The 53,537-nt window shown below is 41.3% G+C and overlaps 1 protein-coding gene and 1 pseudogene across 1 annotated transcript; both read right to left on the bottom strand.

Annotated features, from left to right (window-relative positions):
* Positions 1-6,297: 6,297 nt before the first annotated feature.
* Positions 6,298-24,698, bottom strand: LOC122725814 (guanylate-binding protein 1-like). Its single transcript, XM_043963142.1, has 11 exons — positions 24,414-24,698; positions 16,084-16,292; positions 13,591-13,718; positions 13,291-13,400; positions 12,646-12,839; positions 11,903-12,145; positions 10,912-11,192; positions 10,176-10,388; positions 9,863-9,965; positions 9,396-9,589; positions 6,298-6,698 (listed from the first exon to the last, which is right to left on the bottom strand). The coding sequence occupies exons 1-11, from the start codon at positions 24,452-24,454 to the stop codon at positions 6,576-6,578; spliced, it is 1,839 nt and encodes a 612-aa protein (XP_043819077.1). The 5' UTR covers positions 24,455-24,698; the 3' UTR covers positions 6,298-6,575.
* Positions 24,699-32,147: 7,449 nt separating this feature from the next.
* On the bottom strand, positions 32,148-52,928 carry LOC122754576 (annotated as a pseudogene).
* Positions 52,929-53,537: the final 609 nt, after the last annotated feature.

Below are 53,537 nucleotides of genomic sequence, written 5' to 3'. Positions count from 1 at the left end.
TACCTAGTTGCTCAGTCTAAACTTTAATAGTCTCTTGATTCCTCAGTCCTGTTATCTGGTCATCTTTGGTTTTCCTTCTCACAGGAGAAACTTCTTCTGATTTATCATAGGCCCCATGTCATTTAGGGAAATGTGTTAGGGAGTTGTCTTCAGGAAAGGCCAGCTTCAAGGAATGATACAGGAAGTGTATGAAATCAGTATAGAGGAAGCATAGGGAATCTGGCAGAGTGGAGAGTGGAGAGGCTAAGAGGCCCTGGAAGGAACACTATAGGACAGATCAGAGTAAGAAACTTCATCAGTATCCATTGATTTAAGTAAAAGTTACAAAGCACTATCTAAACCTAGCAGGAAGAGGGAGAATAAAGTATAACTCTAGGCAAGAAGAGAGGGTATCAAGGTGTGACTAAGTTAAGGAGAGCATCCAGCTAAAGAAGGAAGGGGAAAAGTAATATAATTATGTTACATGTAATTATATCTTATGTGCTGCTATTTATAATATATTTCTAATATTTCAATATATAATCTATAGTAGTGTTAATATGAATGTATGGATCACCTGGATTTGAAGGAGGTGCCTTATTATCCAAAAGTATTTTTTATGAAACCCTGGATTAATAGGAGCAAAATGCCCTTCAACTGAACTCCAGACTGAATCCTGATAGCTAGCAGGATAGTAAATCCCTATCTTATTGGGACATCTGGGCATCCTCATCCTTGCCAAACTCCTTTTTGGAATCCTGTAATCTTATCATGGTGCTTCTATATTTCCTCCATACTTGTTATAACTGAAATTGTTAAAACTGCTTTGCATTACATCAATTTTTGTTATAGTATTTGCTTTTGGGTTGATTTGTATCATGCTAATGAAACCGACAACACCCTGTAACCAATGTGCAAAAAAAAAAAAACTCCTTATGTACCCTCAGAGAGAGGGAGTCTCGGAGCTTCTTAGGAAGGGGTCTCCAGCATGAATCATGCTCGTTTTGTTTCTTCTTGGGACAAATAAACTGGTACTATGTTTTTCCTGTCTGTCTCTGATCTGGTTTTTCCTGTAGGAGACATTATGTTCTCTGATCTATTTTTTTTATATAGGAGAGCATATGGAAACAAAGTGTAGGAGATATAAAATTAATTTCTCTGATCTGTTTATCATTTTTTGTAGAAGAGACAATACTATAAAAATAATCGACCGTAGTATATGATATATAAATGCAATAGCTCACATTGATATGCTTTGACTTTAGCAAAGAATCTTTTTGACAATAACTTCTGGAGATTGTTGTAAAATGTTATTCCCTTCCTGCAGATGAAAAAAATGAGGTTCAGAGAAGTTAAGTACTTGTCTATGTTCACATAGATAGGTGTGGAGCTGAGAAATGAACTAATACCTGTGTCTGCCCTGCCCTTGATACTCTTAGATAAGCAACTCTGCAGGGTACTCCCTGAGGGGCCAGGCTCCTCATTTTCACCTTGGCCATTTTCCACATTGCTGATACACAAGCATCCTTTTTTCTCTTTCTTCCTCTCCTCCGCAAGAACTGTATCAGTTCACACTGACATTTCCTCTGAAAAGGGCCTGACAATGGAATGCCCTATGTGACTTCCTAGACCATAGCTCCCTTCCCTGTCCTTCTTCTGTCTTATATGTATTGTCTCTTCCATTAGAATATAAACTCTTTGTAGCCCCAGCAGCTTAGGACAGTATTTGGCACAGTGTAAGTACTTAAATGTTTTTCATTCATTCATTAGAGAAATTTTTATGTTCTCTCAACTGAACTGATAGGATCCCAGACAACTAGGTGTTAATGTTAATGTTAACAAGGAGTTAATTCCCAGAGATCCATTCTCTCACTTGTTGGTTTATCCTGGAATTTCTCTCAGAGCCTGAGGCATCCCTGCCCTGGACACAAATTTAGTCAGGATTGAGCAAAGGCAACAGTTGAGTTAAAATGTGCATCATCAAGCAGAATAGTCACTTAACTTTTAGCAGAGCCAAGAAGAATAATTTTCCTAAAATTGTTCTTGGGCTCCTCCCTTTGAGGAGTCTTCTCTCCTGATGGTCAAATGTGAACTCAAAAAATCTTCCATTAACTGAAGAAATAAAGGTCCTTTTCCTTATTACTGTCTGATAGATTCTCCAGTCTGGTTAGGGCATGGGAATAGATAGACCTTAACTAAAATGGAAGTATCTCCTGTCCTAAGTTTGATGACTATCCTTAATTTCTTTTCTGGAACCTAAGCATTAATTCTTTTTTTTTTTTTTTTTTGGTGAGGCAATTGGGGTTAAGTGACTTGCCTAGGGTCACACAGCTAGTTAAGTGTTAAATGTCTGAGGCCGGATTTGAACTTGGGTCCTCCTGACTCCAGGGCCCGTGCTCTATCCACTGTGCCACCTAGCTGCCCCCTAAGCATTAATTCTTAACCCTTTACCTATTTATTTTCCTAAGAGAAAATGGCTGGGCTATAGACTAGGATAATTTAGAAATGCTTTTTTAGTGTTTCTATAAGAGGTGAAGTGGTCTACTTCTATATTCCTCTTTGTCACTTCTAAACTATTCCTGTGCCACTGTTGCTCAGTCCTCTTCTCCTTTTAGGTTCACACTATTCAAATATGTGACCTAATTTGGATCCTGATCATCATAATATATCATCATTCCACCTGGTCCTATGCCTTATGACACTTAATCATCCCATCCCCCAGTAATTTCTCAGTAACCCTAGACAGGTCACACTCTCCTCCCTTCTCAATCTGGACCTTCTCCACACTGTCCTATACTATCCAGTCCCTTGCCCCTTTGTCCTATTGCTAATCACATCTTGCCAAAGTTCAAACCTGGATGACTCTGATCACCTGACTCTGTCCTTCCTCTTGATGTGTTACTGGAGGGACCTAGAAGAGGTCATTAAATTGTGCTGAAAATTTATCTGATTTCAACTGGGCTTTATGGCAGCAAGGCATTCCTTCTACTCCTCTTTGATTGTCTAATCCCACTCACCACGATGCCTGTTTCAAACCTTCCGGTCTAACCTCAAGCCTCTCATAGCAGCCTCTCCTTCCATCCCTCAGCAGAGGACTTCACTTCATGATAAAAATTGTGCCCCTTTGATGAGAGCTTCTTCCTTCCCCTTTTGCCATTTCAAATCCCTCTGCTATCTCCTCCTTCTCTTCAGTCTCAGATGAAGACATTTTCCTTTTTCTTGCCAAGGCTAATCTTTCAACATATATCTCTTACCCCATCCCCTTACAACTTCTACAGCAGATTGCCCCCAGTATCAGGGTGGCTAGGTGATGCTGTGGAGAGAGCACTGGCCCTGGAGTCGGGAGGACATGACTTCAAATCTGGCCTCAGACACTTGACACTTACTAGATGTGTGACCCTGGGCAAGTCACTTAACTCCAATTGCTCAAACATCCAAGGCCCTGATTTATATCTCGCCACTAGATTCAGATGGCTCTGAAGGAGTGAGGCTGGTGACTTTGCAGTGCAATTCATGACATCACCTCCCTATGTCATGGTCCTCTTCCAGAAACATAGGACAAACACCAGCAACAGTGCCCACCTTTCTTTCAAATCTTCAGCCTCTCTCTACCTCTCTCCTCTCCTTCTTACAGTCATGTCCAGGTCTCCCTTATCCTCAAAAAGCTCTCCATTGATCTCTCCATCCTAGCTAACTATTGTCTATATTTCTCCTTCCCTTCTTTGCTGAGCTCCTTGACCAGTGCCTCCACTTCCTTTATTCTCAAACTCTTCTGAATCTACTGCAATTTGGCATCAGTTGATGAATGAAAGATAAAGCATTATCAGGCACTGTGATAACTACTGGGGAGACAAGCATAAGCAAGCAAGGCAGTCCAAACCTCAAGGAGTTGGCATTATGCTGGTGGAAAATAAAACCCAGAGGAAAACTAGAAGCCAGAAAGAGATTGGGGAGGTGACACACATGCAGTGACATGGTTTGAAAATTGCAGGGGAGTCATGTGGATAAGGTGAAAATTCATTCATCAGAGCCTAGGGTCTGCAGGGGCAGAGTCCAAGGTTCTAATCGGGAGGGACGAGGGAGATGGATAAAGTGTAGGAAGCATGTTTGGAAATGACCAGGAGGTGAAGTTGCTCTCTCCAAAGTTAACAGGGATCTTGTAATTACCAGCCATGTAGGCCTTTCTTTCTAAGGTTATATTCCTTCAACTGTGTATGTATCTTGAAGAACTCTGGTCGCAAAGCCTATAGGATGTGAGACTATCTCCTTATTGAAGGAGAGGGGGGGGGTGGAGTTGGTGAGGGTGAGAGAGAACAGCTCTTCAGTCTTCTTTGAGTTTTCTTGGAGTTGCTGAGTTCTCTTCAAGATTTAAGTTGCTTTCGACACTTCTGGCTTTTGGTCTTGTGGCAAATAAAATAATGTCATGAGAGAGTTTTGGGGTAAATTAGAGTCAATTTTATCAATCATGGCAGTCATATGATTGACAAAAAAGGCCCCTTATCCTATCATTCCATCAGAGAAAGCATGGCTATTTTTGTAGGTTTATATGCCTTTGGACAAGAGGTGTCCCATCAGAGCAGTCAGCTCTCATTGACTAACAGTTTAATGAGAGGTAGACTTTTTTTTTTTAACAGGGCAATGAGGGTTAAGTGACTTGCCCAGGGTCACACAGCTAGTAAGTGTCAAGGGTCTGAGGCTGGATTTGAACCCAGGTCCTCCTGAATCCAGGGCTGGTGCTTTATTCACTGTGCTACCCAGCTGCCCCCCCAGAGGTGGACTTTTAGAAATAAGCTTCCTCCGTGCCATCACATCTTAGAGAATCTAATAAGGGTAATGGGTTAATATTTCATATTTTAAGTGCTCATCCTTATACACTTATGCGTCTTTTGTGTTTTAAGGTTTTATATTGTGGTCGAAGAAAGAAATAGCTTTCCTATACTTGATATCTGCTTTGTACAGGAAATACCTCTTTCTAGAGGACTTTCTATTAATTGATCCCTTTTAGAGGAGACCCTAGACATTATCCATACCTAAGCTTTGTTTAATAGATTTTCTCCAGAACTCTTGGATGGGGCTAATTAGCCAGAGTTTGACAAAAACTTTATCCACTGGCTTTGTACACATACACACATATACATATGCATATATGGATATACATATTGGGTGGTACAGTGGATAAAGTTCCAGGCCTGGAATCAGGAAGACCCCTCCTCATGTGGTCAGATCTGGCTTCAGATACTTCCTAGCTGTGTGACCCTGGGCAAGTCACTTAACCCTGTTGGCCTCAGTTTCCTCATCTGTAAAATGAGCTGGATATGGGAGTAGTATTCCACTCCAGTAATCCCAAGAAGACCCCAGATGGGGTCATGAAGAGTCTGACATGACTTAAAGGACAATGATAACAGCAAAAGCTGCTTGAATATGCATGCACACATACATACATGCATGCATGTATATATGTATGTGTACATCTGTGTATATATATTCTGATCCAAGTGCACAGACGCCCTGAAATATGAGGGACATCAAAGGCCATGGCATCCAACCCTTTCCTTTTCCACCTGAGAAAAATGAGGCCTATGGAGGTGATATGACTTGCCTCAGGTCATTCACAGTTAGAATTTGTTTGTTTGTACATTTAAAAATTTTAATTTAATTTAAAAATTTTTTTATATTTATACATTTAAAAGTATTATTCTGAGGAGTCTATAGTTTTTTGCCAGAATGCCAAAGGGATCTTCATGAAGTACAAAAGGTCAAGAACCCCTGGGCTAGAGAGAGAAATGTCTTAATTGCTGGTACTGCCAGCAAGGGGCTCAGGATGAATGAAAGAACTTGTATTTGTGCACGTTAATGTTGCTCCCCCCAAAGAAGGATGAATAAGTGAATCCAGACCATACTGGACATAGGAAGAGCCAGAAATTTTCTGGTGGGAGGAAGTTTGGTAAGTGAATGGGAGACTGTGTCCTGACCCCTCTCCCCACCCCCCACCAATGGATGAAATCAGATCCACAGACATAGAGGATCTGGAAATGATCTTGCCAGGGTGGGGTCAGAGAGACACAGTGTCTGGGTCCGGACTCCTCCTCCAACCCCCATCCCTTGAAATGACCCTTCTCACACTCATCTGGTGACTAAACTTTTCCCCAAATATGCCATTATTCAGAAGAACTTGTTTTATTTCATTGGTTGTTCTTTTGTGCCTTCCCTTCTTTTGTTCCCTCTTTGGGGCTCTTTCAATTCTTTAATGCACTAATTATGTATGTTCTTTTCTCTTGGTATCTCTTCATTCCCCTCTATATGCAATATTCACATAAATACCAAGAGCCTGACTTTATTCAAGAAAAAAAAAAAGAGAGAAGTTGACAGTTTATATAGGAATCCAATGCAAAGGGAAAGTCACTTTCCCCCTATTTTAAAATCATCACAGGTCTTTGAGGAAGATTACTAGCTACTTTTGGACAAAAAACTAAACAAATCATATCCTCAGGCTTATAAGCCTTGCATTTCTAATAGCCCTCACAGTATAAGTGTTCCACAAAACACACTCCTTCAAGTTATGTTGGAAGTCAACCAGAGGAAGAAGGCCTAGGTCTTTAGCATATGATACACGGTGACCTCTTTCTGGACTCTCTCAGTCTGTTCTCCAGAGACTTGATTTGGTCTTGAAGCTTCCTAGTTTCATTTGCGAATCCTCCTTTTATTAAATTTTCCTGTTCCTAAAGAGAAACAAATAGAATTTAAGAGCATGGAACCAAAAGGGACAACACAGAGTTCTGGGACTATTGTCCACATTATACAAGTCAGTAGATCTCCAGAGCTTCTAAATGAGCTGTGAAGTGTTTGCCTATGGCTATGGACTGGAGTGAAAAGAACTGGAGAAGAGGCCAGAATGACAGCTTCTGCCACCAGTGGCCTTGGGGCACAGAGTGTAAGGTAGGGGAGAGTAGAGAGTAAAGAGAGTAGAAGGCAGTTGGCAGAGAAGCCAGGCCAGAAGTGCACAGGCTGAGTGTCCACACCAGCATCTGCAATAGCAAATGGGCCTGTGGCCTCAGGCAGGAGCTACTGGTATAGATCAGAATACAGGCTAGATGCCAGTCCCCTGTGCCTGCCTTCTCCCTCTGGAAGAGGGCCTGGCTGTTTTAAATCCAGGGGTATCTGCCTCTTGAGGTGGTAAAAAAAAAAGTCCATAGAAGTAGAAGGGGATAAAAGCAAAGTTTATCCTAGATGAAGAATAAATCAAATAAAAACTCCGATGCAATTAATCAGTTCTACAATATCAGATATTAACTATCATTGACATAGTGCTTGGAGCTTTGCAAAGCACTCTGCTCACCCCACACCAGTGAAGTGGGTCATGAAATGATTTGACCATTTTATACAAGAAGAAACTAAGAGATGGAGAGATTATGAGATTATTAGGCTGACTTGGAGCCATTTATCAGTGTGTGATATCAGGTTCAGCCCTCAGACCAAGAGAAGAAAGGAAAAACAAAGGAGTGAGCACCAGAGGTGAGAGAAGAGATACCAAGAAAAAAGAATGTACATAATTAGTGCATTGAAGAATTGAAAGAGCCTCAAAGAGGGAACAAAAGAAGGGAAGACACAAAAGAACAACTGATGAGAATACAGAGCCACATCAAAGTAAAAAATGAAGAAAGAAGAGAGTTGGACAAAAGGAAAAGGATAATGAACAAGATATTGAAGAAAAACTCATGCTCCCCAAACCAAAACCAAAATTGACAACAATGGAGGATGAAGATCATGGAAGAAATAGATCAAGAAGGTCAGATACTAGATTAATTGGGACTCTAGAGGGTATTGACAAAAAGTAAAAGATTCTACTCCATAATGAAGATATATGTAAGAAGAGATTTCCCAGAGTATATCAGAGCTGACAACACCCCACAAGTGAAAATAAATGATAGGACTTCAGTATGAAGAAATCAGAAACTCCAGCCTCCAAGATAGACCATTATCAAATTTTAGAAATGTTAAAGACAAAGATTAAAGTATCAAGAAAGGTTAATGAAATTAATTTTCTAAAATGATGGTATACGTTTCCCCAGAGTTCTTAGCTATGCCAGGAAAAGCCCCCAACTATAGTTTGTTTTATACATACATGTATTCATACATCCATGCATACATATATACATTTGATCAAGTTCAGGGAATATTTAAATTTCTCTTATAATTATTTCCCCTTCAAGAATAAAGTATGTATATGCATACACACACACACATATATATGCACACACATATACATATATGTGTATATATATTATATATATACACATATGGTTTTTATAAAGTACATATATACATGTATATACATAGTTTCCTTGTGAAGGGAAATAATTGTAATGGAAAATTATATATAATTTATATAAACTTTATATATATTTACTATAGTTATACACTATGGACTGTATATATATATACACTCTCTATATAATATAAAATATATGTATGTATGTGTACTTCAGTCTGGAAGGGAAATCTTTGCAATGCAAAATAAATATTCTCTGAACTTAATCATTTTATCTGGATACAGAAAATGCCAGTCAAACCCAAACAGACCTCAAAGAATTTCTTTTACAAAAGCCTGCAGTTGACGAGATCTGAGGAAAGTCTGATCTAGGGAGACCAGATATGGTCTAGGGAGATTTCCTGTTCCATAAACCACTCATTTCTCAGCAAAAATAATAGGATACTTTAGGTATGCCATTATATATGCTATGAAGTATGGCATTTGATCTTTTGTAAGAGAAACGGAAACAAATTTAAGATGAGATAAAAAGTATATTATAATTTTAAAAAGAAAATAAAAATAAGCTTAAAGATAAAATAGTATTTTAAAATGACAAAGTGATGAAAAGGGACAGTAAGGAAAGGAATTGGCAATTCTGAAATAAAAGTTCTTATTTCTAACAAAAATGGAGTGATAATTATATAGGAGGAAAGATTTAAACAGTAGTTTATGAAATCTAAATATAATTTGTTTCAATAATTGATTAATTAATTGGTTGGAAGAGTTGAGGATCACCCAAAGGGCAAAGGAGATATTCATAATGGGCATCATTTGCTTAGAACAGTCATCATAAGGGATGCTATTAGAAAAGTTTGATTTGAAAAGACCATTATGCAAGAGTGAGCAATTATCAGCTATCAGTAGACACTTCCCACACTTCATTAATGTCTTTCTCAAGAAAATTCAAAGAAGGTGCCCAGTGTGTTGATGGCTCCTCTATGAAGGATTTATATGAGACCATGGTCAACAGTCGAATCAGATGAGAGGGCATGGCTTAGATTATCTTTGAGGTCCCTTCAAGCTCCAAAGTTCTTAGAACTTTTTTCTGTACCGTATATTAAAGATTGGAAACTATTTCATATGCTTGAACTCATGGATTACATACCTTGAGTTTCAGAGCCAGGGCCCTTTCTTGCTCTGCTATCAGCTGTTTCCTTTCTGATTCCATCTTTTCAGTCATCTGCTTTATATGCTCCTGGTAGCTTTTTTCCTTCTGCTCCATCATCTCCTGGTTCTTCTTATGCATTTCCTCCAACTGCTTTGCAGCTGCTTCTGCAGCCTGAGCTTTCACACGCTCCACTGAGGATGATAGAAAAAATTGGGGAAATTAAAGAGAGGTGAAGGATCTGTGATTTCTTATCTCAATTTAAATGACTTGACTTCTTGGCCTTGATTACAAACAATCTCCAAGACTGTAACCAACAAACAAGTGGAAATAGATCCCTACAGACACAAAAGGTTTGGGTAATAAGAAAGAACTCTTTCTGGATATTAATGGTCAAGTCATATTAAAGTAACCTATCTCTGGAGGGCTTGCCAGACAATCTAGGACCACATTCATAGACTTCTCACATTCAATATCTTTTTCCTTTGCTGAGAGTGACTGGTCTGCCTGTAGTATTGCATCAGCTACATCTTCCTTGGACTTCAGGTATTCCTGCAGAGTCTGCTCAGCCTGGCAATGGGAAGATGATGAATTACAAAAAGGAAATAATGCTCTTGGGGTAAAGTCAAAGGTTGGCTGCTCATGGGTGACACTGGCCTTGACAATGGGCCAATCTATTTAACATTTGGCATTACTGTCTTTCACCTCAGGGCTTAGACATAGATCCTAAAGTTCCCTCTTCACCCCTAGCCTGAATCATTTGCTAATGGGAGGATTCACCTGCATCCCCTTCCTGGGCTCCTGGTAGTACTTCTCTTTCAGCTCCTTGGTCTTCTGCAGAAAGAGACCATAGCCCCCTGGTTTAGAGAAGTCTCCCTGCTGCACTGCTTCCTCCAGAGGCCTGAAAATGTCCTGAAGCAAAGCTCTGCACCGTTCTGTCGACTCCTTCAGGTTCTTGTTACAAAAGGCATCTCGCTTGGCATCTAGCTGGCCCTTTAGAGCAATATAAAGGAAATGAAGTGTAAAGGGTACAGTTGGGAGAGTATCAAGAGCTTATCAGAATTTCTAGCAATGCATCCTCCTCCCACCTATGTATGTTCAGAGGCATTCCCAGAGGGATCATATCCTGGTTCTAGACTTGCTCTTATAGGATCCTGGTCAATCTGTCCTAAGAGATTAGGGCATATCAGTCTGGGCAATTTGTAATTTTCTAAAGCCCTTTTCCTTTATTAGGACTACAATCTTAATCCTTAAAAGTCTTTCATGTGTAACCTTCAATTTCTCAAAATTAATAATAAATATTACAGTATCATAGTCAACCAGCATCTTTAAGAAAACAGTTGCCATGTGAATCCTTTACTTAAAGGAGGTTGCAAATGGACTTTCAGGGTCACATGACTAACTGAAGACCATGACCTTAGACTCTATTAAGCTATTGCTTACTCAGAGCTTTTTTTTTTTTTTTCTTTCTGGGTCTACTCTCCTTTCCATGAAATAAATGAAAAAGCCAAAGTACCGCCAATTCCTTCTGGAATTTCTGGTCCACATCCTTGAAAGAATCCTTGATGAAGACTTCAATGGCTTCCTTCTCACAAGTGGCATGTATATCCAACAATTCCCGAAGGGTTTCTGTGGGGAACTGGACCTGTTGTTTCATCATCTCTTCATAGTGTGTAAGGGCCCTCTGAACTGCCGCTGAGTTCTCTATCTGAGCCAGTGCCAGGACTGCGTTCTCCATACAGGGCATGTCTCCACTGGTGATGGCCGTGACATAGGTCAGGACTAGATTCTCTAGACCTATAGAGAAAACAAAAATGGGAGAGGTCAGAACAATTAGGGGAATAGTCAGAATCTATCATGCTAAATAATGGGTATGTGCAATTCACTTTTCCTTGTATCTTATTGTACTACTGGGAAAGTCTTGGACATAGAATATTGAAAGTTTTCAAATTAGCTCTTTCTTACTCTAACATTTTATGATTCTGTGAACCTTTCAGGAAATTTTTTGATATGGGAGAAAGAAGTGTCAAAAATGGTAATAATGAGAAGCAATGGATAGAAGAGGTAAAGTTATAGCCTCATTCCTAAATAGGGTAGCTGTGGCCATTCTTTTGATAACTTCATTTGTTTTTCCTCTTTTGGGAATGGTCTGGCCTCATTCATTGTCTTAATTATTGCATCATTGGTGAAGGATTGGATATGGCATGTAGTACAGAAGGTTTTCACATTAGCCTTTTCTAGCTCTATTTTTTTTATTATATTTTAGGGAATTTATTTAGCTTTTCAGGGGATTTTCTGACAGGAGCGAAGAGTATCCATAATGGTAAGAGTAGATGAGAGACCATGGACACAATCCTGACAAGGTGTTTTGTTATCTAATGCAGTAGATTATATCTTTGTTGGGGGCTCTCCTAGGAGTTTTCTCTCTTCTACTTTCCTCTCCCGTTCTCTTAAAAACAGCAGAAGAAAAGTACTAGAAGGATGAATAGGAAGGAGAAAAGACTCACGGGGCCCATTGATTTTGATGCCTCCCTGGAGAGTTTTCACATTGGAATGCTTGAAGATATAGGAGCAGAAGTTTTTAACTTGTTCCACAAATTCTGGATCCAGTTCATCGTCATGAAGTGTCTCCAGCTGGGAAAGCTTCTTTCTGTGGGCAGGTCGGTCGAAGATAAAGCATTTCTTGTTGGGGAAGAACTGGCGGATACACTGACGAGGTAGGTTGTACATTTTAACTTCCTCAGGTTTACCTGAAGGAAGGGAAAGAAGAGTCTTGTAATATAGAATAAAGCCTGGACTTCATACAAGCTCTCTAAAATTTTCCCCTTTCAGGGACCTATGTATCTGGGCTTAAATAAGCTATTTTGTGCCTAGGTTGACTCCTCCATTAGAATGTGAGCTCCTTAAAGGTGGGGACTATGCGACCCCCCCCCCCATTCTCCCCATCCCCACCTTTGTGGATCCAATGCTTAGCACTATGCTTGGCACAATAAAAGCTTGTTGATGGTAATAATGATGATTACAGTGATGCTGAAAAAAGACAAAGGGTTTGTTCCAAAGACAGGACTGGGGTTTGGTTTTTCACCGAAGCCAAGTCTAGACTTTAGACAAGATGCAATAACGTTCTGTGTCTCCAAATAGGAATAACTAGAGAAATATATATTCATATTTTAAAATAAATTCTAGAGCTTTCCCCTTCCTCCCCTCCTCTCATTTTCCACATTATTTCCCAATTCTCAAGCCCAGGAACCTTTCTTAGGCTTCAGTGCAGACTCCAGGTACTCATCAGGGGTGATAGGTTTCCCATTCATTTCCAGCTCCAAGGTGAAATCACGCACAGTCCACACAAAGTCTGGAAAGAAGCACACAAATTCTGAGGAGTTTTCTACCTCATCAGTGGGGGTAGATTTGCTCTTGATGCGTTCTGACAGCTCAGTCACATAGCTGGGGAATTAATTAAGGAAATATGGCAGGAAAAAAAGCACTGGCCCTTGTTCCACAATTCCTTTAATTCTCTGAAATCTTTTACTTCCCTTGGGCCTGAACCAACTGATTACTTTTTCATCATGAAGATGAAGAATTTCTCTAGAACTATGCACACACACACACATACATATACATACACATATATGTTTGTGTGTATATACACAATACATACACGTACAGACATGCACATGTTCTCTATATATGTGTATATATGCACGATATCTTCAATACATGCATGTATACATATATGTTTTATGTGTGTGTACACACACACACACATACTCTCTTATGCCTGGTTTACAACATGAAGAACAGAACATGGGCTTCACAGAGATATCTGGGGAACGTGAAGGTCCTCCCCTTCTCCCTTCCCCAAGTGTACTCTTCCCCCAAATCACAGAAAGGGTACTGCAGCTGGTCCATGGCCTGCTGGTTGATGGTGCCCATGCTGTTGTAGACAAAGGTGCTGCTCAGTAGCACGGCCAGGGCAAAGATCCACGTGTCATTCTTGTTGTCGCCCTAGGAATCAGAACACATTTTCTGGCCTTATTACCTGTTACTTTTCCACTCCCATGGCAGCTCCTGGCTTAGCGTACCTGTATAGCAGGCAACAGTCCAGCTCCCTTGGGTTTTTGTAGGCCTAAGACCTATAATAGCACTAATGTACTCTCTCTCATATTCAGTCATGAACAGTCTCCTCCCTTCTCACCTTCTCCACATCACCCAGCCCCTCAGTGTCCAGGAGAACGAGGGTGTGATTTGGCTTCTTGGGATGAGGAACACACCACATCCAGATGCCCTTGGTGTGAGACTGCACTGTGGAGCCAAGGGAGAAACCTGCACAAAAGTTTGGAGAGATGAGCACGGAGCAGTCTGGGGACTCTCATATTGGATGAGTATCCTAGCGATTAGGACAGCTGTGTAATGTTAATCACTCACTGCAAGAAGATTGGTTACTTTCTCATAGTAATGAAGAGAGGAGATTGCATATATTAGATTCAGTACTTTAGTTCTATTTTAAAATTACCATCAGAGAGATACAAAATAGACCAGTTGCCCAGTCACACTGCAAGGCAGGATCATTCTTGTGCTTCAGAGACCAATAGAGATACCTAGGAAGTTTTCCCTTATTGATTCCTTATTAATGAATTAATTAAGCCATCCATTCATTTATCCATATATTCATTCATTTCATTTATTTAACTAACTTTTACTGAACACCTACTTTGTGCAAGGCACTCTCCTGGATACTGTGAATGATAAAATGATAAACAGAGAATGGTCTCTTCTCTTAAGAACTTCTATCTTCTTAGAAGACATGACAGGCATACAAAAGTATATTAAAAAACCAAATTGCCTTAGGCAAGCATAAAATATTAAAGAAATTCAGGAAGGGAAATTTCATTTCTTGGTTTGAGGGCCTGGATCTCTCCAGAGAGGACCTGTGGAAATATTGCCAGGAGGAATAGAGAATAGTATAAATGAAAACATTGAAACATATAATGGTTCAATCAGTTTGGAAAAAAGTCATTTGTTCAGTTTGCCTGAATTGTAGAATATGTGAAGGGGAATAGTATAAAATATGTCGGGAAAGGTAGATGGGAACCCATGAATTACAGGATCCGAGATGTAGAGCCAGAAGGGACTTTTGAGATCATCTAATTTCACTCTTTCATTTTGCAGATGAAATCAGAGAAACAAAGTGATGTGCTCAATTTACCTAATTAGTAAATAAGAGAATGGGTTCCTAAGCCCAGATTCTTTGTCTCCCTTTGCTTTTCTCTTAGTCCCACACAACTTTAGTCATAAAGTTTATTAGAATGCTCATATAAATGACCATCACAGTTATCCCTGTTCTCAAAGGGTATCTTGAGTCATGTTCTAAGGGGAAACTAAGTCAGTGTGGCATAGATCAGAGGGTATGTATGAGGCCTCAAGTCAGGAAGACCTGGGTTCAAATCCCACCTCTAATACTTACTAGGCTGTGTGACTAGTGGCAAGGACCTTATGTCTCAGTTTCTTCATTTGTAAAACGTTGATAATACCAGTTGTACCTACTTCATAGGCTTGTTGTGAGGCTCAAATGGAAGAAGGGATGGAAAATGCTTTTGTAAATTTTAAAGTGGTGTATATCTATAGATATACATATACACACTATACATGTATATATTCACATATAAAATAAATATTAATACATAGAAGTTATATATTTTATGTAAGACATTTGATATGAACATGTGTTTTATTATAGATTATATTAGTTTTACATACATGCACACATATATTTCATATATGCAAATCACAACACAATTGTATAATTTATCACATTATATATATAGTATAAACAGTATATATTACCATACATGGACATATTGTTATATATGTACTTACTACATACATAATATACATGTACAATATATATGCTTGTCTTTATGTCAGTTATCATTAAGTGTTAGAAAATAATGGAGTTTTGGGACTCCCAGAGGCCCCAGCTAGAGGGCCTAACCCAGAGAGCCTGTCCTGACCTTTCTTAAGGCCAGCACAGAGTCAGGAAGTTACCTCATTCAAAACCACACCCACCTGAAAGCCTTGTTCCTGCCAGAAGATCTGTTCTCTGGGCTCTGACATCAGCATGCACTGCACCAAACCACCCTCAGATCCAGTGGACCAATAGATTTGAATGATGTTAGCCAATTAGTTTTAAACAGTGTGTAAGGGCCGCCTCTTGTCCTTCCCTTAGGGAGCTTACACTCGCTGATCGCTCTCTTGGCCCGGGAACTTGGTGACTGCAGATGCAACCCACTATGGTTCCCATTTATCTCTCCTTCTTAACCTTCTGAGACATGTGCTCTCTTTATTAATATTTAATATGCTTCAATAAATGCTTAATGCCCCCAAACTGGTGCAATAGCCTCTAATTTCTAAATAACAAATATATGATAAACCCCAGATAATTTTCTCTAAACTTGGGAAAGTAATATGGCGATCCCATATAATTTTAATTACCACATAAGGCAAGGTGGAGAAAACCTCTCCTTTGTTTTCCAGATTACCCTAAAGGGTTTAAAGTAGAGGTCAGAATGAGACCTTGCCTTTCCAGCTCTATCCCTCCTTGTTAAAGAGAAGTCACAAAAATGAATAATGTGCAGTTATGTAGTAAAGGACTAACCACATATCCTATTACTTTCCTGGTTGCACGTACCTGATTTCTTCCCTGCCAGCTTATTCATCAGGTAGGACTTGCCAGTGCGATACAGGCCCACAATGGCCACCACCACCACAGGCTCAGTTATTGAAGAAAGAATCTCCAGCGATTTCTGGTTCACTACCAGTTGTCCTTCCATGTTCTCAATTAGACACACTGGGGCTGGCATTGGGACATCAGAGGCCATGCTGAAAGTGGTATGTTCTCTGCAAATGGAAAGTCTGGTCAAACAGGCACTGAGATGCCCAATTGTTATTTCTCAATACTGAGCCAAGATATATAACCCACAGGATTGCTCTGCTGCCATCATTTGTGACTCTCCCTATTTTGCGATAGGAGCCTCTTATCTCCCTTAAGAACCAGAGACTTTATCCTATTGGGTAGCGCCAAGATGGTGGAGGAAAGGAAGTAAGCTCTCAGAGCTTCTGACACAACCACTCCAAAAATCTCCAAAAAAAGCCATAAGACAATTCCTGGAGCATCAGAACCCACAAAAAGATGGGCTGAGACCATTTTCCAGCCAAATATGGCTTAGAAGTTCAGCAGGAGGGAGCCGCTGTACCAGAGTTGGGATGGAGCCCCACCCTGTGGGTCACGCTGACACAGACCCAGCCTCAGGCAGGCTGTGCCAGAGTAATTTACCCCTGAAGCCTCTGAATTAGCTGCAGCACCAGTGTCTTCTTGAACTAAGCTCATGGTCTAGTGAGAGGGCTGAGCGGTTGGTTGTGGGGAGAGTACAGGGGTTTCTGCTAGAGCCAAGGTAGAATTCAGTTGTTCTATCCCAGTGGGGAGCCAGGAAGAAATCTTGAGTGGTAGGCCCAGGTTGGGGAGAGGTACAGGCTTGCAGGAGCTATTAACCCAGCAAAACCTTTGTTGCCTGGTTAATTAGAAAGTTGGCCTGGGGTTATTTACAGACCTAAGCACATGCCAGACAAGTGGAGAACCTGCCTCTCCTTAAATCGTACCACCTTAGACCCCCTGAAGCTTGGGACAGTGCAGCCTAGAAGCAGTGCCCCACTTTAAGAAAGAGTTAACAGTTAAGAAATAGGTGGGCAAGATGAGAAAACAGAGAAAGATGCGGACCATAGAAAGTTTCTTTAATGACAAGGAAGACAGAGGCATACCCTCAGAAGAGGATAGCAACGTTAGGGCTCCTACAACCAAAGCTTCCAAGAAAAATATGAATTGGTCTCAGTTCATAGAAGTGCTCAAAAAGGACTTCGAAGATAAAGTAAAAGAGGTAGAGGAAAAAATGGAAAGAGAAATGAGAGTGATGCAAGAAAGTCATGAGAAAAAAGTCAACAGCTTGAAAAGTCAAATGGAAAAGTTCTCTGAAGAAAATAATTGCCTAAGAATTAGGATTGAACAAATGGAAGCTAGTGACTTTATGAAAAACCAAGACAAAATAAAGCAAGTACAAATAAGTAAAAAAGAAATAGAGGGCAATGTGAAATATTTTGTTGAAAAAATTGCTTACCTGGAAAATAGGTCCAGGAGAGACAATTTGAAAATTATTAGACTACCTGAAAACCATGATCAAAGTAAGAACTTAGATGTCATCTTACAAGAGATTGTCAGGGAAAATTGCCCTGATATTCTAGAAGCAGAAGGGGTTTTTTAATGTTTGTTTTTTGGCAGGGTAATGAGTGTTAAGTGACTTGCCCAGGGTCACACAGCTAGTAAGTGTCAAGTGCCTAAGGCTGGATTTGAACTCAGGTCCTCCTGAATCCCGGGCTGGTACTTTATCTACTGTACCACCTAGCTGCCCTGAAGCAGAAGGTAAAATAGAAATTGAAAGAATCTACCAATAACCTCCTGAAAGAGATCCAAAATTGAAAACTTCCAAGAATATTATAGCCAAATTCCAAAGCTCTCAGGTCAAGGAGAAAATATTGCAAGCAGCCAAAAAAGAAACAATTCAAGTACTATGGAGCCATGGTCATTACAGCACAAGATTTCACAGCTTCTACATTAAAGGTTCAGAGAGTATAGAATATGATATTCCAGAGGGCCAGGAATTGGGATTACAACCAAAAATCACCTACCCAGAAAAACTGTTTGTAATCTTTCAGGGGAAAAAATGGGACTTCAGTGAAAATGAGGACTTTCAGGCATTTTTGATGAAAAGACCTGAACTGAATGGAAAATTTGACTTTCAAATACAAGACCCTAGAGAAGCATAAAAAGGTAAAAAGAAAAAAGAAATGAGGGATGTTAAAAGGTTAAACTATTTACATTCCTTCATAGGAAGATGAAACATCTAACTCATAAGAACTTTCTCAGTATTAGGGCAGATGATAGGAATAAATTTAGACAGAGTGTACAGGTGGGAATTGATTATGAAGGGATGATAGCTGTAAAGCATTTATTTTTTGTTTATCATTTTTTATGTGGGGCAGTTGGGGTTGGGTGGCATTCCTGGGGTCATGGAGTTGGTGAATATCGTCTGAGGCTAGATTTGGGCTCGTACTCCCAATCTACAAGAGAAAGCAGTGATGTCTACTCCATTTCTTCCAATTTGTGTGAATCTGAACTGTAGGATCGTACAATTTAAATCTAGAAGGAGCCTTAGAGCATATATAACCCAATCCAGCCTCACAGTACATATGAGGAAAATGAGTCTCAGGGAGGTTAAGTATAGAAGCATATCTATTAAGGATTTATATTTCTTTTAAAATATTAAGAAATAGGGGCAGCTAGGTGGCACACTGGATAAAGCACTGGCCTTGGATTCAGGAGAACCTGAGTTCAAATCTGGCCTCAGACACTTGACACTTACTAGCTGTGTGACCCTGGGCAAGTCACTTAACCCTCATTGCCCCACAAAAAAAAGAAAAGAAAAAATATTAAGAAATAATATTAGAATATTGTCCTGTCCTAAATTCCTTAGTCTCACTTGGATGGAAAACCTAATCTGCATTTGATCAAATTCTAAAGAAACAGTCCTGCATTGAAATATTTTTTTCTTTTTTTTTTTCAAGGAAAGGGCTTGACTGACACAAGAAGAAACCCTGGGGAATAACATGCACACTCAAGTGGGTATAGTAATATATTTTGCCCTGAGGGAAAGTGGAAGGGGATGGAGATAAGGGGAGGGAAGAGGCAAAGGAAGGAAGGAAGGGCAGATTGGGGGAGGGGGCAGTAAAAAAGCAAAATGCTTTTGAGGAGGAATAGGGTGAAGGAAGATAGAAAATAGAGTGAATATTAAGGGAATAAGATGGAAGGTAATACAGTTAGCAGTAGTAACTGAAAGAAATGATGAGCAGGATGATATCAGAGAGACATATGAAAAATGCAAACCATCAACAGAGGAAGAACTGATGGTATCTGAATACAGATTGAAGCATAGTTTTATTTTTTAGCTCCTCTTTCTAAAGTTATTTTGTCTATTTTCTTTCACAACCTAAGGTGAAGATGTTTTACATAACTCCACATATATAACTTGTATTGAATTGCTTCATTTCATAGGGAGTGTTGAGGAGGGAGGAAGGAAGAAAATTTAGAAAGCAAAGTTTTAAAAAATCAATGTGAAAAAATTTGTTTTTTAATTTTTTTACATGTAACAGGGAAAATTCTAAATAAAATGAAAATGAAAATTTCAAAAAAAGAAAGTTCTATGTTGAATCTTTTATAACTTAAAAGGAAAAGCAAACTGTACATAATAAAGATTCTGAGTTTCATGCACAATTTTTTAAAAAAGGTCTATTTAGAATGAGAAGATGTAATAATAATAATTGACTGTTGCCAATATTTTTGTAGGACACCCTATGGGATGTACCCTTAAAGACGGCAAAGTCAGCAGAACTCATCATTTCTCTCCCAGTGGGAGACAGTGCCATAGTGGCTATAGTGCTGGACCTAGAAACAGAAAGATTTGGGTTAGAATCCCACCTCAAATAGTTACTGGTTCTGTGACCTAGGGCAAGTCACTTCCTTTCTGGCCCCAGTGATCTATCTGTAAAATGTGGGGGGAGGATTTGGACTCAATGACATCTGAACTTCTTCCCATTTCTAAACTGATGATCCTATGATAATACAGCCACCATTTCTGTGTGCACATCACACATGGTTATCTAGTTACTAACTTACGCAGTAAAGAGCTACACTTTGCTTTCATTTTCAGTGCGCCTTCTCCTCTGTACAAAGTTGTTTTTTTAGCAGACTTATGAAAATTTGGAAAAGCTGAGGCCTTAGCATCACTGAGTGACTGGCATAAAAGATAGCTGAAAGAGCTTTTAAGTCAATTTTATTTGTCTTTGGAAGGGACTGCAAATATGTTGTATATGTTGGGAATAATTTCAAAATAAAAGAAAGCATAATTGAGATAAGTTATCATCGGATCATGGAATCATAGATTTGGAGGTGGAAGGACCTGAGACTTGTCCAACCTTTTCATTTTATAGTTAATTAAAATGAAGCCTAGACAGGGGGAAGTGACTTACCCTACATCATATAGGTAGTGATTGACAGAGGCATGATTTGAAGTCAGGGCCTCTGACTGCAAAGCTGCTTGACATAGTCAGGAGGTAAGCCCAGGTATGTGTGTATGTGTGTGTGTGTGTGTGTGTGTGTGTGTGTATGTGTGTACACTTTGGTTGGGGAGAGGTGAAAGGGAATCTCTTGGTGCAGACAGGCACCCTGCTCTATAACTTATAGTCTTAAAGAGTTGTCTGGGACAGTGAGGGGCTGAGTGGTCTGCTAGTATGTGTCAGAGGTAGGAACAGAAGCCAGGTCGGGCTGGCGCTGAGACAGCCCTAACTCCTTTCTGCACTAGGGCATGCTGCCATGATACAAGCTCAGTTGGGAGGTCACATGACTAACCCATCACTTTGTTTTCAGTGGTACATGTCTCTGAATGTAGACTTTACGTTGCCTTTCCCACATAAGTCCTCTTTTGTAATGAATGGGTTGCTGCCTTCCCACACCCACCACTTGGTTCCTTATTACCCTGTGAATGGTACTCAACTCCCATTCTTCCACAACGGTACTGATTCCTGATTCCTGGTCAGTTCTAAATCGTCAGAGAAATATTGTTGTTAGAAGGATTATTCTTTCAGGGAGGACCTTGGGTAGTGAAATGAACTGTGCTCTTTCCCTACAGCAGTACAGACTATTCTCCTTTTCCTATTTTTTTCTGAGTCCAGCTCAGTGTCCACTGGCAGCATCTCTCCAAGATGCACTTGCCTACTGATGCCTCAGTGTCTTTCATCTACTTGGCTTTTCCTGTGTGGCTCTTTAGGTCAAGGCCTTGAGTGATTTTCAGTCTCTTTTGGGTGGCCCTGCAGTGGTGTAGGGGTTGAGGCAAACAGAAGTGTCTGGGAGGCCTCCTCATGTGTGGGAGATCCCTCCTCCATTTAGAGCAGGGCTTCACTTTTATGTGCTTGGACCCTTGGTAACAGTCAGGTGAAGCCTAGAGACCCTTCCTCAGAGAATGTTGTTTTTTGTTTGTTTGTTTGTTTTTAATTTTTGGTGAGGCAATTGGGGTTAAGTGACTTGCCCAGGGTCACACAGCTAGTAAGTGTCAAGGGTCTGAGGCCAGATTTGAACTCAGGTCCTCCTGACTCCAGGGCCGGTGCTCTATCCACTGTGCCACCCAGCTGCCCTAGAGAATGTTTTTGAATGCATAAAATAAAATACCTATGTTACATAAGAAGCCAATTATATGAAATACAGTTATTAACATATCCTCTGAACTTCCTTGGTGGAAATTATGAAGCCCTGATTTAGACTCTGTGCTGGGCTTCTTCCAGGACACCTTCAATGAGGATGTATCTGTTTCTATGCCTTGATATTAATAATTGGAAGGTTATCCTTGTTTATTAATGTAATACTAATAATAGCTAGCATTTATATAGCACCCACTATGTGCCAGGCACTGTGCTGACAGCTTTAGAAATCACATTTGGTCTTTACAGCAACCCTGAGAGGGAGGTGCTGTTATTATCTTCATTTTATGGGGGATTAAACTGGGGCAGGCAGAGGTTCAGTGACTTGCCCAGGATCACACAATCTGGAGCTATGTTTGAACTCAGGTCTCCCTGACTCCAGGCCCAGTGTCTGTGCACTGTAGCATCCCCTAGGGTCCCCATCTAGATTCTCTCCCTCCTTGCTCCTGTTGGTTGATTTTTGACTGGGCAATGGGGGGAGTACGATGGTGCTGGTGGTGGTGAGGGAAGGAGAGGTCCCTTGACTGACAGCTGACATCTGACAGCTGACATCTGAGTTGCCCTCTAGTGCCCTCTCGTGGCATACAAGAGACAGTGCTATGGGACTGAGCTCTGCCATTCACTTCCCACTATAATGTTGGGCAAAGCACTTAAAAACTCCTTAGTTCGGTTTCCCTGTTTGTAAAAAGAGGAGGATGCCAAATTTCTATATTTGTCAGAGCGATTTTGGGGCCCAAATTAGATAATATTTATGCACACAAAACTGTTATTTTTATAGGGCTTTAAGGCATGCACAGAGCTTTAATATATGATCCCATTTGATCCTCACAAAGCTGCTACTACCATCACCCCCCTTTTACAAATGAGGAAATGGAGGATGAGAAGGCAAGTGACTTTCCCAGGATCCTATAGCCAGTAAGGGGTTCTGCACTCAAACTCTGGTTTTCCTTTTTTTTTTTTTTTTTTTGGTGAGGCAATAATTGGGGTTAAGTGACTTGCCCCGGGTCACACACCTAGTAAATAATTGTTAAGTATCTGAGGCTAGATTTGAACTGAGGTCCTCCTGACTCCAGGACTGGTGCTCTATCCACTGTACCACCTAGCTGCCCCTACTTTGGTCTTCCTAACTCCAAGTCCACTACTCTCTCAACTAAGGCACCCTGCTGCCTCAGCACCATAAACCACCCAAATTTTAAAGTAAACTTAGTTGTATCTTGTCAATATCCTTGGCCTAATTGTCTTGTTCTCTTCTGTTCTGAAAAGCAACTAGGTGGTGCAGTGGGTAGGGTGCAGGGCTCAGAGGTCAGGAAGACCTGAGTTCAAATGCAGCTTTAGACACTTGGGCAAGTCATTTCATCTGTCTTTGCCTTAGTTTCCCATTTGTAAAAATGGGGACAGTGATAGTGCCTACCTACCAGGGTGGTTGTGAGGAAAAATGGGATATTTGTAAAACCTTTTGCAAAACTTAAAATGCTGTAGGAATTCTAGCTATTTTACAGACATTCTAGTTATTATTCCCCAAACTAAGCACATAATTGTTCAGTTTTAAATTCTCTTATTGCAATAATCTAAGGCAGTTTCATCATAGGCAACCTTGGGAGAACTGCACTGGATTTTGGCCATATTTTGTTGCAACACCTTCTCCAACCCCTCCCCACCAAGGTGTTTTTACTGTTCAAAGATCTTTTTGTAACTGCACCTCTTAGCACAGAGCCTGGCACACATTAGGTGCTCAATAAATGTTTATTGATTGTTGGATTGAAAGAACAGGAGTTCTTAACCTTTTTGGGGTCATGGATCCCTTGGACAGTCTGGGGAAGCCCATGGACCCCTTCACATAATAATGTTCTAATGTACAAAATAAAATAGGATTGGAAAGGAAACCAATTCTCTTGAAATGAAAATGTAATTTTTTCCCCATCCAAGATCACAGACCTCCTAAAATCTATCCATGAACCCTTTGGGTGCCTGTAGACCCTGGTTAAGAACTCTAAGAAAGAACTGAGTAAGAACTCTAAGTCCAAGGCTATAGTAGGGATTTAATTAGGTGAAATCAAGAAAATGAGACCGGAGAGGAAACATCCCTGCAATCACTCAGGTTGTGAAGAAGGAAAGAGGCGGGAAGATCATAAAAAGTCCCTGAAATAGAGGGGAAGAGGTATTGCATAGCCTCCCGCTCTCATTTGATACTATCTTCTGACTCCTTCAAGATTTTAAACTTGGCTGATCTCTAATGTTCTCCCTTAGGCAGTTAAATCTCATCTCGGTGCTGGTCATTTCCCTGAAACTCCGACTTAATTGTCAATCAGCAAGCATTTATTAAGTGCCAACTATATGACAACCATTGGGCTAAGGGGATACCGAACGAAGTGAAAAGAGTCCCTGCCCTTAAGGATCTTGCATTGTATTCCAGGTTTACAGTAAGCAGCTAAAACAGAAAAGGCGATTTTGGATAGAAAGTAATGGTAACTAGGAGGACCAGCAAAGGCATCCTATAGATTCTATAGTTTAGAAAGTGGTGCTCCAGCCTTGCCTCGGGTCCCGGCAACTAGGGAGTCCTCCGCCAACTGGACGTGAGAGAGGACACTGAGCCAAGCAGTAGAAAGGTTCTTGATGGACCCACCGGGGAATCCCGCCGGTAACAGGGAGACTCCAACCTACCTTCGGGTTCCGGAGCTCTCAAACAGGAAATAAAGGCGCATTCCACTAGAATATAAAAAGCCACCATGGAAGAGAAAATACAAGACAAAGACAAATTCCTGCTTACTCTGAGGGGAGTAACTTCTGTTTCCTCTGCTCTCCGTCTACCTCTCCCAGTTGTTGATTGTTGGTTTTTATTCTGTCTCTGCTTCTTAGCCTTAGGGGTTTGGGGGCTTTCACAATATATTTAAAGATTTTTTTAAAAAGGAAAGTAAAACACTGAAGCAAACAAGAAGTGAAAGAGAAAGAAAAAGATCTGTTCTTCTGAGTCATCCAGGGGGTGCTGAGAGAAAGCTCTTTGCAGCCAGTTTTTCTCAGGTTTGCAAAATTGCGGGAAGGACAGGAAACAGGCTGGTCGAAAACAAATTCATACATAGCTTTGAAGGTGTTTTGCCTTTCAAGATTTGTGGATTTAATTTCTAACAAAGTTAATTGCAATTAATTTGGAGTTAATTTTGGGAGTTAATTTCCAACAAAAGGCAACACAATTGAAGAATGTTATATACCTGCGCCATCTGGATCCCTTGCTCTCTTACTCATTCCTGGGACCAAGAAGCACCACTCACTGCATTATCAAAGTACCCCAGTGTCTACTGAGTAGCCATATCTTAAAATTTTGAGTCTTAAGGGATCTTTTTGATTGGGTTGTTTCCTGGCACTTTGAATCAGGGTAAATAGAGAGGCTGTGATCTGGTCTAATAATATTGGGGTTGCAACTGAGGAGAGGAGGAGGGTCCCACCTGAGAGAGGAAAGCCTAGCCTGAGTGATAAATTGAAGGAGGGGAGGAGGTGGCTGAGAAGGGAAGTACCTGGCCTGGTTGAGAAAGAGGATGGAAGGCTTAAATGTGGTGACAGGAGAGGGACTTAGATTGAAGGGGTAGGAGGGGTCAGTCTAAATCAGGAAGGGACATAATTTGATGGGGGAGGGGGAAATGTGACCTGAGACCTGAGCTTTGGTGGTGTGGGCCAGGGAAGGGGCAAACTGGGAAACTAACAAAGCAGAAGAGACTACTGGGAAATGTATTTTAGGGGTGACAGGGCATACAAGATGGCTGAAGGGAAAAGAGGTGGAAGGCTTGAGCAATAACTAGAGAATATTCCCTGAGAAAAAGGCAGAGTCAAAGCTTCAGAATTGAAAGGGATCTCACAAGGCATCTGAGGCAGCTAGGGGGCTCAGTGGATAGAGCACTGGGTTGGCATTCAGAAGACCTGGGTTCACATAGGACCTCAGACACTTACTGGCTGTGTGACCTTGGGCAAGTCACTTAACCTCTGTTTGCCTTAATCCACTGGAGAAAGAAATGTAAATCACTCCGGTATCTTTGCTAAGAAAACCCCATGGACTGCATGTTCCTCAGAGTCATGAAGAGTTGGACATGCCTGAACAACAGTAAAAGGCTAGATAGGCTGACTCTAATCTGACCAACACTCTAATCTGACCAACACCCTCCTCCCCACTTCTGACATACTTGAAAATGGAGAAATCCCTATGCCTACCTCTGTTGGAAGCAGCTAATTCCACTTTGGACACTTCTAATTGTTAGGATGTTTTCTCTTACCTGGAGCCAAAATCTGCTCTTGGCAAATTCTACCCATTGAGTACCTGTACTTCTACCACCTGGGACCAAGTAGAAAAGGATAGATCCCAGAGATGGAGAGATCAGCCACAGAGCATTTGATGGGCATGTCTTTCCAGTAACAGAGGAAATGCGAATTTGAGTTCTATTCCCAGAGCAAGAGGTGGCAAGTTGGGGTGGGGGTACAAATGTAGATGGCAAGTGAAGTCCTTCCTGGATTCCTGCTGCAGGGACCCTGACGGTCCAGGCCCTGAAGTCTTTGCAAAAGAAGCAGAAACAGCACCAGGGAGAACACAGGCAGGAAAGGCCCCTGGGCCAGGTGGAGGGCACACTCCTGTTCTGTGCTGGACACAGCCTCAATGGGCCTCTCCCTGGACAGGGTATGTGAAGGAAAGAGGAAGTCTGTGGGGTCACAGGATCAGTGATGCAGAGCTGTGGGGGGGGGGGGCGGCTTAGAGGCCATCCAGTCTGTGAGCAAAAGAGACCCAGGGAAGTTATGGAACTCTCCCAGGGTCACCCAGACAGCAAGAGTCTCAAACCCAGGTCTTCTTGATTCCAAGTCCAGGGCTTTCCACTATCCCAAGCTGTCATCAGGGGAAAATACCAAAGTCTTGGGGAAAAAAAATCTCATACCTGTTGATATCAAAACAGATAACTAAGGCAGCATTAATAACTATTGACTTCTGTGCCTCATCATGAAGCTATCCAAAATCTTTGTGAGGCCCACCTATACATGGACTGAGAGGATTTTAATAGGGAAGCAGCAAGCTTTCACAAACAATATTCCACAAAAGATGTCATCTTTACTATCTCACAATTGACCAAAAGATATAGAGAAGATGTAATCTCATTATGCTTATCGTTGGTTGATTAACCCCCCCCCCAATAACATTCAACTTGGTAGAATAAAATGTTGTCTTAGAGGCTCTTTATAACAAGGTGTCTCCCATTCATATCTCAAAACCATTCAAGATAATATGTATATTATATATACAACACACATACATATATATATATAATATACTAATATACACATTTATATGTGTGTGTGTATGTATGTATGTATAACAGCTGGAGTCAGGAAAATCTGAGTTTAAATCTGGCCTTAGACACTCACTAGCTGTGTGACCCTGTGCAATTCAGAGGGCTGTTTGCCTTAATCTGCTAGGGACAAAAATGACAAATCACTACAGTATCTTTACCAAGAAAATCCTCAAGTGGTCATGAAGAGTCGGGCACAACGGTACCATATATATGTATGTATATGTACACATATACCTGTGTATACATGTGTGAATGCATATGCCCATATATACATATTCAGACACGGGATTAGCCCTGTGATTTCAATGACTCTCTGAAAACAAATATCAGGTAAGGCTTTATGCTTGCCAAAAAATCTTTGCTACTTTGATGGGAAGAAATTCAGTGTAAAGTCTAGATTGAGGGGGGACTCTTTGAGCAAGGTGAAGCCCTACACATGCTCATTTGCCAATGATGCTGTGTTGATTACATTAGGCTTCAAGGCTTTGCAGAGCCTCCTAGGCAAGAATTGTAATCTTTGGCCTTTGCACCTACACAAGAAAGACCAAATAGCTGAAGGATGCCTATTGCCCAGATTTCCACAAGCATCCTGTGGTAAGATAATGGAATTTGGCAGATGCCCAGGGGCCCTACCTGATTGATTTAGTATTATTTGAATTGGGTGAGAATGAGAAACTTACTAAGTACCTACTTAAGAATGATTGGATGGAGGCCACACCTGGCCAGCCCTGAGTGATGTGTTGGTGTACTTCTGACATCAGCAAGAGACCACTCTCAACCGATCAGCTTGAAGGACCTCCCCTTTGGGGGAGGGAGAGAGGAACTAGGAAGGGAAGAGACATTCATTCTGGGGTGAGACAGTTTAGCAGTGTACCAGGGAGAGACTGCACAGCTGACTCTCATTGAAACTATGGACCCTTGGTGGTGAGTTTGTGGAAGCAAGGCCAGCTCTTTGAGCTACCTGAGCAGCAAGCAAGTTTGGGGTTTGAGTCAGTCTTTGCTAGAGCCAGGGAGCTTATTTGTTTTCTCTTCCCCTATTTCTTTCCTCTCGTCCCTGGTTTTATTAACTTCACCTGTGTTGCCAATTTTGTTTCCTTTAATAAAACCTGGGGGCAGCTAGGTGGCACAGTGGATAGAGCGCCGGCCCTGGAGTCAGGAGTACCTGAGTTCAAATCCGGCCTCAGACACTTAACACTTACTAGCTGTGTGACCCCAGGCAAGTCACTTAACCCCAATTGCCTCACTAAAAAAAACAAACAAACAAACAAACAAAAAACCTGGTATGTTTGTAGAAAAGAGGCTGTTAATCTCCTTTCTTATTAGTCTGGGACAAATAACTAAAAAAGGCAGTTTGGAAGGGAGGAAACTTTGGACCTAGAGGTCTCTCATTATTTTCTGAACCTCAATATTACGGCGAGCTGCCCAATTAAAATTTGCCCCTTACAATCTGAATAGACATCCTGTAGCACTTACTCCATAGTGTGTAGATTTGGCACAGACAATGTAGACAATGAGCTGGGTCCAGATTTGAAAAGGAAGGGGAGAGCGGGCTAGATTGCTTTTGGGAAATTGAGAAGCACGTTTATTGACTCCAAGCTTCCCAGGAGAATAAAGGCCCTTTTTTTCAATACTAGCATTTCACTGATGTTACTTCATTGGGATGCTACCACTTCTAAAGAACTAAAGGTTGTCATCACACAGAGGGCGATGGAGAAGTATGTGGTGGGTTTGGGAGGCTGCCACATATAACCAATGAGGAACCCTGAAGAACAACAGCTATAAAGTATGTGATTGAAGGAATTGTATGGCAGGAAGAGAAAACGGTGCTCACAGGGTGATATATAGATGTAGATAGAACTTTTATTAAGTACTTATTAGGTGCCAGGTACTGTGCTAGGCACCAAGAATATAAATACAAGGAAAACAACAAGATGGTCCCTGACTGCAAGGAGCTCACATTCTTTTTATAAAAATAAATTTTATTGACTCTTGTTTTTTATGTCATCGCAGTTTCCCCCAGTATCTGTTCTTCTTCCCCTCCTAGAGAGTGACCCACATAACAGATTGTATATTTTAACGCCAAAAAAAGAAGAGGAAAAATCAGCATAACTGATGAATACATTGCAAAAGGTAAAAACATGTCACGAGCACAACCTGTGAACCTCCCACCTCTGGAGCTTACATGGGGAATACAACAAATAAAAGGAAGCTTAAATGGGGGGAGGAGGCAGCAGGACACAGCATGGGAGCAAGTTCCAGAAAGATTCGAGAACTGCAACAGGATTGGACTAAGTGTGGCTGGCATAGGTGCTTCCTCAAAAGGAGTTTGGGGGTGGAACATGCCAATCAGAGGAGGGCACTGAAGAAGAGGGCATTGCCAGAGTGAAGACAGCCACTAGGGCAGTGGTCCAGAAGGAGCCTGAAGAGCCATAGATTAATGGGTGGGTGATCTCAATGCTCCACTGGTACCTCAAGATGTTGGGAGAAAGTATAGAAAGCCTCCAGCAAATTGGGCAGACACCCTATGGAGAACACGTGGGAAAGTATGGATGAGACTCACCCAGGATGGGCAAACATGGATGGGCTGCAACCTGCATCACTGGAGGGAACTCTCCAGTCAATGAGATCACAAATCTATTTGAGTCTTTGAGCAAACTTGAAGTACTAACATCTCCATGGGTCTTATGGGCCTAAGGGCAGATACTGACTATAGTATATACTATCTGACCCCTAGCATAGTGAATGCTCTCCACATAGCTAAAGATCAATAAATTTTTTCCTTAAATTTGAATACCCACGTGATTTCCCTTTTTCCTCCTAATGACTGGGCTCTGTGTGGACTGCTCAGGTCTAGGGGGCAGGGAAATAGTTGTTCTCCAAAAGGAATGTGTTAAGAGTGTAAGAACTGGACTCGGGAAGACCTGAATTCAAATCTAGCCTCAAATACTAGCTGTGTGACCCTGGAGAAGTCACGTTCCTCCTTTCTGCTTCAGTTTACTCACATATAAAATGGGGATAATAATACCACCTAGCCCCTAGGATTTTTGTGAGGCTAAAATGAGATAATATTTATAAAGTGTTTTGCAGATCTTAACGCACTATATACGTGCCATTTATTATCATCATTGTTATCGTCATTGTTATTGTTATGGAGAGGATCCAAGCAGGAGCTTCCAGAGGTTAAAAGGATTGTGTTGATTGCCATGGAAGAATTTTTGTGTGCAAAGCAGCTGAAGACAAGTGCTTATGAAATACAATATTTATGATGAACTTTAAAAAAAATTTACAGTTCCTACTTTGAGGTGTGCCTTCTAAAATTAATCATTTTGTATTATTCCCTTGAATTATAAATGACAGAATCATCCCCAGGATAAAATTTTGAAAGGGGAGTGACTCACTTCCCATAAAATAGGGGTTTTGCTGGTTTGATGGTAACTGGTGAATGTGAGTGAGATTTCCCCCAGTCCTTAGATATAAGTGATAACAGCCTACAAATGGTGATTTACTCATGTAGTCTCTTAGAAATTATGTAACTTGTTTTTAATGTACTCTTAACAGTCTTTAGTGACTTAAGCCAATGTAGTAATATGTTCACACATATCAACTTTTTAATTATGCAAGTGATTAAAATATCCATACCCTTTAAACCAGGCACTCAACTTCCTACATGATAGTTAGTGACAGAGCTTGAACCCAAGTCCTCCTGGTTCTGAGGTCAGATCTCAACCAGTATGGAACAGCGCCTCTCCTATTAAATATCTCTCCTCTCCAGTATTTATTTAATAGGGATCAATGGATCAACGCAAGGTTTTATACTTGGATTTAAGAAACTGACAAGAGAGGAAAGGCATGGCTGGCAGTTTGAAAAGGGTAATGGGCGTCTTAGGGGGCCGTCATCTCAATAAATCTAATGTAATATATCATATCCCAAAAAGCTCATGCAGTTATGGTTTCCTCAGTCCTCTCCCTTGGTCAGGGCACATCTGCAGTATTGTGTTTGGTTCTGGGTACCGCAGTACCCAGCATGTGGATTGACAGCATACAGAGGAAGACAGCCAGGGTGGTGAAGGACCTCAAGTCTATTCCTTCCTCTGAAAGGACTGGGGACTCTTAGCCAGAAAAGGTGCCTAAAGGGGAGGTGCTGTAGGGGAGGGTGGAGGAGTAGGGTAGTGCTCTTTAAGTATTTGAAAGGCTATGGGGAAGAGAGATAAGAGTTGTTGCTTTTCACCCCAGAGGGCAGAAGCTGGAGCAAGTGAGAGTCCCAAAGAGATAAGTCTAGGATATGTGTGTGTGACACATATATTTAACACACACACACATCTATACATATATGTATGTATTTAACATGCACATACATATTTAACAATTAGAACTGCCCTCAGGTGGAAGGGGTTGCTTTGGGAGGTGGTGACTGATCTCTTTGGAGAGCTCTAAGCAAAGGCTGAATGACCCCTTGGTGCAAGTATTGGTGCAGCTTCTTTTTGGAGTATAGGTTGGACTAGATGGAGACTGGAGTCTTCCAACTCGGCAGTTCTGTGAGTTTGTAATTAAAGAGGCTAATTCTTTCTTCTCTCCCCCCCTCCCCCCAAACACAACCAAACCCAAAGTTAGAGATAATGGTACAAATGGTGAAAATAAATAGCAACATGACATTTAAAGCATCAGAGAAAGCAGCAGATAGCAGCATAAATGGAGTTACACAAAACTGATAGGATAGTGAGAAGAACCATCCTATTCATAGAACTAAAGAAAGGACAATTCAGGATAAAGAAACTGATTTGGAAAATGGATTAAGAAGATAAGACATTAGAGTAATTAGGATCCCAGGAGGTAATAGAAAAAACCCAACACTTTCACTATTCTCTACTTTAAAAGAAATAAGTAAAAATTTCATAGAATTTGTGTGATAGATCAGAGAATTCTAAAATTCAAGTCTCGGTGGCGTATCATTACACATTTCAGTCAGCCAGGAAGCACAAAAAATAGAGCATTGGACACAGAGTCAGGAAGACCCGAGTTCAAATCCTACCTTGGACACATACTAGCTGTGTGGCCTTGGGCAACTTACCTCCTTCAGCCTCAGGTTACTCATCTGTCAAAGGAGGATGATAATAGCCCCTGCTGCATGGGGCTGTTGTGAGGATCAGATGACATCAAATCCATCGACTGCTTTGCAAACCTTAAAATATGATGCAAATGCTAGCATTATTTCAAAATGCTGGCAAAAATAAAAGTTTCAAGACTGAAAAATAAATTGCTTCTCAAAAGACTGAGTCTCAGCTCTTCCTCCGGTTAGCTGTGTGGACTTGGGCAAATCTCTGCTTCCACGAGTCCCGATTTTCTCATCTGTAAAAGAAAGACTAGATGATCTGTAAGCCCCTCCTCTTGCTCAAATCCTGCAAATCCTTAAACTCGCATGGAGTTTAAACGTTTATGAAGCTTCGGTTAAGCCATTGAACACACCTGGAATTTCAGAACAGCTTCCTCACATGCTTACGCCAGCGATTCACCTCTGCCTCCACCCTTGCGGGCTCTTCCTTCACACCATCCAGGTAGCTTTTCTTTTTCTGCTCCTGCATCTCTTGATTCCTTTTTTGCAGTTTCTCCAGCTGCCTCGCATTGGCCTCTGCATCTTGAGCCTTCATCTGCGCAGCTGCAGAGGATGAAAAATCAGGGACGCTTATGTCACAGAGCAGGACCCCTTGTTCCCCAGCCCATGTTTATCCCCACTTGTTATCGTGTCTGTTTCACACAACAGACTTCTTGAAGGCTTCAATTGTCATTCCTCACCAAGGTCACCAGTGTATATGTATTCAGAGATGGACAAAGTTCTGGAACCAGGAAGAGAAACTACTTTATTTTAAATGAAAATGCTGTAGGCTTCCCAGACTATCTCATGTCTCATTTACATGTTCCTCACCAACAATCTCCTTTTCTTTTGCTGTAAGCGCTTGGTCTGTCTGCTCACTTGTTTCAACTACATCTTCCTTGGACTTCAGGTCTTCTTGCTGAGTCTCCTCAGCCTGGTAGTGGGAAGACAGTGAATTAGACAAAGGAAATAATGCTGTTGGGGTGAAGTTAAAGGTTGGCTGTTTACTCGACACTGGCCTGGACAATGGGCCTTTCCATTTGACGTTATTCACCTTGGCTTGGAAATGGCTCCTAAAGTTCCCCCTTTGCCTCTAATGTTAATTAATTACTAATACAAGGATTTACCTGTATCCCCTTCCCAGGCTGCTCGTTGTACTTCTCTATAAGCTCTTGCTTCTTCTGCAGAAAGAGACCATAGCGCCCTGGTTTACAGAAGGCTCCCTGCTGCACTGCTTCCTCCAGAGGCCTGAAAATATCCTGAAGCAAAGCTCTGCACTGCTGCACTGCTGCATTGGCTCCTTCAGGTTCTGGTTACAAAAGGCGTCTCACTGGGCTTCTAGCTGGCCCTTTAGAGCAATATAAAGGAGATGAGGTGTAAAGGGTACAGTTCGGAGTGTATCAGGAGCTTATCAGAATTTCTAGCAATGCATCCTCCTCCCACCTATGTATGTTCAGAGGCATTCCCAGAGGGATCATACCAGACTTGTTTTTATAGGATCTTCTGATAAATCTGTCCTAAGAGATGATGGGAAGAGGGCATATCAGTCTGGGCAATATGTAATTTTCTAAAGCCCTTTTCCTTTATTACCTTTGCATTAGACTACAATCTTAATCCTTAAAACTTTTTCATGTGTAACCTTCAATTTCTCAAAATTAATAACAAAGGTATTATAATATCATAATCTACTGGCATCTTTTAGAAAACAGTTGCCATGTGAATCCTTTACTTAAAGAAGGTTGCAAATGGACTTTCAGGGTCACATGACTGACTGAAGACCATGACCTTAGACCCTATTAAGCTATTGCTTACTCAGAGCTTTTTTTTTTTTCTTTCTTTCTGGGTCTACTCTCCTTTCCATGAAATAAATGAAAAAGCCAAAGTACCGCCATTTCCTTCTGGAATTTCTGGTCCACATCCTTGAAAGAATCCTTAATGAAGACTTCAATGGCATCCCTCTCACAGGTGGCATGTATGTCCAATAACTCCCGAAGGGTTTCTGTGGGGAACTGGACCCGTTGTTTCATCATCTCTTCATAGTGTGTAAGGGCCCTTTGAATTGCCGCTGAGTTCTCTATCTGAGCCAGTGCCAGGACTGTGTTCTCCATACAGGGCACATCTCTACTGGTGATGGCCTCGACCTAGGTCAGTACCAGGTTCTCTAGACCTAGAGTGAAAACAAAAATGGAAGAGGTCAGAACCATTAGGGGAATAGTCAGAGCCTATCATGCTAAATAATGGGCATGTGCAATTCACTTTTCCTTGTATCTTATTGTACTACTGGGAAAGTCTTGGACATAGAATATTGAAGGTTTTCAAATGAGCTCTTTTCAACTCTAACTTTTTATGATTCTGTGAACCTTTCAGGAATCTTTTTGATATGGGAGAAAGAAGTGTCCCAAATGGTAATAATGAGAAACAATGCATAGGAACCTGTAAAATTCTTTTGGAAATTAATGATGATGATATTAATAATAACTAATAGCATCTATTTAGTGTTCAAAGTTTGCAAAGCACTCTACATATTATTTCATTTAATCTTGAAAACAATCTGCTGAGGTAGGTACTATTATTACCCTCATTTTACATGAGAAAGCAGTCTAGGAGAATTTATGTGACTTGCTTCGGATGACCCAGCTAATAATTGTCTAAGGCAGAATTTGAACTCAGGTTATTCTGACTCCGAGTCCAGTGCTTATATCCACTATGCCACCTAGATACCCAATCTTTGGTAAATGTGACACATGTGATTGGTCTGATACCAGCAGATTATGTTGGGTATAAGTGACTTCCTTCAGCATGCTTCTCTTTTACCATCCCCCTCTTCTTATCCTTTAAGGACAAATAAAAATAGTAAGGAGAAAGGACTTATGGGGCCCATTCACTGTGACACCTCCCTGGACAGTTCTGACTTTGGAACATTGGAAGATATAGGAGAAGAAGCTTTCAGTTTGTTCAACAAAGTCAGCCTCTAGTTTGCTGTCGTGAAGTTTCCCAAGCTGGGCAAGCTTCTTCCCATGAGTGAGTGGATCAGAGATAAAGCACTTCTTCTAGGGAAAGAATTGGTGGATACACTGCCGGGGTGGATTGAACATGTGGACCTCATCGCTGGTACCTGAGGGAAGGGAAGAGAAGGGGAAGGGAGGGAAGGGAAGGAGGATTCATCTGTTACCCCATTAAAGTTGAACTTCAAGAAGTTCTCTGATATTTTGTCCCTTTTTAATCCTTTCACTCAGCCTGTTAATAATACCTCATGTAGGAAAAGTTATGGATGACCAAACATAAAGACAGACTAAAGAGAAAGAATTTATTCTAGGGCTGCATAGTCATGTAGATCCCAGCCAAGTTCTGGGTGACATACCCTTGTCCAAATAGCCAAGGACCTTAACTAGATACATTTAAAATCAGAACAGAAAATCACGATTCTAAAGAAGGCACCCCTGCCCTCTAGTCCCCAAACATTACCCAACCTTCAGTTTCTGAGACCTTCTTTGAGTTTTAGCTCCTTCTCCAGGTACTCGTCAGAGGTGATGGGCTGCTCATTGATTTTGAGCTCTAAGGTGAAATCGCACACAGTCCACACAAAGTCTAGAAAGAAATTTGCAAAGTTAGCTGAGTTTTCCACCTCTGCTGCACTGGGGGAAGATTTGGCTCTGATTTGCTTTGTCAACTCTGTCACATAGCTGGATCGTGAATGAAGGAAAAATAGTAAGAAAAAAGAAGACCACCAACTTCTTCAGTTCATGAGAACACCAATTATTTCATTTCCCCCAAATAATTTCCCACTTGGCCCTATGCAACATATTCCACATGTCAGTTTTTTTCCCTTGGCTCTCAAGTGATCTGCCCAGGTATAATTTTAGAGAGTTGCTCACAAAATAGCTTCCTCATGTCCCTGGTAATGTCATCATTTGGCTCTTGTTGTTTCCAACAGGGACTTCATTTCCCCTACAAGCATTCAGGCTGGCAGGCATTATTTATTCCAACAATAAATGCAAAGGACCCATACCTGAGGCCCAAACAGTCAAGAAAGCTGGCCTGGCCTGGCTGATGCCCTCCCTTCCATCCCTTTGGGTGAAGATCATAGGGTTACCAGAGAGTTGACTTCTGACTTTGTCCTTTGTGGTTGAGGGATGATAGTGATACAAGCAGCTCTCTCCTCCTAATGGGCCCACTTTGTTCATTGTGAAGAACTTAGTCATAGGGGGATCAACATAATCACCCCAGGCCTTACATACTTTATGTTACTTAAGCTACTAGGAAGGGGGGCGAGTTCCAGGTCCCCTTTTTGGTGCCTATGATTGTCTACTGTGCCAGTCTTTTTAGGCAGCTAGGGTGCAGGTGGATAGAGCATCTAGACCTGGAGTCAGGAAGACCTGAGTGCAAATCCTGCCTCAGATACTTAGTAGCTGTGTGACTCTGGGCAAGTCACTTAACCTCTGCCTCAGTTTCCTCAATTACAAAATGAAGATACTAATAGCACCCACCTTCCAGAGCTGTTGTGAAGATTAAAAGAGTAAATATTTGTAAAGTGCTTATTTAGTACAAATGCTTGTCCCAGAATAGGCACTTAATAGATGCTTGTTCCCTTCCTTTCCCCTTCTGTAATACTTGCATGACAAGGTCCATGAGTTGGCTCCTTACTGTCATGAGGTTGTGCCTCCTTATCACTTCTCACATGGTTTCTGAATTTCCCAGTTTGAGTAGGAGTGAGATCTGGGCTTCTATGACCACTCGGGGTTCCTACGTCACTCAGGCTCCTCTCTGGAGGGGCTTTGTGGGTGCCCAAGTCTCTTTCCAAGCCTCAGAGCCTATGCAGTTCTGCCACCCTTTCAGTGTCTTCCCTTCTCTATCTCCTTTAAAGGTTAAGTTCAGAGGCCACGATGATTCCTTAGGTGTTAACTTTTTGTTTCATGAACTTTGTTCCAAATCTCGTTCCATGAACAAGAGCCTCCATCTCCAGCTTCAGGCATTTTCTCTGGCTGTTCCCCATGTCTGGAATGCTCTCCCTCCTTGCCCCACTTACTGAATTTACTAGATTCCTGTAAGTCAGGAAGCCTTTCTAACCCTTTTAATTCTAGTGCTTCCTGTTTAATAAGTATTTCCTATTTCTCCAGAATATCGTTTATTTGTATGTATTTGTTTTTTGTCTTCCTGCCTTCCTCCAGTAGATTGTGAGATGCTTTAGGGCTGGGGCTGTTGTAAAATGGATTATTTTAAAAATTGTAAATAATATTTTATTTTTTCCAATTATATATAAAGATATTTTTCAACATTCATTTTTTAAAAAATTATTTTATTTTATTTTTTTGTGTGGGGCAATGGGGGTTAAGTGACTTGCCCAGGGTCACAAAGTTAGTAAGTGTCAAGTGTCTGAGGCCATATTCGAACTCAGATCCTCCTGAATCCAGGGCCGGTGCTTTATCCATTGCGCCACCTAGCTGCCCCAACGTTTATTTTTTATAAGCTTTCGAGTTCAAAATTTTTCTCCCCCCTCCCCAAGACTGCAAGAATCTGATATAGGTTATACATGTACAATCATATTAAGCATATTTTCACTCTAGTCATCTGGTCCAAACCTCTTATTTGATCAGTGAGGAAACAGAACAAAAGGGAAAAACCAGGAAAAAAATCCCAAACAACAACAACAACAAAGTGAAAATAGTATGCTTTGATCTGTTTTCATACTCCTTAGTTCTTTTTTCTGGCTGTGGAGAGCATTTCCCATCATGAGTCTTTTGGAATTGTCTTGGATCATTTTATTGCTGAGAAGATCTAAGTTTATCATAGTTGATCATTACACAATATTGTTGTTACTGTGTACAATGTTCTCCTGGTTCTGCTCACTTCACTCAGCATCAGTTCATGTAATTCTTTCCAGGTATTTTTTCCTGAAATTTGCCTGCTCATCATTTCTTATACCACAGTACTATTCCATTACATTCGTGTACCACAATTTGTTCAGCTATTCCCTAATTGATGGATATTCCCTCAATTTCTAATTCTCTGCCACCACAAAAAGAGCTGCTATATTTTTGCAATATGAGCCCTTTTCCCTTTTCTTTTATCTCTTTGAGTTACAGACCTAGTAGCACTATTGCTAGATCAGAGGGTATGCACATTTCAATTGTCCTCTGGGCATAGGTCCAAATTGCTCTCCAGAATGGTTGGATCAGTTCACAATTCCACTCACTAACAGTGCATTAGGTGTGTAACATTAATCATTTATTGGAACAGAACAATATATACCCTTAGGATTATTGATCTAGAGTTGGAAGGGACCTTAAAGGTCATCTGATTCAACCCTCTTATTTGATCAGTGAGGAAATGGAAGCCCAGAGAAAGGAAATGTTTTGTCCTAAGTCACATAGACGATAAGTGGAAGGACTGGAATTTGAAGCCAAGTTCTCTGATTTCAGATCCAACATTCTTGCAATTCTATTATGCTCTTTCTCAATAGTGGAAAGTCAGAAGCTAGGAGATTATATCTAGTATAATCGATGTTTTATGTCTTGTTTTAAAATTATCCCTAGATAGATGAGAATTAGGTCCACAGTCCAAACTCCACAACTGAGGATAGTTTCTTGTACCTCAGAGATCAGCAGAAACACCCATGTTAATTTATCCATACCTTGATACCTATAGGCATCTGAAATTCAACATGCCCCAAACAGGTTTATTCTTTCCCCCAAACCTCCCCCTCTTCTGAATGTTCCTGCTTCTTGTTGTGTTTTTTTTTTCCTCAACAAACATTTATTTTATTTTTCATTTACATGTAAGGGTAGTTTTCAACATTTATTTTCATAAGATTTAGAGTTCCAAATTTTTCTCCCTCCCTCCCTCCCTTTCCTCCCCCCTCCACAAGATGGCAATCAGGTTATATATGTACAATCCACAAATGTTCTTTTTATCAGTTCTTTCTATAGCAGCGCATAGTATGCTTCCTCATTAGTTCCTTGGGATTGTCCTGGATCATTGTACTGCTGAGAGTAGCTAAGTCATTCACAATTACTCACTGAACAATACTGCTCTCACTATGCACAATGTCCTCCCAGCTCTGCTCACTTTACTATACATCTATGTTCATTAGTCTTTTAAGGTTTTTTGGGGATCATCCTGTTTGTCATTTCTTATAGCACAAGCCCATTCCACTACAATCATATAACACAGCTTTTTCCATCATTCCTCAATTGATGGACATTCCCTTGATTCTCAATTCTTAGCCTCCACCAAGAGTTGCTATAAATATTTTTTGTACAATTTTCCCCCTTTCTCTTTTTCATGATTACTATTGTTAACTGTTTCTCTTCCATCCTATTCCCTTCCCCATGATATTTATTCTATTATCCATCTTCTTTCATCCTGTCACTCTTCAAAAGGGATTTGCTTCTTTCTGTCCCCTCCCCCACTCTGCCCTTCCTTCTTTTGCCCCTCTCTCTTTATCCCTTTCCCCTCCTATTTTCCTGCAGGGTTAGAGAGATTACTCCACCCAATTGAGTGTGTACATTATTCCCTCCTTGAGCTAATTCTAATGAGATTGAGGTCTTTGAGCCAATTTTGATGAGTGTTAGGCTCATTTACTGCCCAGATTAAATAGATTACCCAGTTGAGTGTGTCTATTATTCCCTCCTTGAGGCAGCTCTGATGAGTTTAAGATCTTTGAGCCTTTTCTGATGAGTGTAAAATTCATTTATTGCCCTGCTCCTCTCCCATCTCTTCACCCACTCCATAAGCCTTTTCCTGTTACTTTCATGTAGGATTTCACTTCTGCCCTTCCCCCTCCCCCAATGAATTCCCTTCACCCCTCAATTTAACTCTAAAGATGTTATCATCTAGCTAAGTGACACAGTGGACAAATCATCACCCTTGGACTCAGGGGGATCCCAGCCAAAACCTGGACTCAGACACAAGACAGTTGCCCACTGTATGACCTGAGGTATGTCCCCCAGCTCCAATTTTTTTTTTTATGGTTCTTTAGGGTCTTATATTTGAAAGTCAAATTTGCCATTCAGTTTAGGTCTTTTCATCACAAATATCTGAAAGTCTTCTTTTTCATTAAAGTCCCACTTTTTCTGCTGAAAGATAATGCTGAGTTTTGCTGGGTAGGTGATTCTTGGTTGTAATCCCACTTCCTTTGCCCTTTGGAATATCATATTCCATGCCCTCTGGTCCTTTAATGTAGAAGCTGCTAGATCTTGTGCTATCCTGACTGGGGCTCCACAGTGCTTGAATTCTTTCTTTTTGGCAGCTTGCAATATTTTCTCCTTGACCTGAGAGCTCTGGAATTTGGCTATAATATTCCTAGGAGTTTTCTTTTTGAGATCTCTTTTTGGAGGTGATCAGTGGATTCTTTCAATTTCTATTTTAGCTTCTTCTTCTAGAATTTCAGGGCAATTTTCCCTGAAAATATCTTGGAAGATGCTGTCTAAACTCTTTCCTTGATCATGGTTTTCAGGTAGACCAATAATTTTCAAATTATCTCTCCTGGACCTATTTTCCAGGTCGGCAGTTTTTCCCAGAAGATATTTCACATTGCCCTCTATTTTTTTATTCATTTGGATTTGCTTTATTGTGTCTTGGTTTCTCATAAAGTCACTGGCTTCCATTTGTTCAATCCTAATTCTTAGGCAATTATTTTCATCAGAGAGCTTTTGTACCTCCTTTTCCATTTGACTTTTCAAGCTGTTGACTTTTTTCTCATATCTTTCCTGCATCACCCTCATTTCTCTTTCCATTTTTTCCTCTACCTCTCTAATTTTATCTTCAAAGTCCTTTTTGAGCACCTCTATGGCCTGAGACCAATTCATATTTTTCTTGGAAGCTTTAGATATAGGGGCCCTGATGTTGACATCTTCCTCTGAGGTCTTCTTTGTTACTGAAGAAACTTTCTATGGTCTTCACCTTTCTCTGTTGGCTCATCTTGCCTTTCTTTTACTAGACTTTTAGCTCCTTAAAGTGGGGCACTATTTCCAGGCTGCAGTATCCCAAGCTTAAGAAGGCCCAGGTGGTATGATTTAAGGAGAATCAGGTTCTTCCCTCACCCGGCCTGTTTCCTGGTCCTAGATGACCCCAGACCAACTTGCCAATCAACCAGCTTTGTGTGTTGTGGTTGTTAGCTCTGACGAGCCTGTGCCCCTCCCCCACCTGGGCCACTTCTACTCGAGCCTACCTCCTGGTTCTCAGCAGGGGTGTAAAATGCAAGTTCTGCCTCAGCACCAGCATAGACCCCTGTAGTCTCTCCCCTGCCCAGGGCTCAGCCCATTCACCAGACTGTGAGCTTAGTTCTAGATGACACTGGTGCTTCAGCTGATTCAGAGGCTCTGGGGGTCTCCTTCTCTGGTGAGGACTTCCTGAGACTGGATCTGTGTCAGGGTGACTGTGGGGTTGGGCTCAGCACAGCAGCTCCCTCCTTCCGACCTTCCAAGCCGTTCTTGGTTAGAAGATGATTTCAGCACATTCTTCTGTGAGTTTTGCTGCTCCGGGCATTTTCCTATAACCTTATTTGGATGTTTTTTGAAGCAATTGTGTCATGAGTTCGGGAACTCACTGCCTTTCTTCAGCCATCTTGGCTCCACCCCCAATGTTCCTACTTCTGTTGAGGATTGTAGTTATTGGGATTTTTGACCTCAGAGTTCTCACTCTTCCTCTCCCTACATTTCCAACTAATTGCCAAGTCTTGTTGAGTCTAACTCCAGCATGCTACTCACATCTGTTTCATTCTATCTACTCATGCAGCTACCACCCCAGTTTAGGTCCTCAGTACCTCTAGCTTTGGCTGTTGTGAAAGCATCCTTCCTGCTTCAAATCCTTTGTGTTTCATCTCTCACACAATTGCCAGTGTGATTTTCCTAAAGTGCAGGTCTGACTAATAATTTCCCTACTCAGTAAACTCCAGTAGTTCCCTATTGCCTCTAGCATCAATATAAGCTACTTTGTTTGGTTTTTAAAGCCTTTCACAACCTGGCCCCAATTTAGCTTTCCAACCTCATTGTATATCATTCCCCTTCCTACCCTTTATGGTCTAGACAAACTGGTCTTTTTGCTATTTGTTACATATAACACTCAATCTCCCATCGCCATGGCTTCCCTCCATGTCTGGAATGTACTACCTCTTTTCCTTTACATCATAGAATCTCCTTTCTCCAGGACTCAGGTCAATCTTCACTTTCTAAATGAAGCTTCTCCTGATTTCTCCAGCTGCTACTGCCCTCCTTCAGCCTTGCTTGTAATCTTGGATATTCTTATATATGTCCCTGTTATCTCCCTTGATCAATTGTAGGATCCTTGAGGACAGAGACTTTTTAATTTTTGACTTTGAATCCCCAGCAATTGTTGAATTGTTGAATCGTTTTATTCATTCAAGAAACAATTCGTGATCACCTGTTTTGTGCCTGACATTATTCTGGGTACTTCACGGGATACTGTGATAAATAGAACATGATTCCATTCCTCAAAGGTCTTCCCCTTTCTTAGGAGAGATGAGACAAGTACCGCCAAATGACTTAGAAAAGTCCCAAGAGAGGTATGAAACCCACATGATCTTAGAGGGTAGAAATCTGGCAGTGGTGATCAGGAAATTTTTTGTGGAGAAGGTGGAATTTCAGCAGGTAGGATTTTGCCTGATGGAGATTGGGGTGAGAGCATAAAAAATAGATGAGGAAAGACAGAGACAGGAAATGATTTGAACAATTCAAAAAGGTTGCAAGGGTAGGTGGGAGCTTGAATGTATTAATAGCCAGGATCGGGTTTAGGGTAAGTTAGTGCCATGAGGGGACCAGGAAGGACAAATCCTAGCCAGATCTAGAAGTTACACCTGCACCATTGCTTGTGATGCCTACACCCTACCTGTGGGACAGATGGGGTGAGAATGAGGGTGGAGCATAAATATTTGAGTTCTATGTTATTTCTTTCTTTCTTTTTTTTCAGGGCAATGAGGGTTAAGTGACTTGCCCAGGGTCACACAGCTAGTAAGTGTCAAGTGTCTGAGGTCGGATTTGAACTCAGGTCCTCCTGAATCCAGGGCCGGTGCTTTATCCACTGCGCCACCTAGCTGCCCCTCTATGTTATTTCTTGAGGTTTTCTATATTGTGCAGTATTCCTGCACAATTCCTCACAGATTAAAATTGAATTATTCTGTATCTGGTTTTCTCTGTCTCATTATAGCAGAAGTTCTTCACCTTTTTATATTGTAGACTCCTTTGGCACTTAGGTGAAGCCTTGGAATCCCTTCTCAGAATAATATTTTGAAAGGCATAAAATAAAATACATAGGATTAGAAAGGAAACTAATTTATTGAAATATAGTTATCAATGTTTTTAAAGTTGAGTAATTCCTATTTAAAACCCCTCCTTTAGGGGGGCAGCTAGATGGCGCAGTGGTTAAAGCACCGGCCCTGAATTCAGGAGTACCCGAGTTCAAATCCGGCCTCAGACACTTGACACTTACTAGCTGTGTGACTCTGGGCAAGTCACTTAACCCCCATTGCCTGCAAAAAACCAAAAAAAAACCCCAACCCTCCTTTATAGCATACTTTAGCTATTCTGTATCTACTCTAATTTCTTTTTTTTTCTGAGGTTAACAGTGGCAGAGGGTTGTGGAAGACAACTCTGCTGTTTGAATGATCCTCCATAGAGGCAGCTGGTGGTGCCTAGAGCCAGGAAGACCTGAGTTCAAATCTAGATTCTAGTTGTGTGACTCTGGGCAAATCAATTAATCTATGTTTGCCTCAGTTTCTTCAACTGCAAAATGGCATAATAATAACGTCTCCCTCCCAGGGGTGTGGTGAGGAGCAAAAGAAATAGTGATTGTAAAGTGATTGGTCCTGTAGAAATACTCATTTCCCTTCCTTCAACCCTTTTCTTTTAGAGTTAGTCTCTTTCCCTTTAAGACAACTCTAATGGTGAGAACATTTTTTCTTATAGGGGATAATCTTTTTCTCTACAGCTTCCACTCACTGCTCCTAGTTCTTGCCCTCTGGGGTCAGAGGCTAGATGGCTATTTGTTGGTTGTGTTGTAGTAGGGATTCTTTTTCAGATGCAGATTAAACTAGATGCTGCCAATGTTCCTTCCAATTCTAAAACTTTCTGATTCTGGGATATTTTAGAGGATATTTATTTTTTGGTTATGAGTGGGGACAAGATGGCCTTCGGATGGTCTCCTGATGTCATATAAAAGGAGTTTTCTAGGGAACAACTGAGGCAGAGGTGCCAGTGAGGAGGGAAGGTGTGCTTTGTTCCCCCATAAGACTGAGGGGAAAAGGAAAGCTCAGAATGAAGCCTCTGTTTTCAAATCCTGCTTCAGACACTTTTGCTTTGTGACGCTGGGAAGCTAGATGGCTCAGTGGATAGAACACTGGCCCTGAAGTCAGGAGGACTTGAGTTCAAATAACTCCTCAGACAGTTAGTAGCTGTGTGACCCTGGACAGGTTACTTAACCCCAATTGCTTTACACATCTGGGGCCATTTCTAGTTGTCTTGATCTATATCTTCCCACTGGATGCAGATGGCTCTGGAGGAGAGAGTGAGGCTGGTGACTTTGCACAGCCCTCTCTCACTTAAATCCAATTCAGTGCAAGTCATGACATCACCCCGATGCCATAGTCCTCTTTGAGAATGAAGGACAAACAAGACCAGCTGTGTGACCCTGAGCAAGACACACCACCTTTCTCTGACTCCCTTCCCTCATCTGTAAAATGGGGATAAAAAATAGTGTTACCTACCTCCCAGGGTTGTTGTGAGAGTCAAATGAGATAACATGGTAAGTGCTTTACAAACTTTGAAGTATCTATATGGCTGCAGAAATAAATGCTAGTTTATTGTTGTCGAGACCAGCACCAGCAGCACCACCAATACCTCTAAAATACTGACCCCATGTGAATGGATGATAATATTCAGCATGTGTAGGAGGGTCGTGTCATAGCCTTTTCAAACACACTTGCCTGATTTTCGCCCTGCCAGCTTGTTCATCAGGTAGGATTTGCCAGTGCGGTAGGGGCCCACAACAGCCACCACTACCACAGGTTGGGCAATTGTAGCAAGAACTTGCATTGCTTCTGGCTTCACTGTCAGTTGTCCATTACCATTCTCAATTAGGCAGACTGGAGCTGGCAAGACCAGTGGCCATACTGAAGATGGTGTGTTATCTGAATAAATATCTTCTTTTGGAGGCCAGTGGAGCACCTAGAGTCTAAGTGACCTGCCCAACATCATATCATGTCATTAGTGTGTGTCGAAGAAAGTCTTCAATCCGGGCCTTCCTGACTTGAAGGTTGGCTCTCTATTTACAACCACCTCCTGCCTCTGCAGGCACAGAAAACAATATATATTCTGTGACTAAGGTGGTCTTGTAAAAAGCATTTGTGTAGGAGTGCTGAACTCTATTTTGTTACATTAAGCTTGAAAATGGCTTTGGGGAACAATTTTAGGTTAATCAATAGGTTACTACTTCCAAGTACATGCAGGGATGACTCTACTGAAGCACAGTCTCTTTGGACTGCTCTCACTCATTAGCACTAGATTGGACTTTAAAGTGCCTTTGGTGTTTGTTCATAAACTTAGTTTGTGTGCACTTGAAAGATGGCCATATCTTATGGATTTTTAAAAGGATAGAAATATAGCAGGATGATTAATAAACCAATCATTCACTGACTTCTGTCCCATGCGGGAGAAGTCTACTCTAATGCCCTAGTCTTGACCTCATCCTGCTACTAATAAAGAACAAAAGGTCTCATTTACCTGCTGGTAAATTGGGTAAATTCAGAGCACCCTCTGGGGTTAATCAGTCTTTAAAGAGTGAAAATAATTGAGCCCCCCAATTATTAAATACTCTCCACCATCCTGAACTGAGCCCCAAATAATTCCTCCTGACCATTTTCTCCTTGCTTCAACTTTATAAAGAGCCCCTTTGCTCTTTTCTATATCAAAATGGCGCCATGTGTAAAATGAAAAGAGAAAGAGAAAGTAAAGGAGGTGATAAAAATAAGGAGGCAAGGAAAATACTGGGAGAGGAGGTGAAATAAAGGGGGTGGTGGGTGGAGGAGGGCTTAATATTTCCAGATAGATGACTTAGAGAAAGCAGTTTATTGAATTTTTTTGAATAAGGATTAAAAAGATAGGACTTTGATTTAGAATGGGAAAAGTCTCCTATTCAAAAGGGACAAAAAGTTATCCATAATTTTTTGACATGTTTCTCCAGGACAGATATGCCCCTAAAGATATAAATCCAGGAAAACTCACCTGGGGTTTGCAGCCAGCTTGTCCAGCTTTGAGAGCTCTAGGAATGAGGAATGATCTTCAAGACATAGCCCTGCAAGGAGCTGAGACAAGGGCTCATCTTGTAGCCATCCATATATGGGCATGAACTCAGTAGGACCAATATTATATAGAAACTGTGTGAAGTCTGAGGCCATCCTTCAAAGATCAAGGAGGTATAGAGGAGATTGTGGCCCTGAAATATTGGAGATAAGTGGGAAATGTTTGTATTTCTGTTTCTGCCATGTCTCTGATGTAAATAATTCTCTGTCAAAGCCAATTTTTAAAATGGATCAGATGGAATTGAAATGCTAGTCAGTGGTAGCTAGCAGTGGAGGGACCACATCAGAATGACTCAGGGCACCCCTAGAATCCTGGCCTCGTACTGGGAGGGGGAGGCTACATTTTTTAAGAAAGGTTTTTTTTTAAAGAGGGGAAAAATCAGTCTCACAAAACTGATGAATAGAAGGACCCTGTATGACATCATGTGAAACGTTCTACACATATCTAGTCTCTCTCCTCCCCCCTCCCCCTGCCTTCTCCAGGGCCAAGCTTGGCTCTCATCCACCTTCTCCTTCCTTCTAACCCCAGGCTCTGAAAGAAGGAGAAGAGACTCTATGTAGAAGATAAGAAATCTGCGTTGGGAGAGAAAATACAGGAAAATCGTTACTGGTTCTTGCTCACTTCAAAGTGTTTGCTCTCGTGTTCCCAGTGATCTGGTCTTCCCTTGGTTATCCTTCCTTCATTACTTTACTCTTTTCACTGCTCAGTCAGCTCTGACATTCCTGCTTCTGCTCCTAAGGCCTGGGGCTTTCCAGGCTTCCATAAGAGATCTGATGATTAAAAAAAAAATACAAGCAAAATCCCCAGCTATGAATAGGAACTAAACAACTTTGTCAAGGAAGTAGGGCAAACCAAAAGTAAAGGGAAGTTCTTTGCATAAGTCAGTGTCTCAGTAACTCAAGGAAGCCACAAAAGGGATGGTCTAATGGCAGTGCTGACAAAGGGTTGCTGGGGGATAACAGCTGATTCTCAATAATTTGCAGTGTGTGTGTGTGTGTGTGTGAGAGAGAGAGAGAGAGAGAGAGAGAGATGATTACAATCTTCCAGAAGATTCTTGGGACTCTTTCCTATACTGCTTTTGGCATCAGAGAAGGTCGTTTTAGAGAACTTGCAGCTTTTATATTTATAATATGAACCTTTTCTGTCCTGGTTAAATTAGAATTAAATATGTGTCTACCCACCTAACCAGAGGTAGTGACTTAAGTGTAGTGAAAAGAAACAATGCCCTCTGTTTGCAGTTTTTGGAAGCAGTGCCTCATTGATGGTGGCCAGTCAACCTTCTTGATTCTCTGCTCTTTGAGAAACCTTCAAGATCTGTCACTCCTTAATACAATGCTAGAATGCTATAGTAGAGAACACTTCAAGGTAGCTTCCATAACCATAGTGGCATCCATTTGACACTAGAAGAGACCTTAGAGGTCATCTACTCCAACTCCCTTCTCCTCCTCCTGCTCCCACCCCCACACTTTACAGATGAGGAAACTGAAGTCTCCTAAAGGTTCAATGACTAACCGAAGGTTATGCAGATAAGAAGTGGCAGAGCTGGGATTTGAACCCAGGTGCTCTATAATTCCAGATCTAGTGTTCTTTCCATTGTTCCTCTGCTGCTCAGCTATAAGAGATTGTGAGATTTTCCTTTTATCATTGCTTCCTGTGTTTTGTTATTTTATGCTTTTTATTTTTCAGGGTTTCTTTTGTGGCCTGCAACTTTTCTGAAGCTATTGTCTCAATTAGTATTTTAGCAGATATTCTTGCCTTTTCATACCATTAGATTATTAGCAAATGCAGATAGTTGTATCTCCCTTTTGCCTATGTTTGTGTCTTTCATTTTGTCATTTTTTTCCTTTTTTTTGTGGGGCAATGAGGGTTAAGTGACTTGCTCAGGGTCACACAGCTAGTAAGTGTCAAGTGTCTGAGGCTGGATTTGAACTCAGGTCCTCCTGAATCCAGGGCTGGGGCTTTATCTACTGTGCCACCTAGCTGCCCCCTTTCATTTTTTCTTACTGCTGTCGTTATTTCCAGAACTCTAAAATAAAATAAATGTTTTTCCCTTTGGTAGTTCCTTTATAGCTAGCTAGTTCCGTTTCTTTTTCTGAGATTGAGTTAATTGAGATCTCTTTTTCTTCTTCTGATGGTTTGGTTATTTTATATTTTTGAAGGCATTCTATTTCTTTTGCGGTCTTAGGTTTGGGAGCATATAACTGTACATAATATTTTCTGTTTATTCTTTTTATTTCTTCTTGTTTTCTTGTGACTTTGCCTTGCTTTTTACTAATTTATTTATTTGGCTTCCCAATCTCTTATTTTTCATCAGATTAGCTAAAAGTTTATCGATTTTATTTGTCTTTTTAAAGAACCAGCTTTTATTTTTCTTTATCACAAATGTTTTTTCTAATTTATTTGTTTCTTCTATGATTTTAAAATACATCCACTATTGTTTTTATAGTTGGTTTGTTTATTTGTTGGCTTTTCAGTTTTTAAAATGCAGGTTCAATCCACTAATAATTTATTTTTATTTTTTAATGTATAATTATGGGGAAATGATTTTCCCCCTAAGGAATGTACTGATTGTATCCTCAAAGTGTTAGTAAGTTGTTTCATCATTATCACTTTATTTCACATAATTCTTGTTTCTGATTTCCTCCAGTATCTTTGGTAAGAACCCCAAACAGGGTCATGAAGAGTCAGATGACTGAAAAACAACTGAACAACAAAAAACAATAACAAAATTTTATTTAGCAATTCACTTGGGGTTTTGTCCCACCTGAAGATTGATTTGGATTTTATTGAATTGGGTGAGACTGAGAAACTGACTAAGAACCTACTTAAGATTGATAAAATCTAGACCATGCCTGGACAGCCCTGAGTGGGGTGTTGATCTCAGAGGCTGTGGACTACAACATTAACAGGAGACCACCTTCAACCAATCAGCTTGAAGGACCTCCCCTTTCAGGGAGGGAGACAGGAAGTAGGAAGGTGAGGGTGGCTCCCTGGATTGTTTTCTTTTTGTCTGGAACTTCTGTGTAGTGGCAGAACTTCATGTGGGCTGCTAGGGAAAGGCAAGGTTTTCTCTCTGGTATACCTAATAGAGTTAAGCTAGGGTTTTCCATTCTATAAGAGATCCACTCTTACCCTCTCTCTCTTCACTAACTTCTAATACATTTTAGTAAATACTTAAGGGGCAGCTAGGTGGCACAGTGGATAGAGCACTGGCCCTGGAGTCAGGAGGACCTGAGTTCAAATCCAGCCTCAGACACTTGACAAATTACTAGCTGTGAGACCCTGGGAAAGTCACTTAACCCCAATTGCCTCACCAAATAAATAATAAACAAACAAACAAACAAACAAATACTTAAAAACCTAAACTCTTGCTGAATTTATCAGTAAATCTTAGCTAGTTATCCCCCCCCCCAAATGGGGGGGGCAGGTAAGGACCCACATTAGATTTTAAACATCACGTGAGTCAAGCAGAAACAGGGGAAAAATTTATACAACAGCAGCAATGGAGAGATCAACACATTTGAAATCCTTAAGAACTCAGATCAATGTAGGAATGAACCAGGATTCCAGAGGACTGATTATGAAACATTTAACTGAAAGAGGGGTAATGAACTCAAGGTGTAGAATAAGGAACATATTTTTGGATATACCCAATGTGGGAATTTCTTTTGCATATTAGTTACATCGGTTTAACTTTTCTTTCTTTTCCCAAAACCGTGGTAGGGGGTAGAGAAAGAAAATAATAATGATAATGATAATAATTAGCATTTATAGGACTCCTTAAAGTTAGTAAAGCTTTTTATAAATACTATCTCATTTGATCCATACAACAGTGCTTGGGAGTAAGTGCTATTATTATCCTCACTTGTTAATTGAAAAGAAATGAATTTTTCTTTAAAAAGGATTACAAATTATTCTCTACTTTAAAAACCAGAAAACATGCCAGAAGTTTCTCCCAGCTCTGAATAGTCCTTTGCATCTGGATCAAGTCCAAGCTTTTGTTTCCTGTAAACTTTGAGGTAGAGGGAAACTGAAACTGCTTTGATTTTAGGAAATCAGCCCATTGCTGGGTTGTCTGTGAGAGTGTTTATGTATGTCTCTATGGAAGGCTTTGAACACCAAAGAGAGGATTCTTTTTTTTTTAATCACAAAAGTATTTTTTTTTTAAATTTTCTAGTTACATGTAGAGATAGTTTTCAACATTTGTTTTTTTAAGATTTCTAGTTCCAAATTTTTCTCCCTCCCTCCCTTCCCTCCCCCCTCTCTAAGACAGCAAGCAATCTGATATAGGTTATGTATGTACAATCACATTAAAATATATCTTCATTAGTCATGTTGTGAAAGAAGAATGAGAACAAAAGAGAAAAACCTCAAAAAAGAAAAAGAAAAAAGTAGAAACAGTATGGTTCATTCTGCATCTAGATTCCACAGTTCTTCTTTCTGGATTTGGAAAGCATTTTCCATCATGAGTCCTTTGGAATTATCTTGGACCATTGTATTGCTGAGAAGAGTCAAGTCTATCACAGTTGATCATCACACAGTGTTCTTGATACCGTGTATAGTGTTCTCCTGGTTCTGCTCATCTCACTGTAAGTCCTTCCAGGTTTCTCTGAAATCCACCTGCTCATCCTTACTTACACCACAGTTTTTTCAGCCATTCCCCAATTGATGGGGATCCCCTCAATTTCCCATTCCTTGCCACCACAAAGAGAGCTGCTATAAATATTTTTGTACATGCGGGTCTTTTTTCCTTTTTTATGATCTCTTTGGGATAAAGTCCTAATAGCGGTATTACTGGGTCAAATGGTATGCATAGTTCAAAGAGAGGATCCTGTATGTGATCCTAAAGATGACAGGTAACCTCTGGAGATTAAGGAATAGAGATATGACCCAGGCAGATGTATACTTAGAAAGATCCCTGTGATAGCTGAGTGTAGGATGGACTGGAGTGAGGGGAAACATGAAGCCTGGAGAACAGTCAGATGGGTGTTACCATAGTCCAGGCATGAGGTGAAGAGGGCATACACTAGGGCAGTCGTCATGTCAGGAGAGAAGGCACCTGAGAGATGCTGTAAAGCAGAATCAATAGGACTGGGCGGTTGTTTGGACTTGGGGAGTAAGAGATGGTGAGGAGTTGCGGATGACACCTAGATGAAGAGCCTGGGTGATGGAAGGATGGTGGTACCCTCCGCAATCATAGAAAAGTTAGGCAGAAGGGAGGGCTTTGGAGAACAGACAATGAGCATGGTCCAGGGAAGTCAAACCACCAGGAGTACCTTGACCAATCTGCCCTCGGGAGCCATGTGAACAGCAGTGCCCCTCACACCAGACCTGCTCCCAGGCCAGGCCCCAGGCCCCCAGTGCGAGAGGTGATTGTGGAGAGGGAGCTCAGCTGCCTCATCAGTGGCACAAGTGCTCCCTGCCAAGAGGCAGAGAAGCATAGGACCCCCAGGAGTGGCTACCCCTCTCCATTACTGCCTTTTCACAGTCCTCACAGCCACCATAGGATGGCCTCTCTGCCACCCAACTGGCTCATTATGAAGGCTTCTTTTTTCTTGTTTTCCTCTGCGAGTCTCCCTCCTGATGTTAACCTAGCCTCAGCTGTCCTTCTGGAGGAAAGGTCTGGGCTGGTCCTCTTGCTGCTTTCCTGGGGTGTTGAGTGTTGTGTTATTCCCGGATCTCAGGGACTGGCTGGGGACCTGCAGGCTTCCAGTGCTCCCAAAGTGATCCGATCCTGAGCAAAGTGTCTTCTGCCTGCTTCCCACCCTGTTATCTTTTCCTCCTTCCCCTCTTGAGGTCTTTAACTTCCAGAGCTGTCTGGCCTGGGTTTGGGTGTGTGAAAGAGTAGAATTCTGACAGATTGCAGCCCTTTGAGCCCCCTGGAAAGCTCTGTTGGTTCAAAGTGGCAGAATTATAGGTTCTCATTTGGGCTGGGATTCCTGCCTTGGTTATTCCTCTGCAGGCTGGGCTGGAACCTGGAAGTGAGACCCTGCTCTAACCTTGGAGTCTGAGCCACACCATTGCTGCTGTGGGCTTCTGAACTTCCCATTTGTCCATAAACAGCCCAGTGCCTCCTTTTATTTGGGAACCCCACTCCCATGCACCGTTCCCTTTCTCAGCCCCCATGAATCTGTGACCCAGAACTGAGTGGTAGGTGAGAAAGCTGCCATTGTGTACCCATCCCCATGAGTGTTCCCTGGTGTGGGTCTGGTGGTGCCCACATTTGGGTCCCAAGACCCCTTCTTGGCCTGGGGCACAGTCTTTCCCTGGTGCTGGACTTCCCAAGTCCATAGACCTCCCTGTCTCTCTCTGTATGCTGACCAAGTCTGGACAAATGACTCACTGATTTTTTCTGAATTTCCCCATAAGGATTAGGTCTGGTACATTATCTAGATCTCTTTGGAGGAGTCTGTGAAGGGGGCTCACCTCACTGCTTCCTTACCGCTTCTACCATCTTGGCTGTGCTTCTGACCATGGGATCTTTCAATCTTAACTTGCCCCTAAAATGTTCTGTACATTTTATTTCCTCCACTAGAATGTGAGCTTCATAAGACCAGGGACTGTCTTGGTTTTCTAGTTGCATCCCCAGTGCTTAGCACATAGTAGGCACTTAATAAATGCTTTATTCATTCAAAGACTGCAGCAAGGACAAGAGTGATGAGGCCTGAGAGAAGGCCATCAGATTTATTAAGAGATTATTGTTAATTTGGAGAGAACAGTTTCAGCTGAATGGTGATGCTAGAAGCCAGAATGTTAGAGAGGTAAAAAGAGAGTAAGAGGAAAGGAAGTGGAGGCATTGCTGGTTGAGGCACAGAACCCTGCCTCCATGGTGCTACCTGTGTGTCTGTTGGGCCCCAGGAAGCTTCTGTAGCCTAGAAGAAGCCAGCATTGGCTGGCTCTCAAGGCCCAAGCAGAGCTCCACAGCCTGGAGCCAGGATCTCCACGGCCCTTGGAGGAGGGGAGGGGAAGTGGGGTGTGGGGTTGTGTTTGGTGGGGATACCCTGTGTTTGGGTCCTTGGCTGGTGCAGCCTCCTTGTTGGCAGCAAAATGGGCCATGGGAGAA

The sequence above is a fragment of the Dromiciops gliroides genome, chromosome 4, assembly GCF_019393635.1.
Source record: "Dromiciops gliroides isolate mDroGli1 chromosome 4, mDroGli1.pri, whole genome shotgun sequence".
NCBI classification, from domain to species: domain Eukaryota; kingdom Metazoa; phylum Chordata; class Mammalia; order Microbiotheria; family Microbiotheriidae; genus Dromiciops; species Dromiciops gliroides.
This window is presented reverse-complemented; position numbering and strand designations above follow the sequence as displayed.

Excerpts from the sequence above, each read along its gene's own strand:
- LOC122725814 (XM_043963142.1), bottom strand. The coding sequence starts at position 24,454 with ATGCGCCTTTATTTCCTGTTTGAGAGCTCCGGAACCCGAAG. Across the intron at positions 16,293-24,413 it reads GAGAGCTCCGGAACCCGAAG|AGAACATACCACTTTCAGCA; the intron begins GTAGGTTGGAGT and ends TTCCATTTGCAG. Across the intron at positions 9,590-9,862 it reads AAAGGAAAAAGATATTGAAT|TGGAGCGTGTGAAAGCTCAG; the intron begins GTGAGAAGTCTA and ends TATCATCCTCAG.